The sequence below is a fragment of the Silene latifolia genome, chromosome X (assembly GCF_048544455.1).
Source record: "Silene latifolia isolate original U9 population chromosome X, ASM4854445v1, whole genome shotgun sequence".
NCBI classification, from domain to species: domain Eukaryota; kingdom Viridiplantae; phylum Streptophyta; class Magnoliopsida; order Caryophyllales; family Caryophyllaceae; genus Silene; species Silene latifolia.
Window position 1 is genome coordinate 272,493,931 of NC_133537.1, and position 72,089 is coordinate 272,566,019.

Genomic DNA, 72,089 nt, shown 5'->3' on the forward strand with positions numbered 1-72,089 from the left:
TCTGAACGTATGCTATTTGTTCGTCTTCGGTTACTGCGTGAATGCCATAGGCAGCTGGAGTTGTTTTAATATATCATTTAACATAATTTATGTTAACTTCAATCGGACAACGTTGTGTCTCTGATGAATCTGAAACTAATCAAATAATGAGGTCGGTGTAATCTAACATAAGATTTTATCAGTCCCATATATTGAACGTGAACGTTAAGATTCATGCGCTAAATAGTAACGACTTAAAACTAATTCAAAAAGTATAGATGAGAAGTAATACCCATTACGAGATGACTGGTATGAATATCGATTTTCAATCGGCAATTCCATAATTTATATTCATAGAGAAGTTTATGTGAATGCAACATTAATTGATATGTTAATTTGTTTGCCATTTGGAATGTACTTGCCTGTTAATTATTTTTGGGTTGTGCTTTTTCACATACGAGTTTTACTCTTTCACATACGCTCTTTACAATTTTACCCTTGTCATTTTTTTCTCATCTCTCCCACTCAAACTCAATACAACTCAACTCACTCATGAAACCATCAACAACCACTCACCGGTCACCCCTTCCTTCCCAGCCACCGCGCACAACCATCTACTACCTGGACTTCCCTCCTACATCCGCACTTCGCCGGCCAACCAACAGAACTCCCGAGCACCACCATCATCCCCAACAACAACAATTTTATAAACCCTAATTTTAACAATTATAATTAACAAAGAAAAAATTCTTAATAATTGATAAAAAATACAACAAAGAATATTAACAATTGATAAAAAAAATAAATTACTCTACTTATTAATGAACAATTGATAATGAAAATACAATTCTTAGAGATGACTTAACTTTTCCAACTCTCCAATTTTAAAGAAAAGATGAGCTTAGGAGTGGAGAGTTTAGACAACGAATTTATAAATTTAGTATTGTACAATAATGGTGAAACCCACCATTCTACCCATTGCAAAATCCATACTTCAGAAGCCTGATAATGATTGAGCACACTTTCTAATGATGTCAGACAACAACATAGATTTTAAAATCATAAAGAGCTTCGCATAGCTATTGTTGGAGTTCTTCAAAATGCAGATCCAAAAGAATAACTCGTGGGAACGTTAATCTTTCGTTACGACTCGTCAAATCTGTTGTTTAAATAAATAAATTACTTCTTGGTGAATTAAGATCAATTATTGGAATCCGTTGAGAAATTAAATTAGGTTTTAGAAATGAGGTTTGAGGTTAAAAGGGTATGATATGGAAAATTAATGAAAAAAATGTATGTGAAAGAGTAAAGACCGTATGTGAAAAAGTAATTCCGTTATTTTTTTCATAAAATAACGTGTTAAACAAACATAATTTTTTGATAACACATGTTTTTGATTTTATTGCAAATAGATTTATATGAGTCGATACTGCGGACGTTTACAATATTTATAGAGAAGTTTATGTGCATGCAACATTAATGTCCTGTTCTTTTGGACTGAAATTGTCTAAACTGAACAGAGCTGAACTGAACTGAACTTAATAGAGCTGAACTGAACTGAACTTAATAAAGCTGAACTGAACTGAACTGAACTTATAAGAAAGAAGTAAAATTAAGTAAAAAAAAAACAAGGTCTAATTTGTGTGTAGGTTGTTTCTTTCCTCAACCCTACGACCTAGGTTCAAATCACAAGCATCAAAATCGCTACGACATCTCCCATTACCCAAACAAAATTGCCTTATATTACTCGGTATCTTACTCCGTATATCAACTCCACTCTTACCACTTGCTCTGAAAACGATTAAATCCAAAATGCTCATACTACATCTAATACAGTTTTGTTCTAGTGTGGTGTGTGGACCGTTGACCGCCAAAGCTTGAAGACATATACGGAGTAGTTCATGCTTAAACGTTTTAGTTTCGGCCGTGTCTGGACATGCCCTTAAGCTGTTCGACTAAATGTCTCAATGAAAACTGCACTTCTGAACGACACTGATTCACCCTGGTTTCTGCACCCTGTAAAGTTCTAACATGGCTTTCATAACAGCGCGAACTTTGAGAGCTCATCATCATCACCGTCATCGAATTTGGCCTTCCATCCTCGAATTCTCAACTATTTCTATGAATGATTCCCTACAGTCAGTTGAGAAATCAGTCAAATTAGCCGTTGCCAACAGAACATATGGACAAATTCCCGACATCCTTAAACCCGCTGAACAATCTTCCAAGAACCGAAACCCCTTTGCATTCCTGTCCTCTTTCGACACAATTGATAGAACCCGAGTAATTGATGACATGTTGCAATCTTTCATGTCCGTTAGACCCCATACGCGTCTGAAAGTTACCTATCAGTATCTTCTGCTTCACACTCTTCAGAGTTCAAAACCTTTCCCTATTACACTTGCAGTCTTACAACGTACTCTTCGTTCGGGCTGTTCCCCTATTCCTCAGACTCACCTTATGCTTTCCAGAGCTTGGATTGATCACCGACGTGAATGTTACTCAGTGCCCGACATTTTGCTAGACATGAACTCAATCGGGTACCGTCCTGACAGTGGAACATGTAACTTCATTATCAAGTCTCTTTGTAATGTTGATGAGTTAGAGGAAGCGATTGAGGTTCAAAAAGGAATGCTTCGGGCTAAGTGTATTCCTGACGTTGATAGCTACAGTTCTGTCATAGCTGCATTCTGTCAGATTAGAAAGACCGACAAAGCTATCGCATTGATGAAGGAAATGGTAGGGAAGATGGAATTGTCGCCTAGGCAAGGAATGTTGGTGCAACTAGCAGCAGCTTTTCGAGCAAACAAGGAGATATGGCGGGCGGCTGAGATGATCGAGTTCTTAGAGAGGAAGGCTTCTCATGTTGGGTTCGAAAGCTATGAGCTTGTGGTTGAAGGTTGCTTGGAGTGTAAGGAGTTTATTTTGGCAGGAAAGATGGTGATGATGATGACAGATAAAGGGTTTATACCATATATTAAGGTCAGACAGAAGGTAGTTGAGGGGTTGGCTTCAGTTGGTGAGTGGCAGTTAGCATGCACTGTGAGGCGCAGATTTGCGGAATTAAACTCTTAGTTCAGCAGATCAAAATCCAAGGAAGAAATGAGGGAGGCTGTTGACATGAAAAATTCATGCTTTGTGAGTGTCTCTTAAATTTCACCGTAATCAAACTATTTTCATGTGAAATGTGTTTCAATTCTAGTGATTTGTTAGGTTTTCGTTGTTGTGACATTTAAAATTGTGACTAATGACTAATAACGCATTTAAGATAAATAAACTGTAATGTTTGTCATATTCAAAGTGTAAAGGGAGTTTTGATTGGATCATTGAGCTTGTCTCTCGAGCAGACGATTGGACTTTTCTTCTGACCTAGTTAGTACTCATCAAAAGGTTAGAACAGTTAGTTGATTTCTTTTGTCTCCTATTTTCCAAGTTTGTGCAAAAGGAGTGACTTGATATTTTTTTTTGCATACTCTTCTTAAGTTTTTGATAGTTTTACGTTCCTTATCCTCATCCTCATCCTCTGTCATCTACGTTGGTTTTTCCTCATGCTACGTTTGGTGATCCATCATCTATGGTTTCTGTTGTCGTGAAACCTAGACTTGGCTGGAAGTAATTGAAGGTTTCTGTCGAGGTTTCACAACAATTTGTGATGGAAATTGCTAGTATGTTGTTACTTGGTAGTAATTTTTCTAAAAATGAGCTCCATTGACCATATAGAGGTGTTTTGCCCCCCAAATGGAATGTATATTTAGGTTGCCGCAAATTCTCTTTTGCGGTGGTCGCAAGTTACGATGACATAAATTTGACCACCATTTTATGATAAAAAGTGACCACTAAAATGGTCATTTTCTAATAATAAGCAGGTGGTAAACTGGTGATCACTTTATCAGAAAATATTCACATTTTATCATAAAATGATCACTTTTCTCCGTCATAACTTATGACCTTCGCAAGGGAGACCAACTACCCAGTAGTCCACAAAAAAATTACTTGGTAGCTTAACTACTTTATTTTGTGTGCAGTGTGCACTGCTTTATTTTTTTCTATCATGATCTATTTACACAGTGTGACTTTAAGTCATCAGGTTGAGTTATGTACCAGTTTTGTAGTTCTAACCAGTTGAATCTACTTTTGAGTTTTTCCACTGGCTTTTCTTATTTAAATACTACTCCATATGACATGTTAATTCTCTGGGAACTTAAATAGGGTAACTGGCATCCATAGCTATTCCACAAAGACCAGTTTTTCGTTTTATATCACGTCTCATTCTTACATAGCCATGTTCTCCCCAACCTGCACCCCACGAGTTCTTCACGAGCCAGTACTTCTTACCCTTTTTTTGTCCATACCCAACAATAGTTACACCATGATTTAGATTTGTCCCACAGAAGCCATCAAATATACCTCCTTTATATAGCTGAAATTCAGATCCAGCAGCATCAATAGCAACAGATATCGGCTGCTTGGCAACTGCGGCTTGTAACCTTTTTTCGTTATCATTAGTTACTGACTTATAACCTGTTATTTTAGCAGCGTGATTTTTCAGTTTGGCTTTGTTACATTTGCCATTTCTTCCTTTGTATGGGTAGTATCTCTCCGCGGCAATACCATTATTTCTTTTAATGTATTGAAAAGCTTGTTTCATGAAGCCCCCATCACAGCCCTCATTTTGGCGGCGATCACAGTCTACAAGTTGTTGCTCTGATAAAGAAACCAGTTTTCCAGTTTTAATCTTGTGGAAGCCTTCAACTGCTGCAACTGCGGAGAATGCCCAACAGCCTCCTGTAAAACCCCAGGTCTTAATTAGCTTTCCATCTGTTCAGTCAAAATCATTACATTTGCATATCGCACAATATTCTAAATAGTGAACAGTAGGACACTAGGATGGGTAGAAATGGAAATTGCCATAAATTAAAGCAAGCGGATGAGGAAATATAGTGACCAAACCTGCTTTTGTGAGGCTATTTTGAGCTTTCAAAGTAAGTGATTTCTAATTTTCTATCCATAAAAATGGAAAATGTAGTGAATCCGACTCAATGGAGCGAGCAATGGTCTTTCCTAGACATTGGTAGCCAAACACCTCACTAAACACCAAGTTTGCTTTTGATGATTTTAAGAATAATACAAACACTATGAAATTATTTATGAAATAACAGCATAATATTTCCAGCAGTTGTATGTTTGTCATGAAGCTCCCAGTCGGCATTATTTTCTGGCTAACGCTTTTCTTCCAACCCCAAATGATGCAAGAATTATTCTTGCTGTCAACTTGAATGCAGGTAATCAATTTTGTTTGGCATGAATCTATGTTACTCAAACTTGGCCTCCTCTCCCCTTTTCTCTTCCCCTTCCCACCTACGTTATTTGTATCTAAACAAAGCCTTAATCTCAAAAGTAGTGTTGTGTTGGCACACAACATGCAGCCAAGTGAAGTGTTGAAATAACATAGGCACGAAGTTGAGATGAAATGGATCTTATAAGCCTAAAAGACCAGACAAAAAGAAAGTGTAAGCACTCTTGTGTTGCAAAAGAGCAGAAAAATTACCACATGACCCTTGGTTCTTGACTGAAGTAACTGCACCTTTCTTTCTCCAGTCTACAACTTTCGGCAAAGCATGATAGGTCGTATTGTCCAGGGCATGATTGTCACTCGGTCCTATTCCTGTCAGTCGACCCATGAAAACCGATTTGAACTCCTCATTTGTCATATCTGCAAACCTGTTGTCCACAAGCTTATAGGAAAGGTTCTGTGAGTTGATATAGTTTATGAACTGGACATTGGATTGATAGATTCCAAAGTGTTGTTCCCATTCTTTTATGTCCTTATATTGCTTTTTATTTTCCACCATCCACTTTCTGTACCTCGTCTCCATTAGTGTTGAGTTGTAGGATGTTGGTCGATTGAGTATATCAGCATTTGTATTTGATGTGACCCACAAGATACAGGTTAGTAGAAGAAATGAACAGATGGTCTTGTGAGGTCGTTGTGTTATCATTGTGGCTCGGGTGATTTTATTTCCTAAGATGGCTGTGTATATCTTGTACTCTTTCTTGTGTTTCTTCGAGAGTGCTGGTTTATAGCACTGGTTTGGTGCTGTCTAATGACAGCAGCAACTTGGTTTCTGCCTAAAGAAAATCACTTAAAGTAATAAAGGACAGTTTCCGAGGGAACACACTAGTCATTCTCCTGCCACAGGCTGTTTTAGCTTGTTTTTGGTTTTCATGGAGGACAAGATCCATGCCTTATAGTGTATACTACTATGAAGCAACGTAGTTACAGTTGGAACTGTTTTTGGCATGTCTTCTGCAATTACTTGTATCAGTAAGGCAGGTATCGTAAGCATTCCATTTTTGTGAGTTGCTCATGTTTTCGTGCACGTATTAGTAATTTGTTAGAAACTGGGCAGTGAGCTCTGATTTTCTAACCAGTTGCATGAATGCTTCAACTGGGTTTTAAAAGTCCCGGTTTTCATGCTGGAGTAAACTCACCCAAAGTTGTCGTGCTCGTGCTCTTGCTCTTGCTCTTTAAGGTAACTCATATGAGACGGTTATATGATATTACTTACTCATTTCATGATTAGTTGTGGGTTTCATTCGTAGGTAGCCACAAAATATAAAAGCTCGGAAATTCGACTTATTGTATACACAAGTGATATTAATTAATTCTTATCCCATTATTCTCCCAAAGGAAAAGCAAGTTTGGTGTTGGGTCAAGTGTCTTAATCTTCCTTGAGATTTTAATCATCTAAATCCACAAGTTGCTGCTCTAATAATGAAACCAACTGTCCTGTTTTGATTGTTTGGAAGCCTTTCTCACTGCTGTAACTTACAGTTAAATCCCCCCCAAGCCTTGCTTAACTAGTACAGAGTAAGACTTTTGTAAAACATCGTTTTTACTAATGCCATTCAAGTTGTGAGAGAGTGAATAACAAGATACCTTATAACTAGCTTGTATTTGAGTGGTACTCCCTTTGTTCCGGTCATTTGTTGTCCTATTCCATTTTGGGGCGTCTCAGTCAATTGTTGTCCTTTCTATTTTAAGAATGAACTTGATGAACAATTTGATCATTCACACTCAATTTGTTCTACTTATCATGTAGTGATTGGGCCCCCCCTCTTTCTTTGGCTTTTATGCCAAAATCAAAGGACAACAATTACCCGGGACAGAACGATAGTGGCATTATTATCACCCTAAATTTGTTGCTGTCATGTGAAGATGGTACCTGTACCCAATAAGTGTTTGCTCCATTATTGTTGTTTGTTTCTTTTTCAAGTGAAGTATTGACGTTGTAGCTGTGATTAATTTACTAAGTATGGTCATAGTTTCTTATTGAGGAGTATCTTATTTGTGGCATGACAATGACAAATATCTCCCATTTTGTAGTGTAGAGCTGCGGAAAATGGTTGACGCTTCAATAAAGCAAGAGAGATTCATTACTCTCTTAACTAACCCAAAGTGTCTTGTAATGTTATCACTTTAAGATAAAATGTAACCACAAAATGGTCACATTTTGAGCCCGTCACAAATTGTGACGTTTTCACACCTGATAACTTGTGTAACTATATACTCCGTACAAAGTTTACCTCGACACAAACGATTCCGAATCTATGAAATGAGATAATGCTGCTAGTATTATTAATGTACTTTAGCGCCATCTGCGTGAATCATGATATCTCCAATAATTCGATAATATTATACACATATATAAGAAGAAAAAGAATTATGGTTCATGGTTCTTGATTCTTGATACATGAATCCAAGACTCCAAAGGTAAGAATCTCCAATCATTCGAAAAAGGAATATATAGCAAATTAGCAATGACCACAATTCTTAATTCCTAATTCTAGTATCCAGGATTCCAGGTTGAGAAGCTCCACAATTCGAAAGAGTGTTTGAACTTATATGATCTATCGAAAATATTTCAAAAATTTAACTTGTATCTAGCCTTGTGGTTATAATGAGTTGTAAGGATGTGGGTTAAAGTGTTGCTACTTCTCAATTAGGTCATTTGTTTGGGATTCTTATGATCGATTGGCTGAAGACATTATTCTTAAGTACTTCGAAATATCTCATTTATGATGTATTAAACCTGGTCATATGTATATATTTTTATTGAAAAATTGCATCATAATGACATCTACATTCATAGTAGAGATAGAGTAACACTACTTCAGCCAATAAAATCATAAACGATCAAAAATAATATACTTATAACCCCGAATTTAATCCACTATATTAAAATTACTCATAAATCTCCTTTTACTCCCCCAAAAGAAAAAGGGACGTACTTTTTCACATACGAATTTTACTCTTTCACATACGTCTTTTACAATATTACCCTTATCATTTTTATTCCCTCACCTCACCCAATTAATTTTCTCCTCTCTTCCCTCATCTCCAGGCACCACTTATGTTCACCATTTCCAGTCACCTACGTTGGTCAGTCGCGGCAAACGTCGCTCCAAACAAACTATTAAAAATTGGATAAACAATAATCAAGCAAAAAATTTAAATTCATTAGTTGTAACTTGTACGTTCAAATGGCTATATGCAATCCATCGTTAAGAAGCTCGTAATCAATATCAGTGTAATCATTCATTGTCATCAATCATCATCAGTCATCATTGCATCGTCCGAGCATACATTCACTTATTAATACAGCGTATTATATTAAAAAAACCAAACTTTTAGCCTACAGCCTTTCGCACCACCCACTGCAATCCAGCCGTACCCCTAGTCGACCGGCCCAAACCAATTGCAGTACTCCGTATTCAAGCCATCCTCTTTCCTCACCAACGCACCACCCACATCGCACCACCGTCAACACACAAGTCACCAATCCCTAGCCACCGCGCTGAGAGAAACCGAAAGCCATCCTAACCACCGTGCCTTTAACCACCCATAAACCCTAATTAATAGTAATAATTGGTTTGCATATTAATTTCACTAAAAACTTGACCTAATAATTTTTAGGAAAAGTGCATAAAGAGTTGATTTGATTATGATTAGGGAAAAGGGTATGATTTGGAAATTTTATGAAAAAATGTATGTGAAAGAGTAAAGTCCGTATGTGAAAAAGTAATTCCGAAGAAAAAAGACAAGTAGACCATAAAAACACATAATGCACCTATAAAATGGCCTCTAAGGCCCTAGAAAACACATTTAAAAAAAGAAGAGAACAACGTTCCATAGATAACAAGGGCCATAATTTCATAAAAATGAATCTATGGAATCTATATGATGTACAGCATGAGTCGCAATAGTAGCCACTAGACCCAAAAATAATTGCAAGAGGGGAATCCCCACCTTCTCCAATCTCACAACACACATACACTAACACCAACAAATCCACAATCGCTCATTTTAGATTCTACTCTCTCAATTCCGCTCAATTATTATCTATTTTTATTTGAGATATATCATTTCCGTATTTGTCTATTTGTATTTTTGCTAAGATTCACACAAATGAACAAGTGGGTATGTGATTGACGCCTAGGTAGCACATACACTCTTCTTAATCAACAATCCCGTGTCCGACACTAATACTCGTTGGACACACGCCTATAAAGCCGTGTCTAATTTTCTTCATATATTTAGACACATGTCCGACGCGGGTCCTTGATATTTGGACATTATTTGGGGTGAATGATGTTCTTTAGACGAGAAATAAACTGTCGAAAGAGATTGATTTAAATTTAATATCAAATACTTTAAAAAAAATCGAATGTTTATCTATAAAATTTTATTAAATTTAATTAACGTGTCTCGTGTCCTAAATTTCATGAGATAGCGTCATAGCGTCACGTGTCGTGTCTGTGTCTGTGTCTGTGTCTGTTTTGGTGCTAGGCGATATGGAGCAAGTAAACATGTGAGCGAACTTCTTAATTTATCATTATGTTTTTTTTTTTCTCATTTCATTAATACTTGCGACGAAATAAATAGATAACAAATGACCGAGGAGGAAGGATCGGAGTATGAAACGCTATCAATCTATAAAAACAGCACTCTCCATACCAACATTGATACACTCAAACAAATATCATCTCAATAATCATAACAAACAAACAAACACATTATTGGCACTGTTACCAATTACAAGGGAGTGGATTAGGTCCATTTCGCATGTATCAGAGAGGCCAATCTTCTAACTCCAGATCTCGCACCTTTTCTCGTTCTCGTCTCGCCATTGAAGGATCTTAATTTGAAAACTTCTTACTCTTATTTAAATCCATCTTGAAACATATAAATTTATCTTCAATCTTAATCTCTCCTTTTACAAACTTATTATTTTATTATTTTCTTCTTCTTTCCCTCGTTTCTCGCCGATCAAACTAACTTAATAAGGTACATTTTAGATTTGTTGATTCATTTCAATGTAAATGTCGAGTATATTTGTAAGACTGTTTTACGTTAATATAATATAAAACAGAATAACAGATCTTTCGTTAAGGAAATTACGTCGTAACAAAGTGAGACAAATGACTAAGCTAATACAACACATATGGACGAAAACGATGAACATAACGTTAACAATGCGAGACAACAAAATGGCTTAATACCAAATCTTGTGTAACATGACATTATCTACTAATGTAATGTATGGACTATTTATGTGTCGGTGTTTTGCATCGACTAAGCCCTATTAATACAATTATCATCAATTTAAATGTATAGGTAATCTTGGGTTACATATTGTTGATAATAATTATTAATTAAGTACATTACCGATGATCCGTGTTTGATTATGTTTATGGTTGTGTTAATGGATGATAATAATAATAATAAGAATGGCGGAAGAGCGAGAAGTGATGAAGAAATACTGGGTGGAACACTCAACGGAATTGACAGTTGAGTCCATGATGCTTGATTCTCAAGCCGCTGATCTTGATAAAGAAGAGCGCCCTGAGGTACGTTTACTATCACATTAGCATATTTTTTTATTATCGATTTTTCTACCGTGTGTTCTTAGAGACATGTTATTATTAGAGCATTTTTAATGGTTAAAAGAAAAGTTAACTCGCTTGCAAATAAAAAAAAGTTTTAAGTTTACCGCTTAACCATCGGAAAGACTTTACATGTCTAAATTAAATTAAATTAGTAAGTTTTCATTGGAGCTAGTAGCTCAAATGAGGTCTACAAGAAAAAAATCTACCAATTAAAACAACACTTAAATATTTTTAATTTTTATTTTCTAGGTAAAATAAGTAAATGTATTAATTAAAAGAGTGTTGTGGAAAGTAGTTGACATATGGTGCATTTAAGCCACAACACTAAGCTACTAGCTTACCATTGTAGTAGTTTGTAGCTTAAAAATATTATAGCTTGGAAATCTTATGTGGCAGGAAAGGTAAGTTTCAAGAAAGAACTACCTTTACTATCATGATCTTCTTATATTACTCCCTCCATACCACACCAATAGTAACATGGACCCACTTTTCTCATCACAAAAAGTAGAACCATGTTACCATTGGTGTGGTATGAAAGGAGTATTATTTAGAGACATGTTATTATTATATTATTATTTTACAATGCATTGGATCGAACGAGAATCTTAGTATACTAGTGTGCAAGACTATACTACTCTCCATAGATAAATTAATGCAATTGGTCTCCTCATGATTTTTACTAGATTTTGTTTTTGATATTTTGTGAGATAAAATGGTAACAAAATGGGTTAGTGGAGAAAGGGGACCACATGAATAGTGTTGCAGAGAGAGAAAAAGTGGGTACATTGTGAGGTAAAATGGTATCCGTCTTCAGCTTGTGACGGATATGTCATGTCTTCAATGAGAATTTGTGAAATTAATGAGACTATACTTAATTATAGATGTATTTACTGAAGATGTATCAGTGATCTAGTGGTTAAGACGGAGATGGATAATAGGTTTCACGTTCGATTTTCCCTTCCCTTCTATAATAATGCGACTGAGTGCGTGTTTCTTTGAATAAAAAAAATTAAATTTTAAAAAGTAATGTACTTTTTGAATTTGTAAGAGAGGTTTTGAATAAGTGAATTTGTAAAAGTGAAAAACAGTTCATTTATGTACTTTATAATAATGTTGAAAAATTAAATAATTGTAAAGAATAGAAGAATTGCTTTCTCTGACGTGTTAAATTACTTGAATAATACCGATTTTTATAGTATTAACTAGTTTACACCCTATGCACGATATTTATAGTTTAATATTTTTATTAAAATTAATTATATAATATTGTTACCTTATAATTGTTTACATTTGCCATCATTGTATTTTGCTTGGATAAATAAATAAAAGCTAGAACTGAAAATTAGTTAAGAGAATTCACTAATGAATTAAAATATATTCTAATGAAAATATTTTTATAGCATAGAACTACTGAGTTTCAATTTATGTTTTTTTTTTCAATTTTCTTTGTCACGGAAGTAATAACAACGATCGTTTTATATATAATATGGGTCAACTCATCATCTAATAATAGGATCAATAAATTTATTTTAATTAAAATAATATAGTTTAGAGTTTAGTGAAAATAATATAATTTGATGAAAAGATTAATTTTAATGAAAATGTAATAGATGAATTAAATTGTAATTGTTAGTTTACTTATTTAGTGAATGACCATAATTATTATTAGTTTCTTTTATTGAGAATATATTTTTTGGCGGGAAAATGATAGAGTCCACCTATTCTTTTAATAAATAGGGGATTGTGAATTATTCACGGGATTAAGAATCTCTATGACTAAGATCTTTATTCTATAACATCCCTTTAATAACATCACTGTCTTACTCCGTATTGGTTTAACATTCTCTTTTTTGTTTTTAGTAGCTCTCATTAACTAAAATAAGATTATAATATTTCCTCAAAAAAAAAAAAAAAGATTATAATATAATGTTAAACTCATAATCATAAGTGATTATTATAATCCCCTATTTACTAAATGAATAGGTGAACTAACAAATTTTCCCTCCAAAAAACATCTTCTTAAATAAGGAAGCTATTTATAATTTAATTGTATTCACTAAATAAGGAAATTAATAATTATAATATATTTCATTATATAATTCTTTTCATTAAAATTAATCTTTTCATCAAATTATATAATTTTCACTAAACACTAAACTATTACTCCCTCCATTCAACAATTATCACCCCATTTCTCCAATTTATGTGAGGGGTATTATATTGAAGTGGGGTGATAAAAGTTGAATGGAGGGAGTATATTTTAATTAGAGTATAAATAATATAAGATTATAAACTATTAATTTTTTTATTGATATTATTATTTGATAATGACTAAACTCATACTATTCATACAATGTATAAACAAAACTATAACTGGTTTTGATTACTTTCATAACAAATAAAAAAGTTGAGAGCATTTATAAATTGAAATCATTAGCGTTCTGGTATAAAAAAATACTATAAAAAATGTATTTCAGCACATTACTCAATCCTCTTTGATTAATTTTCAGTTTTAATTTATTTTTTACTCAAAACAAAATATAATAACGAGAAAAATGAAAAATTAATGAGTTACCACTATTATTTTACAGTTCAATTTTACTTAGTTTTCTTGAATAATTTACAGTTCAATTTTTTCCCTCAAAATATAATAACGTGAAATATGAAAAATTAATGAACTATTAGTTTAGCATGATTAAGTAATACAAAAATAAAAAGTCTATAAATAGCGCGCATTCATTGCGCGGGATCTAAACTAGTCATATATTATTACTCTAAAACTAACCTTAAATCCTTAATATAACAATAGAAAATATATTATATGATTGGGTCTCTAGTGAGCGCATTTATTTTGGTCCAAGCCGGATTGGACCAATCTAAATATGATTCGATCCATGGTCTAATATTTTACCGTTGTTTGGTCTTCGGTTCATAAAATCTAATCCGGTCAGGTTCGATACTGGTCGGTCTATACGTCACAGGTTGGATTAAAGTCAAAATACTTGTGAAAAATAGTTTTCCGATACCTTGTTTTTACTTTGTAAATCGAAACCAAAAAATATTACACACTAGTTTGGGTTCAGACTTGAGACCAAACTAACTACATGGGTAGTTTGGTGTAAATGAGATCATAGAAAGAATAATTAATACTCCTCCGTACATGGCTATTGACTAATACTGAATCGAGAACAGAGATTGGAATGGAATCGCCTTTCATTCTTGGTTAGCTCAATGTAAACCGTTGTAGTAATGAGATTATCCCCCTAGCTGTAGGCTGTAGTAATGGTTTCTGTACCGGCTAACCCCTTAAAATTTTAAAAGGACATTCTTGCAATTTTATTATGCCTTGTAGAAAGTATGCCTTTCTCCTTCCTCTAATGCCTTATCGACTCAATGCGCCTCATCACGTCATTCAAAACTAAGCTATACATACATCTTCTCAAGATATTTGTTCAAAATTTCTTACACACAGGTACTTTCTCTGCTTCCCCCTTATGAAGGCAAGTCAGTCCTTGAACTCGGTGCAGGCATTGGTCGATTTACTGGTGAATTGGCCAAGAAGGCTGGCCAGGTTGTAGCTCTCGATTTCATTGAAAGTGTTATAAAGCAGGTACGTGTTTTTCATTAATACATACCACATTATTTATCTTAATCAAGTGTGTATAAGTTTTGTATTTTTAGTTACTATCATTGTGTCCATATTCAATCTCACTATTCATTTTGGCAATGCAATGTTGGTTGCAGAATGAAAGGATAAATGGGCATTACAAAAACGTCAAGTTTATGTGTGCGGACGTTACATCTCCTAGTCTCAACATTTCACCAAACTCTGTTGACATCATATTCTCCAACTGGCTACTCATGTATCTTTCTGACCAAGAGGTATTAAGTTTTAGCCTTTCTTGTGTTCGGAAGTGTGGCTTTGCATTTGCGCTTGCGGTTGCTAAATTCGGTACAATTTTAGTTAATAAATTATATTTGCCATCTAAAGCCCTTTCTTTACCTTACATTTTTCATCCTTTTCATTACATGTTCTCCGTTAGTACATCTTAGTTACTCTTCTTCTATTCTATGTAGTGCACCTATGTAAGTAAGTAACATGCTTTCTAAGCAACGTTCCGTTTTTGCATTTCGCTCCTTTATTGGGATTGCAGGTTGAAAATTTGGTTGAAAGGATGCTGAGTTGGTTGAAACCAGGAGGATTCATTTTCTTCAGGGAGTCTTGTTTTCATCAATCCGGAGACCACAAGCGTAAAAACAATCCAACTCACTACCGTGAACCCAGGTTCTACACAAAGGTTATACTTCCATCTGTTCTCTCTTTTGTCATAGTTTCTGGTTCACTGAATATGCATGGTAAAATTCATCTCAACATAATAATTTTATATTTTGAATGCCATCAATATTTCTAGTCATTCATTCATTGATGCAGGTCTTTAAAGAATCACATTCGAAGGACGATTCTGAAAACATGTATGAGCTCTCCCTAATTGGCTGCAAATGCATCGGGGCTTATGTCAGAAGCAAGAAGAATCAAAATCAGGTCTTGTATATCTCGTGTGGTTGTTTTCAATTACAAGCAAACCAGAAACGCACGCTGACGTACGTAGGAGCTGTTTTCTTAATACAGATATGCTGGTTGTGGCAAAAGGTTGACTCTGAGGGTGACAAGGGTTTCCAGCGGTTTTTGGATACTAGCCAGTACAAGTGCAGTAGCATTCTGCGTTATGAGCGTGTATTTGGCTCTGGTTATGTGAGCACCGGAGGACTTGGTACGCATAGTGTACTTTGCTCCTCATTTTGAATCCTCTGATGCTCTAAGATTTGTATGCAGTACAGTCTAATACATTTTCTAATAAACAGAAACGACTAAAGAGTTCGTATCAAGACTTGACTTGAAGCCTGGCCAGAAAGTCCTGGATGTAGGCTGTGGCATAGGTGGAGGCGATTTTTACATGGCCGAGAACTTTGATGTTGATGTTGTTGGCATTGACCTCTCTGTGAATATGATCTCTTTCGCCCTTGAGCGTGCTATCGGTCTCAAATGTGCTGTTGAGTTTGAGGTGGCAGATTGTACAAAGAAAACTTACCCTATGCACACATTTGATGTAATCTACAGCCGAGATACAATTCTACATATTCAGGTAAATTGCCAATATCTCCAACTCTCCAAAGGCTCAAAGCATAGCAAATGCAATTCAGATAAAGTGAGAGTATTGGAGTGTTTCCTATTTTTTTTCAGGACAAACCTGCGCTGTTCAGATCATTCTACAATTGGTTGAAGCCGGGAGGAAAACTTCTGATTAGTGACTACTGCAAGAGCAGTGGCCAGCCTTCTCCTGAATTTGCAACCTATATCAAGCAGAGAGGTTATGATCTCCATGATGTGCAGGAATACGGCCAGGCAAAGCTCAACCTCTCTATTTTCCAATACTGCGAAAATAATTATTTATGGGGTCCCTTGAAATAATTTGATAAATAATAGCAAAATCTACAAAAAAAAAAAAAAAAAAAAAAAAAATTTGTTCTTAGGTCATAGTAATTTTCAAAATATTGACAGAATGGTCAAGTTTCGGTATTGCGGCGTTGATTTCAGTCTTATATATATATGACTTGGTTTTAAATTCCACCAGATGCTTAAAGATGCTGGATTTGACGATGTTATTGCGGAGGATAGGACTGATCAGGTTTGTACATTATTCACTTTGTTCCTACAATTTTATAAATTTATACGTATATGGTTATAGTTAAAATTAACTCCATCATTTCTTGCTGTTTGTTTTGTATTTAGTTCATTCAAGTTCTGCAAAGGGAGCTGGATGCTATTGAGAAAGACAAGAATGACTTCATTGCGGATTTCTCTGAGGTTCGTACATAGTTCTTGGTCATTCCTTCATTTTATATACCTTTAACTCGACCTGACGGTCTTATAATTTTCAGTATGATTAAGAAAAATTAAGAAATTGCTATGCCTATAATTTACAGTATGACTATGAGGACATAGTTGGTGGTTGGAAGGCAAAGTTGATGAGGAGTGCATCAGGCGAGCAACGATGGGGTCTTTTTATCGCCCTAAAGAATTGAATACGGATGAAGCCTTCTTTATTTAGATGTTTTTGTCGTCCATGAATTAGTCTTTGACTCGGATTGGATTTCACAAAAACTCAATAAGCTTTAGTTTGATCTTTGATGTTTGATGTTTTGTTTGATTGTACAACTAAATTGATGTATTTGTTTCTTGGCATCTATTGTAACTAGTATTGTTGTCCGGCTTTGCCCGGGCTACCTCTACTTACCATTAATTATTTTTTTTTATTAAATAAAATTACTTAAAATTGCATAATCCATAAATTTATCATTAATATATTTTTTATAACATATCCTAAAATTACGATGAAATAAATTTTGAGACAAATTCACTACTCCCGCTATTAATACTTTACTCTTATTAATGAAACAATAGTAATAACATTTCACTACTTACCCGTAATCATTGTTACTTTCACTACTCCCGCCGTAATTATTATTTATCGCTCTTCATCGCCGCATTAATATTTATAATTTCACTACTCCCGCCGTAATTATTGTTACTTTCACTATTGCCGCATTAATATTTGATTATTTCACTACTCGCGTTGTTGTTTCTACCACCCTCACTAATCTCGTTGATAATATTGTTACTTTTACTATTCAAATGAGTGATTACTATCATATAACTATATCCAATGTTATTACAATTCTTTTCTTTACTGACGAAATTACTTTTACTACTAAGGCATGCAATTTTAAGAGAATTATATATTTATATAAATATATTACATATATGCATTAAATCATATCGAAAGAATTATGCAATCAATACTATATATTAATTCCAGAAACCAAGGGACTTTCATGTAATTAAATAAATCTATACACATTAATTATACTATATAGTTTTAAATCGCTAGCGCTGTGTGATAGACCTGAACACGGGACTTCAATGTAAATATTATATAGTTTTGGTTCAAAGTATAAATTTAGAGAATATTAGAATATGACGAGTTTCCTTAAATAAACGGGTCCGACTTATGGTATTAATTAGTATAAATATTTTAATTATTTAACATACATGAATATAATATATGTATATGTTATATTTTGAAAACTATTAAAAGGTAAGTAAATCAATTCAGATTTCCAAAAAATATAATATTCCATAATTCATTAGATTTGTAATTTAATTAGTAAATAATAATGATTGCTCTTAAATAATACGGAGTATTATAATCTAATATTTCAGATTTATTTAAATATATAACTCTAATACAACTAGATAATCAAATATTATGATAGTAACCTTCCATGTGAGTAGTAAAAGCAACAATAATATATAGCAACAGGAGTAGTGAAAGTCATACTAGCAGCAACGGGAGTAGTGAAATTACCAATAATAAATGCGGGAGTAGTGATAGAAAAAATAATGATGGCGGAGGAAGTGAAAGTAATAGTAGTCACAACACATGTAATGAAAATAATAGTAGGAACAACGGAAAGAGTATGAAAAAATAACTAACAATTCGATTTTAAGAAAATATTAATTTATTTAAATATACGAGTTTGACAAAACTAACGGGTTAACCGTAAAAATAGCAGGAATAGTAAAACAAACAACAGTAACCGAAGAAGTAGTGAACGTAATAGTATAAACAGGGGATGTAATGAAAGTAATAATATTAACAGCGGGAGGGGTGAACCTGTCTCATAATTTGTTGATTAATTTTATCTCTCATCATAATTTTAATATATAAATTTTAAATGTATGTGTTAACCAAATTTAGAGAAATCATATTTCATAGAAAATAAAATTTAAATGTTAAATAAAGGTAGCCCGGGCGTAGCCGGGCACCAAACCTAGTATTATATATTATGGAATCTAACTTGAATTATTTATAACCTACTTATTATATTTTTGTATGTTAAATAATTAACATCTCTATACATCTAATAAACTATAAAGTTTAATAAAATTGCACAGATTTTAAATTTAATATATAATTTTATGATGATAATAATTAATACCATAAGTGTGCATGTTTATACTAATTAATTATTTTATTTTAAGAAATTGACCATCTTCTAGTCTTCTATAAATATTTAGGAAAATTACCAGACATCTTCTTTCTTTTAATCTCCTTGAAATTGACCATCTTAATTAATTATTTTATTTTAAGGAAATTGACCATCTTAACTAATTGTTTTATTTTAAGGAAATTGACCATGTTTAGGAAAATTACCAAGCTTCTATATAATTTAATTTTAACCCAAACTATATAATATTTGCATTGAGATCCCTTAATCGGGTCCATCACACGGTGCTATTGATTTAAAACTATATAATATAATTAATTTGTACAACTTTCTTTAATTACATTAAAGTCCTTTGGTTTCTGGATTTAATATATAGTATTGATTTTAAATTGTGTATTTATGTTATGTAATTTATTTCGCAGTACACACTTTACTCATTATACTACTTTTTGCATCCATCTTTCCATTTCTTTACCCTTGACTAAAAATTATCAAACCTAATTCTCTCTATCTTCTCTCTATTCTCAATTCCTTGCTTCCTTCAACCCCTTTCAAATTCTTCAATTATGAATAATTATTCGAGTATAGAGCAAGTATTTAATTCGCTACTCCATTATTAATAATTCATTTGACTATTTGTTATAGTTTATGTCTTTTTTAGTTAGGGTTTATGTTCAAATTAAGAGGGCTCATTTTCATCGACGACGTTTTTCAAAAAAAAAAAAAGACGATAACTACCCTTGCACTAACACACTACTTTCTCTCTCTAAAAAATTTCCTCTCAAATTCTAGTAAAAATCAACTAAATTAAAAAAAAAACCAACAACAACAATTAACAAGATTAATTAACTTGACGGATCCCGAATCACCGGTACGTAAACAACTTAATCGCTTCATTATTTGCTTAATTTTCATTTTTTTTTGCACATCGTTAATTCTATTCGATAGTTGATTTACATCACGTATTAACCTAGTAGTAGCGAACATTGCGATTTTTCTGCGTAAATCTGAAATTTGTGCACCCAAGGTTGAAGGCCAAACGTTGAGATCCAACGTTTAGCCATGGACCAAACGTGGGAAAACAACGTTTGCCATGGACCAAACGTTGGAAACCAACGTTCGCCATGGTCCAAACGTGGAAAACCTGAAAGATCATAGATCCAAATTAGACTCTCTAATTAAAAATCAAATTATCTCATAATTCATTTTTATATGATCTATGTAACATGCATGCAAATATAAAAGCATAATAAAGATTAAGGAAATACAATTTCCTTATATTGATTTTGATGGTAATATGGGCACAATCTAGATCACCTATCTAGATTGTTCTTGTGCTAAATAATAATGGATGATCCTCCTAGTAAAAACCTTCAAAGAGAAAGTCTCCTTCAAGTAGCACCTAAGAACAAAGCACCCAATAATCTAACAAATACTAACTAGATATTTGTTAAATCTACTCTTGATAATATGTAAATAATACTAATACACTTAGTATTTATTTTTGTTTACTAACAACTTAGTAAATGATTTTTATTAGTTTTTGGAGAGATAAAACCAACAATTTTATTCACATGCAAAAGATGTTCAAGTGAGCAAGTGAGAAAAGAGACAATTGTTGGTCTATATGGGGGAAGGGGCCGGGTGAGAGAGGTGGAGTGAGGGAGTGAATTTGCTTTATTTTATGTCCAATTGTCATTGTGCATAAAATAGAACAAAAATTTGATGGGATAGATCAAAGTCATGAGTGTAATGATTATGTTTATAATCATCCATTTACACTCCATTTACACGGTCCAATGTCCCATTTACGGGTCCACATCGGTTCTTATATTTGTCGCACAAATACGTGTAATTTTACTTTAAACATCGTTTTATGTTTAAATGCTTCCCAATAAATTTTGTCCAAAACACTCCGTAAATATATGTGTACCGCTACACATATTATTTACGTACTAATATTAATCACATTAATCAATTAGTATTATTTTAGTGAATTAACAATTAATTAACTAAAACCCGTCTCATAAAATTTATTATTCAATTATCGCATAATTAAATAATAACTGCCGCGCCTCGAGTTCGCAACTCGAAATCTCTCTAAGAAGGATCGACTAACCTTTTAGTCAATAAATCAAGGGACTAAATAAATTGTATCTCATACAATTAATTAGTTGCCAATTGGAGTTCGTTCCTTTAGGTGTGACCGAAAGGGGTCAATTGATCACCGCCATCTCACGACAATAACGTCAAACTCTAGTCAGCCAACCGTTATCGATTTACGTTAATCAACTGACGAGGATCAAATAATAAATATCCTGATGATATTCCTTTAATGAGATTTATTATGTAAACGCACTATTGTGGAGGACACTAACTCCAACAATCTCCCACTTGTCCGACACAAGGTGTGCGCTACCAATTCTCTTGTCCATTTTAATCTCCCACTCAATGCAAGGTGTCTTTCAGGTCGCACTTGCACATGAACATATCGCGATTGGTTTTCTCGACCGAGAGTGTGACTACAAAACCGGAAAAATCTCCCACAGATTACTTCCGAGCGTGGCCACGCATTTATAGTCACAACTCCTCGAGTGGCCTTGAGATATAGTTACCCAACGTGGGTGGACAATTCCTGTATGCCCTATTTATCTTTGCAAAATACAGATCATCATGACTCAGAAGATGCCTTCTGGCCTCCTTTCACGGTACGACCTAGGACAAAAACCAAAGTCACTCAGAAACTGCAGTGACTTGGATAATAATCTCCAGTCAAAAGAATCGACTCATAAGAACATCTTAAAGATCCCTGCCACGACCAGACGTCTATAATAGAACTAAGGGACTCTCTAAATGGTCACTGTCCGGCAAAATGTCACACACTCTGTCTATGTAATCGATTAGTCATCACGTATGACCTCATGGTGTTGAATAACCATCAATCGACTTACAATCTAGTCACTCCGAGACGTCACCTCATTAAGTGACTAGGGACAAAATACAATGTTCATCTTATTCACTTGAATAGTGTTCAACATTGTCTCCACAACTTATTCAGATAAATAAGGTATTAAAAATTTATTCACACTAAATAAAAGATTCATAAATGAATGCTTAAACAATGAATGCGATTATCATATATATAAAAAGAGATACACTATCCAATTATTACATATCCATAATCTAAAAAAAATCTGGTACTCGTCTCAATCCCATTGCGACGACATGACCATTATGCTTACCCTTTGATAAAGGCTTGGTTAAAGGATCAGCAATATTATCGTCTGTCCCAACCTTACAAATGCCAATTTCCTTCCATTCCACATAATCTCTAATTACATGGTATTTCCTTTCAATGTGTCTAGATTTGTTACTAGACTTCGGCTTGAAAAACAGCCCCACTGTTATCACAATATAGAGTGATCAGATCTTTGGCGGAATGGACTACACCTAGTCCCTCCATGAATTGCCGAATCCAAATAGCTTCCTTCGCAGCCTAGACGCTGCTGTTGGAGCTTGTGTCCTCCACAATTAGTGTGATAACTGTTCCGGGTGTAATTACGGAGCAGATTTGTTACCACGTAAGCTTGTAGAATGATGACTTTGCTTGACTCTTCCTTTCGGCCTCTCCTGAAACAATGAACAAACTGAGGGCTCGGCTTGGTACCGAGCGAACTCACTCCGACGCTCAAGTCAGTAAACTTAAAGGGATTAAGTTGCGGGTTACTTGGCACAAAGTATATTATAGAGAGATAAGGGAGTTTATACCAGATTAGTATGTTTAATTGATTATTTGCGGATCCTTTTCTCGTTGAGAGAAGTGGAGTATTTATAGACTTTCACCTTTTGTCACGTAGTGGCCAAGTGGCCAAGTGGCAGAGCAGGTGGAAAGACTGTTCTACCCTCGGCCGAGGGACCCATGGCAGGCCGGCGGACCCTGTTGACTCCATGCCGAGGGGTCTTGGATGTGAGTACGCGGATGTGTATCCCGGCTGGCTAGTTGCCTGGCCGAGACCCAAGTGACAGGCCGACAGGCTGCGTCGGTTAGGCTGTCCAAGGTGTTGACTTGCTGTGGATATCTTTGACCTTGCTCAATATGTTGACTCGGTCAGCGGGTGCAGAATATGCCCCATCAATTTGCCCCCAGCGTAGTTTATGCCGTGGTATGGACCTTCGATGAGTGTTGAGCGTATTCTGCGTAAGTAAAAATTTCTGCCCCGGCTTCTTCTACCTCGGCTTTGTTCTGCTTAGGCCGTACCGTATCCCCCCTCCACATGGATGTGTAAAGGGCATCAAATGTGGAAAAGAAAATGGCGCTGGCCGAGACCGAGGTTGTGAGTGCCGTGTGCTTTTGATTGCCCCCACCGGTCCGCCAAGCTTGGTTGAATGGGCCGGGCCGTTTGGCAAGTAGATACCAAGGAGAGTGTTGAAGAAGATACGTCGATTGGCATTCTGTCAAGGAGCGTGTTGAAGAAGTTTTGTAACTGTTTGTCGATTGACATTCCATGGCTGAATGCTTGACACGTGGCTCGGCGTTGATTGGTTGACGCCTCATGGGCTTTGCTCTGATTGGTCGGATTGAGTGGGCTTTGCTCTATAAATAGGGCAGTTACCCCCTCATTTTGGCCTTCCAAATTTTATTTCTCAAAAATTTTCTCTTGTTTCGTTTTTCTTTCGCAGAGTTCCTTTCTCTTTCTAATTTCTCGAAGCGTTTACTCGGTGTAACACTTCCTTCCAAGGTAATCAAACAAATTCTTCAATCTTTTTTTCTTGTTAAATATTCATTGTCATGTCTTCTGCTGATGCCGGACCTAGTAATCCCGCGCCGGGGGCTTCCCCGTCGCGCCCTGATAAAGAGGAGGCACTGGCCGCCATCCCGATAAGGTCCGGGGGCCCTAGGTCTCCTTCTCCTGAGGTTGATGATCGGTATTTGGATGGTTTCTCGGATGATGATGATGATGTTGATGACGGTGATGATGATGGTGTTGATGAGGAAAGGACTCATTCCGACGAGGAGAGGCCGCATCTCCTGGATCACGGCGACGCCTGTAAGATCGGCCCTGATCGTGCTTGGACCAACAAGTTCGCCAGTTGTTCTGGCCCTGACTTTTTCGAACATCATTTCTCCTTCGGCAGGGAGTATAGGATTGTTATTCCTAAAGAGGGTCAGGCCGTCGTTGCCCTCCCCGGTTGTATCGGCGTATACATGAGACACCGGAGTATGGGCTCCGGTTTCCTCTCAATGCATACGTTGTCGCCATAATTAAAGCAATGAACGCCGTGGCACACCGCATCCGTTGGCCATCAGGACGATTGTTGGCTTTGTGTGGCTATGCCAGTTTAAGGGGGAGGCCCCAACGGTGAACCTATTCCGCCGGCTTCATCACCTTCGACTAAATGTTCAAGGTGGCAAGGGGTGGTATAGCATACAGACCGAGCCAAGTTATATCACCGTCTCCAAGCTTACTTCCTGCAAGGACTGGAAGGCACGGTGGGTATATGTTGAGGTTCCAGGGGATTATCCACTGTCTTGGTCCTTCCAGCACCACGTCAATTTGCGGTGCGAGAGCAAAGGGGAGCGTGAGAAATATGTCTCCCGGCATAAGCTTAAGATGGACGCCTTGAAGGTCCATCTTAATGCGGACGAACGGCGGGCAATGAAGCTGTTTGAGGCTGAGAAGGATGGGACGCCGAAGGGATGGATGCCCCCGACGCAGATCATTCTTCAAGATGAGCCGCTCTGCCACGTCGGCCTCATACCGGCCCTCGAACAGGGTGAGTGGGGTCGGTGTGAGGCCCATCTCTGCTTTTAATGTTTCTGTTTTTGAACCTTGATTTATTTCTTTTATTTAACTCTTGCTTCGTTTCTTTTACAGAACGTTTTGGCCCGGATCTGTCTGAGGAAATCCTCAAGAAGATGGGACTTGACAAGGACAAGAAAGTTGTTGAGTTGCATCCGAAGGCCGATACACGTGATCGCAGACCGGCGCCAAACGACCTCAGGGATCAGCAGTTGAAGGCCCTAGATGTGACGGCGGCCCAGGCGAAAGTTGCCGGTAACGTGCCGCGCCGAAAGCGAAAAACAACGTCTTCGGCGGCGACGGCGTCAACTTCAGTTCCACCTCCAATCCCTGCAGTCCAAAAGGAGACGGTGATGGTCGTCGATATTACCGATGAGGAGGTCACCGTGGCAGAGGAATCTCCTCTCTTACGTAAGAGAAAAGAGATCGCGCTCGCCCATTGTCATTGCCATCGCTACCGAGGCCAAGAAAGAAATGGGGGCCGCCCTCTCGTCTAAGAAGCCCATGATCGGTACGGATCTAACCCGTGGCTCAGATTTAGCTGGTTCATTAGGCGTTCCTGATGACAGGCTCTCCGGTATGTCAATGAATGTTGACATGGATGCTTTGTCCGCATTTTTTGTAGATCAACCGCCGCCGTCTACCGGTCTCTCTGAACGGCTTATTGAGAAGCGACCTGCGTAGATGGGTGATAAAGATGCCGCCATCGTCTCCTCCTCCCCGAAGCCTTCCCCCGCCCAGATTAGAAAGATGCTGGCGAAGTGGGCTGATATGGCCGGTGCTCACATTATGGAGCAAGAAAAGGTCATGGCCGAAGCTGCCCCACAGCTTGAGCGGCTTAGGCTTGAGCTCGCTGCTGCGAAGAAGGAAGCCAAGGTTGAGGCTGGGGAGGCTGATGCCGCTAAGATGCTGGAGGAGCGTGACAAGCTTCAGAAAGCATTTAACTTCACTGTTAAGAAGAGGGAAGAATGGAAGTCTATGTATCGGCTTCAGTCGAAGTCACACAGGAACACAAAGGCAATCCTCACCCAGAGGGAGGAGGACATTGAGACGCTCCAAAGCGTCGTCCTCCCTAACATGTGCGCCCAATACCGGGACCTGGCCGAAGAAGCTGCCAGGGAAGTGATCGGAGAGCTCTTTCCTGAAGGCTCCTTTCCGTGGCAAAGATTTGACGAGCTGTTTGATGATAAGCTTGATGCTAAGGCGAAGGCCGCGGAGGAGGCAAAGGTGAAGAAGGAGGAAGAGGAGGCTGCGGAGAAGGCGGCCCATGCTGAAAAGGCGAAGGCGGCCAGGGAGGAAGCTGAGAGGCTAAAGGCGGTGAAGCCGCACCGCCTGATCGCTTCACGGGTCGCCCACCAAAGATGATGTCGCTGATGTCGCCGGTGGCGAGCAGCAATAGGAATAGGGAGACGGGCGGTCGTCACCAGGTTCACCCGGGCATCTCGGATGGCTTCACTGTTCGGGGGCCAATTATTAAGCCTTTCCTCCCTGCCATCTTTTGGCACTTCATGTCTTATGTCTGTACCCTTTTGCTGTTCCTTCTTTTTTGTAAACTTTGGTAGGTAGTGTTTAGGCTATCCCTATGGGGACTACGTCGACTTCTTCCTTGTATTTCCTGTAAACACTTTTTAATAAGAGTTTTTTTTATTTTGCCTCTGGCTTGGCCGAGGTCTTTTTCTCATTTTTGTCTGAGTTGTCTTCTTTCGTTATTAATTGAGCGCTTTTTCTTTCGTTTCTACCTTCGATTTTGGCCGAGCGTTAGAATGCGTATCTCAACCGTACTTAACGTTTTTAAACATGTTGACGTGTCTGGCCGCTTCCTCCACCGCCCGAGGCGGTCGATTTGCGTTCCCCAACCGCCGTTGTGAACATGTTAGCGTATCGGTCGTTGTGTCCCCGTCACTCTCGGCCTGGCCGAGGTAATCGAGGTTACGGCGCGACAAAAATGCGTTCAGATCTCGAGACGTGTTGATCGCTTCCTCTTTCACTCTCGGCCATGCCGAGGCGTCCGATTTGCGCTTCTCAACCGTACTTATACGTTCCTAAGCATGTTGGATCAAATCGTGGGGCAAGTCGCGTTTCCCTCGTCACCCTGTCTTTGGCCGAGGTGAACGAGTTTACGTTTTGACTGCTGTTGTAAAAATCTTGGTATGACTATGGGAGGGACATTTCACTTTGATAGAAAACTTGGAACATTCTTCATTAGATATAATCAAGCGTTGGGGTGCCTACAACGGTCTCGGACACCTCCGCCGCTATACAAAGTATTTTCTAAGATTGTCGGTGTTCCAGTGGCTCATTAGAGGCACTCCCCCCATGTCTGTCAACCGGTATGTACCCGACCTCATTTCTTCAACCACTTTGTAGGGTCCTTCCCAGTTGGCCGTCATTTTGCCATGGATGTTTCCTTTGTTGGTGGCAGCTGACTTTCTTAGGACTAGATCTCCTACTCTTAAGTCTCTTTTGTGGACCCTACGGTTGTATGCTCTTCTCATTCGATTTTTATATACCGCAAGTTAAGCCGTGCCGTGTCTCGCTTTCTTCGACAGTGTCTAGGGAGACTCTCGTGCCTTCCTCATTCTCGACCGGGTCAAAGGTTTGCCTTCGAATGTTGGCACCGATGCTTCAATTGCGCGTGACTCGGCTTGCACCCATAGACCAGGTGGAATGGACTGTACCCCGTTGCTTCTTTCTCCGTGGTTCTAAGGGCCCACAGGACGCCGGGTAGTTCATCAACCCACCTTCCCTTTAGATCTTCACCTTTCTTTTTCAGCCCGTTTAGGATTGTTTTATTAGCTGCCTCCGCCTGCCCATTGCTCTGAGGGTGGCAGACGGAGGAGTATGCAAACTTGATACCGAGCTCTTCTAGCCAGTTCATCACTATGTCACTCCAAAACTCTCGGCCGTGGTCAAACACCATGACTTGGGGTAACCCAAATCGAGTTATGACGTTCTCCCAGATTACCTTTCTTACGGCCGCCGTCGTCTTGGCAGGTACCGCGACAGCTTCGACCCATTTGGTGAAGTAGTCGACGGCGACGATCAGGTACTTTCTTCCTCCGGAGGCCGTTGGAAATGGCCCCAATAAATCCATCCCCCACTGTGCAAAAGGAAGGGGACTAAGCACCGGTTGCAGGTCTCGGGAAGGTGCATGTATCACCGGAGCATGCATCTGACAATTTTTACACTTCTTGGTCTTAGCTCTGGAATCCTCAAGCATGGTAGGCCAGAAGTAGCCGGCTCGGAGAGCTTTGTGGGCTAGTGTTCTTGCCCCCATATGATGTCCACAGATGCCTTCGTGAATCTCTGTCAGTATGAGCTTTGCGTCGGGCCGACACATTTGTAAGTGGCCTTATTACGGACCTTCTATACAACTCTCCTTCAAACACCAAGTACCTTGCGGCGATCCTTCTTATCTTCTGGGAGAGACTGCGTGCCTCCGGTAACTCATTTGTCAGTTTGTACTTCATTATCGGAGTCATCCACGTCGTCTCGGCTTCTATGTCGCCCACCATGCCGACGGTCTCAGTGATGCTTTTAGCATTCCGATATCCACCAAAGACGGTCGGTGACATTCTTGATGGTAGAACTGACAAGTTTTGAGAGAGCGTCGGCTCGGTTGTTCTCAGACCTGGGAATGCATTGGATTTGGAAAGATTTCAATTTTGCAGTGTCAGCTTTTACCCTTTCCAGGTATCTTACCATCCCGTCGTCCCGAGCCTCAAACTCTCCTCTGATTTGGTTAGTAACCAATAGTGAGTCTGTCTTCAACACAATGTGCTCTGCTCCGGCAGCTCTAGCTAGCTCGACTCCAGTTATCACCGCCTCGTATTCGGATTCGTTGTTTGAGGCCGAGAAGGTAAATTTCAAGGCGTACTCAAACTCGTCCCCGTTTGGGCTGATGATAAGGATGCCGGCTCCTGAGCTGTTCGCCGTGGAGGACCCGTCGGTGTATACTTCCCAAACTCCGGGGTTTGGTTCCTCTTGATATGTGCACTCGGCCAGGAAGTCTGCAAGTGCCTGAAGGGCTCCTTGTTATCCGACTCTGGTGAGTCGGGCTCCTTTCTTCGTTTCTTCGGGGGTGGCCTCGTTGTTGCCGCGGCGACGCTGTCCTCCCGCGAGGTGGGGAAGGACTTTGGTCTGCCACCGACACCACGGGCACCGCCGGCGTCCTTGCATGCTCAGCTCCTTGTATTGCTCCGGTCAAGTTGATCGGAGTCACTTTATGGGCCCTGGTTACCTGCGGGTGTGCTGCCGTCACCGTCGTTGCGGCGGGGGTGATCGGCGATTACCCATCAGGTCCAGAGCGAGCTTCGCTTTGCTCGATCGACCACATGTCCCATGACAAGGTGACATGGCCGCGGGCGGCGGTGTTTCTGTATTATTGGCATCCCGTACGCCGGTTGAATTACTCGGCCGGTGGGGGACTGCCCAATCTCAGAGTTGTGGACTGTGTCATCCTGATAGAATGCAGTTTCGTCGGTCACAATTGCTTCTTGTTGTTTCGACATCTTCTTAGCTTGTTGTGTGGGTTTTGTTTTGTGTTTTTTTTGTAAGGGATTTGACTAGCTTTTAGTATGGCTTCCCCACAGACGGCGCCAATTGTTCCGGGTGTAATTACGGAGCAGATTTGTTACCACGTAAGCTTGTAGAATGATGACTTTGCTTGACTCTTCCTTTCGGCCTCTCCTGAAACAATGAACAAACTAAGGGCTCGGCTTGGTACCGAGCGAACTCACTCCGACGCTCAAGTCAGCAAACTTAAAGGGATTAGGTTGCGGGTTACTTGGCACAAAGTATATTGTAGAGAGATAAGGGAGTTTATACCAGATTAGTATGTTTAATTGATTATTTGCGGATCCTTTTCTCGTTGAGAGAAGTGGAGTATTTATAGACTTTCACCTTTTGTCACGTAGTGGCCAAGTGGCACAGCAGGTGGAAAGACTGTTCTACCCTCGGCCGAGGGACCCATGGCAGGCCGGCGGGCCCTGTTGACTCCATGCCGAGGGGTCTTGGATGTGAGTACGCGGATGTGTATCCCGGCTGGCTAGTTGCCTGGCCGAGACCCAAGTGACAGGCCGACAGGCTGCGTCGGTTAGGCTGTCCAAGGTGTTGACTTGCTGTGGATATCTTTGACCTTGCTCAATATGTTGACTCGGTCAGCGGGTGCAGAATATGCCCCATCAATAACATTTATAAATCTCTTATAGGTTCACAAGGGTATACTTAGTATTTTATCAGTTGATTAACGATTACTTAATAACGGTTGGCTTGCTAGAAAGTTTGACGTTATTATCATACTGATGGCGGTGATCAACTGGTCCCTAAAAGTCACACCTAAAGGATGTGTTTGAGAGATGTGATTATGGAAATGTAATCACATTGATGCCTTATATGACTAAAAGTTTAGTCCATGTATTTGACTAAACAGTTAGTCAATGTGATGATGAGACGATTATTTAATCCAATTAAATAATATTAGCTGAGACGAATTAACTGCCAATTCGTAATTTGAATATAAACTGTTATATTTAATTAATGTATATAATGTTAGCTTGAACGAATTTAGATGTTAATTCGTAATTAAACGTAATCGGTTATATTTAATTAGTTAATTATAAATATGCGATATTTATAGTTAAAATATATATTATACGAGATTGTCATAATAAATTATTACAGACCGGTATTAATAAATCGACTGCATGCTGTTGTGTGTAGACTTATTAATACGGATAAACATAAATGACAATTTATAATAAATACACATTTATACATTTTGAATACCAACCTAAAATAAGAAGATATTTTTCTCCTTATTTTTGGTGGTTGGTGGATAAAAACCGAATTAAGAGAAAGAAAAGGGAAGAATAAAATCTTCCCCTTATTACTCTCAGTTGGGACGGTTTTAAGAGGTGAAAAGAGGAGATTATTTCTCTCATTCCTTTAACCTAATTTTTGACCTAATATTCTCTCATAAAAAAAACAAAAAAACCCTAAATTAATTAGTGAATTTGGGGATCTCATTCTAGCAATTTGAGGGGCATTTCTCGGAGCATCTTGGGTGCAACGATTAGGAGAATATCAATTCGATATTGTTCTTAGGCCTAATTTGCTAGAACCAAAGGTTGATTCTTAATCTATACTATTTTGTTTATGCAAATTTCATTTATGACTAGTTTTCATAATCATAATTTCGTTATAATCCTAATAATCTTAAAGGAAGTATACCGATATTTCCTACAGCTGTAAGGTACTCAGCCTCTGTTGTAGAATCCGCGGTAACGCTTTGCTTGAAGCTCTTCCAGCAAACTGCTCCTCCATTTAGCATAAATACATAGCCGGATTGGGATTTCATATCATCCCGATCGGTTTGGAAACTTGCGTCCGTGTAACCTCTTACACGCAACTCAGTTTCTCCTCCAAACACTAAGAACGAATCCTTAGTCCTTATCAAGTACTGTAGGATGTTCTTTACGGCTATCCAGTGACTCTCACCAGGCTTGGCTTGATAACGACTTGTCATGCTTAAGGCATACGCGACGTCGGGATGAGTGCAAATCATAGCATACATGATAGACCCAACAACGGAAGCATAAGGGACGGTTTTCATGTGTTCAATCTCCTTAGGGGTAGAGGGAGACCGTGACATGCTCAAAGTAATCCCTTGGCCCATAGGTAGAAATCCTCTTTTAGAGTCTTTCATATTGAACCGGTCAAGAACTTTGTCAATATAAGCTTCTTGACTCAATGCTAGTATCCTCTTGGACCTATCTCTATAGATCCGGATACCCAAGATTCGTTGTGCCTCTCCCAAGTTCTTCATCTAGAAGTGATTCCCTAGCCACTCCTTAACGGAAGTGAGCGTTGGAATATCATTCCCGATGAGCAATATGTCATCCACATATAGGACAAGGAATGCAACCTTACTCCCACTAAACTTCATGTATAAACATGGTTCTTCAACACTTCTAGTGAAACCATATTGTTTAATAACATGATCAAAGCGATGATTCCAACTCCTAGATGCTTGCTTAAGACCATAGATGGACTTCTTGAGCTTACACACCTTCTTAGGGTTAGATGTATCCACAAAACCTTCAGGTTGTGTCATGTACACTTCCTCTTCTAGAATCCCATTCAAGAAGGCGGTTTTGACATCCATTTGCCAAATCTCATAATCATGAAACCCGGCAACCGCTAAGATTATCCTAATGGATCGAAGCATAGCGACTGGGGCGAAGGTTTCGTCATAGTGTAAACCATGAACTTGGGTGAAACCTTTTGCCACCAATATAGCTTTGTAAACATCTATATGTTTATCCACGCCGAGCTTAATTTTATATATCCATTTACACTAAAGGAGTCGCACTCCCTCAGGTAAATCCACCAAGTCCCATACCTGGTTCTCGTACATGGAATCCATTTCGGACCACATGGCTTCTAGCCAATGCGAGGAGTCGGGACTAGACATGGCTGATTTGTAGGTAGTGGGTTCGTCACTTTCCAAAAGTAACAAAACACCATCCTCTTCGATATTGCCAAGGTAGCGGTCAGGTGGATTAGAAATCCTACTTGATTTTATAGGAAGAATTACCGTTTCAGAAGAGGAGGGAACGTTATCCTCCACGTTCACCTCTACCTCATTCTCGGTTTGTGGCTCTCGAACTTCGTCAAGTTCAAATTTTCTCCCACTCCGTCTTCTAGAAATAAACTCTTTTTCTAGGAAGACAGCATCACGAGCCACAAACACTTTGTTCTCGTGTTTATTGTAGAAGTAATAGCCACGTGTTTCCCTTGGGTATCCTACAAAAAGACATTTATCATACCTGGGTGCAAGCTTATTGTCAGACTTGATCTTGACGTACGCTTCGCAACCCCAAATGCGCATGAATGACAAATAAGGGACTTTCCCTGTCCATATCTGATATGGAGTTTTATCGGCCGCTTTAGTCGGGCTTCGATTTAGTGAAAATATTGCAGACAAGAGGGCAAAACCCCAAAACGAACTAGGAAGCTCGGTTAGACTCATCATGGACCGAACCATGTCTAATAAAGTTCGGTTTCTCCCTTCGGCCACACCATTTAGTTGTGGTGTGCCAGGAGGAGTCCATTGTGATACTATACCACAATCTTTTAGGTGTGAATCAAATTCAGAATTTAGGTATTCACCACCACGATCGGATCGTAGGGTCTTAATCTTTTTATCCAATTAGTTCTCTACTTCATTTTGAAACTCCTTGAACTTGTCAAAGCTTCACTCTTGTTCTTCATCAAGTAGACATACCCATATCTACTCAAGTCATCAGTAAAAGTAATGAAGTAGTGAAAACCTCCTCTAGCGGTGATGGTTAATGGTCCACACACATCCGTATGTATGAGAGCCAAAACCTCACTAGCTCGTGTCCCTTTTCCCGCAAAAGGTGCACGAGTAATCTTGCCTAAAAGGCAAGACTCGCATATACCATAAGATTCGAAATCAAATGGTTTGAGCACTTTTGATGAAGCAAGTCTCTTAATGCGTCTTTCGTTTATGTGACCTAAACGACAATGCCAAAGGTAGGATTCATTTGGATCACCCATTTTGAGCTTTTTAGTTTCCACCTGATAAACGTCATTAACGTCATTTAAAACTGATGTGACTCATATTTGAGCATATTTAGTCCCCGAATTAGCCTCGTTCCTATGCTTTTTAGTGCATAATTGGGTCATTTACTATCCTTAGCTTCCCATTTTGCATATTCTTTGAGGTCTTGTTTCCTTGGTAGGAGAGGAGTGAAAACCTTGCATTTTCATGGCAAAATGGAGCTAAATTGATCGAATTCAATGACCAAGCATCAAAGGGAAGATGATACTAGAAGGCCTATGTAGATAATAAAGTAGATTGGGCAATGATGAAAGGATCCTTGCATCCTCAACAAGATCCCCGAGGATTGTTGAGGAAAGAAGAAAAGAGAAGTGCCTGACCTAGGATCCGAGCGGCTCCCTGCCAATCCGAGCGTCTCCCTGCCCACCAATCCGAGCGTCCTGATGCCAAGACGCTCGTCTTGAAGCCAACCAATCCGAGCGTCTCTCCCCTGATCCGCTCGGATTCCCTTGCAGACTCAACCGTGCCTACTGCCTAGACGCTCGGGATGAGCATATTCTCTGGGGACTAGCAAAACGGAGATGAGCATCTCCTTGGAGAGGAGCACTTCCTCAACTTTTCTTAATGGTCTTAATAGTCATTTAAGCCCTTAGTAACCCTAATCTTTGTACCTAATCTTTAGTATAAATACCCCATTGTACTACTTAGATTATAATCAAGTCTTTATACTCTTTTATCTCATCTTAATACTCTCTTAATCTTGTAATCAACTCTTAATTTAGCATTAATACAAATCTCATTTCTTAATCTTTCCTTAATTTCTCTATTGTTCATCATTTATTTTGGGTAATTAGAAGATTATTTGGGTTTATTTGGAGGATTGACAACCTTCCATCAATCATCAAGTACTTCTATTATTCTTTGCTTTATTATTTGGAATCATCTTTATAGGTATAATTCTCTCTTAATCCCTTTTTAATTATTGTTAATCATCTTCATTTGTTCATCATGTTTTGCCTTGCTAGTATGATTGACAACCTTGTTAGCATGTTAAACTTGATAATGAGTGAGTAGTTTCCTTAACTAGGGTTAATGAGGAATTAGGGGAAACCAACATGGGATTGATTCATGCTTAATCTAATATGTTTTCATAATTAATTTGCTTGCTTGTTGTGATTTCAACTTATGCACATGTTATGTTTGATGAAATGCGAGCCTATAAATCCTTACATTTTTTACCCATCACTTACCTTTTCAATGAGACTTGTAAGACATAAATCAACTCGAGTCTCATTAGACCATGCATATAGTTGGATATGGAGGATTAAGTCGACTTGTAGGTGTTGTACAATCTAATCGATTCGCCTCCGGGACCCAAACCTTCTTAGGGATTGTAAGACATAAACCAACTCGATCCTATCACAACAATAAGTGCTTGCATCTAGTAGAAAACATATTTGTATGATCAAATCCCATGAATCCCTCATGAACCCATGACACCCTAGTGCTTTTAATAAATTGTTTACATCTCATTTTAATCATCTTACTTGTTTTCATTACTTTATTTACATTGTTGATTAGTTTAGTTGATCTCCTATCTCAACCCAAATTATGACACCCTTAGACACAACCATTTGCAATCGAAAATCCTACATCAATACCCGTCCCTTGGGATCCGACCTTTACTTACCTCTTTACTAAGAGTAGAGTAGTTTGTGAAGTTATACATATTGTTTTGGTCAAGGTAACTTTTGACGACAAGTAACAAAACCGACGAACCAAAAACATAAATGCCTCCAATTGAAATGGCTTTGCCATAAACCACATCATTCAATGAAAAAGTACAACTATTGTCCTTAATCATAAAACAAAAGCCTTCCGCGTCTAACGCGGAAATGGAGATGATGTTCTTGGTTAAAGTTGGTACAAAATAACACTTATTTAAAAACAACTCTAAACCACTAGCTAAAGTGAGCACATAAGTCTCCTTCAAGTAGCACCCAAGAACAAAGCACCTAATAATCTAACAAATACTAACTAGATATTTGTTAAATCTACCCTTGATAATATGTACTCCCTCCATACCAATCCAAAGGTAACATTGACCAAAATGGCACTATTCATGGTCGTAAGGAATCTTCGAGATTATTCTTAATCTATAAGACAAAATATAATCATGTGAGATCTTGTTTGATTTATCGTCATGAATGCTACAAGTATATCAATTTTTTATAATTTTTAATAATGTGTAACTAACGATATTCACGTTGCAAAACGTGTCTCAACAAGTGTGAAAAAGTCAATGTTACCTTTGGATTGGTATGAAGGGAGTAAATAATACTAATACACTTAGTATTTATTTTTGTTTACTAACAACTTAGTAAATGATTTTTATTAGTTTTTAGAGAGATAAAACCAACAATTTTATTCACATGCAAAAGATGTTCAATTGAGCAAGTGAGAAAAGAGACAATTGTTGGTCTATATGGGGGAAGGGGCCGGGTGAGAGAGGTGGAGTGAGGGAGTGAATTTGCTTTATTTTATGTCCAATTGTCATTGTGCATAAAATAGAACAAAAGTTTGATGGGATAGATCAAAGTCATGAGTGTAATGATTATGTTTATAATCATCTATTTACACTCCATTTACACGGTCCAATGTCCCATTTACGGGTCCATATCAGTTCTCACATTTGTCGCACAAATACGTGTAATTTTAATTTAAACATCGTTTTATGTTTAAATGCTTCCCAATAAATTTTGTCCAAAACACTCCGTAAATATATGTGTACCGCTACACATATTATTTACATACTAATATTAATCACATTAATCAATTAGTACTATTTTAGTGAATTAACAATTAATTAACTAAAACCCGTCTCATAAAATTTATTATTCAATTATCGCATAATTAAATACTAACTGCCGCGCCTCGAGTTCGCAACTCGAAATCTCTCTAAAAAGGATCGACTAACCTTTTAGTCAATAAATCAAGGGACTAAATAAATTATATCTCATACAATTAATTAGTTGTCAATTGGGGTACGTCCCTTTAGGTGTGACTGAAAGGGGTCAGTTGATCACCGCCGTCTCACGACAATAACGTTAAACTCTAGTCAGCCAACCGTTATCGATTTACGTTAATCAACTGACGAGGATCAAATAATAAATATCCTGATGATATTCCTTTAATGAGATTTATTATGTAAACGCACTATTGTGGAGGACGCTAACTTCAACAAAACCAACGTTGGCCATGGTCCAAACGTTGGAATCCTTCGTTTGCCATGGTCCAAACGTTGGAAACCATTGTTTGGCCATGGTTGAACGTTGGAAACCAATGTTTGGCCATGGTTGAACGTTGAGTTTCCTTGTTTGGCCATGGTTAAACGTTGTTTTTCCCTGTTTGGCCATGGTTGAACGTATAGACGCAATGTTTGGCCATGTTCGATTGTTGAGTCTCGTGGTTTAGCCATGAATTACTCGTTTTATCTTGTTTTGCTTTCGTTTTACGCAATTTATTTAGGTTATGTATCGTTTTTATTGTCTTACTATAGTCCGTATTGCTTGGAACAGGTTTCGTGGGAGACTTTTGGCGAGAATTCAATTGATTACAAGCCGTTGTTCGAGACTACTTTAGATTTCAAAAAGCGTAACGATGCTTTCAATTGGGCTAATAAAGTTGCGTTCGAGAATGGGTTTGCTTTGGTTAAAACAAATAACGGAGCTAAAAACAGAAAAAAGAACGGGTTGTTGGCAAGTTATTTTCGATGTAAAAGACATGGGTTACCCCCGCTAACGGATGATCCCGAAAAGCCAAGGAGGTCGCAGAAGTGTTCATGCAAGTTCCGTATTCGTGCCGTTCAAAATTTCGTGTCTAAAAATGATCAAGTGACGATAGTTCGGAACATTGTAACCCCCGAGGGTGGTGGACTACACAACCACAATGTAGCAGTTTATAAGGACGGGGATCGAAACTTTGCGGGATTGGACGCGGAAGAGAAGGCATATGTTAGGCAACAAACTATGGCTGGGGTTCAACCGAGGGATATTAAAAATGCTCTTCATTTGAAAACCCCAGAAAAACCTCAACTGTCAAGCACCCAGCTATATAATGAAACAAGGAAAATTAGGCAAGAAGTTAGGGGTGAAATAAACACCGCTCAACAAATGTTGGCTCTAGCGGTAGAAGCGAAATACGTCCATTGGCACGAGATTAATTCCCCGAAAAAAGAGATCACTCATATTTTCATGGCACATCCTGATTCCGTGAAGTTGTTCCGGGCTTATCCTTACGTGGTTATCATGGATTCGACGTATAAAACCAACATGTACAATAATCCACTCATTGAGATGGTTAGTGTCACACCCACCGGATCGTCCTTCTTAATTGCATGTTCGATGATTCCTACCGAGTCTGAGGAGTGTTACAAGTGGCTGTTGAAGAAGTTGGGTGACATTTTAGATGTCACGGGAGCGTCCCCTTCTGTTTTTGTCACCGACCGGGAATTGGGTTTGATCAATGCTCTTAAGGCAGTATTTCCCAAGGTTGATCATTTGTTGTGTCGATGGCACGTGAACAAAGCCATCAATGCTAAAGCTTTGGAATTCTACCATACTGAGAGTATAAAGGCATTTATCATCACAAATCCAGAAGACTGTTGGAATAACGTGATCAATGCACTTACCGAGCAAGTGTTTCAGCAAGCTTGGGCGTCTTTCAGTCATAAGTGGGGGCGTATGGCCACTTATATCGGGAAAGCTTGGGGTGAGCACGCAGGGAAGTTTATTTTATGCTATACAAACGAGGCCTTCTATCTTGGTAACATAGCAACTTCCCGTGTTGAGTCAGCACATTATCTATTGAAGGCTTGGTTGAAAAGCAGTCATCTCACACTTGATACCATGTGGTCCTGTGTCCACGGAATGCTAGAAGGTCAATACTCCAAGATTAAGAAAGAACTCGAAGATTCAATGAGTAAACCAAGGATAACATCCCGTACTTTCTCCATATTGCAAGGGAACGTGTCTACTATAGCCATAGAGTTAATGGAGAAAGAACTTTTGAGAGGCCTTGGTTTGGGTATCGAGGTAGAGGATCAATGTGGACTCGTGCTACGAACGGCTCATGGGTTACCTTGTGCATGCAAGTTGGTTTCATTGATGAAAAGAGGAAGGAGGATCCATCTTGAGGATGTTCATATCTTTTGGAAGACAATGGTGTATGATAGTCCTCAACAAATGCCGAAAAATGATGGTGATTTGTTTGAGGAATTAGTTGACGGTGTGAGAAACAGTGACCCGGTTTACCGAAGGGTAGTCATAGACTTGTTGCGTGACTTCTCCCACCCGGAAGACCAAGAGATTTTGCCACCCCCTATTAATGAGCATCCGAAAGGCCGTCCGAGAGGTTCTACAACTTAAATAAAGTCGGGTTTCGAGCATGTAGAAAGGAAGTTTGGGACACCAAGTACTCATGGTTCAACAAATGCACCACCATCACAACAAAGACTTGGTGATTTCGAATCAGGAGCTCCCGGTGCTCCTTTAGGAAGGAACTTTACCATTGGCCTTATTTCATCATGGGCCAAACGGTGGGGTGTTCTTGAGGTTCTTTGGGGCCACTTCGATGGTTGGGTGGATGTTGGAGATGACGGTCATTGTGGGTTCTGGATTTTATCTCACGGCCAGCAGGGCCAAGAGACAGATTATATAATTATGCGGGAATGGTGTGCGAGGGAGATGAGGAGCGACGATATATACAAACAAATGTTCGGAATTTATCCATCAGCGACCACCGATCTGACAGGGTTTGAGTTGGCACTTCAACGAGTTGAGTTTTTTGCTCCAATTAGTTGTGGTCCGGGTTACTGGATGTGTGGTGACAATTTGCTAGTGTTTGCAACATTTTTCAACTGGACGATATGTGTGATTGGTCATTCACGAGGGGCAGATGGGGAGAACGTTTGGGATGGAATTTGCAACACTATCATGCCTTTGAAGACCCCAATTGTAGGCATACAACCGTACGATATTATGTGGATTGTCCTACACCATAACCATTGGATGCGGTTGCATTCTAGAGGCCCCGCTGAGAGTCTGCCTATGCCGCCATCTCACCCCGCTTGGTTGACCTACCTAGATGCTAGTGTTTCTCACCTAGATATGTTGTACCAATAGAACATTGAGAACTAGAATGCATTCACGGGATCGACCCCGAGAAGACGTCGTAGAAGCCGATACTGCGACAATTATCTCACTTGACAGTTGTTCGGATTGAAAAAATGTAACCGTTACTGTTGATGTAAATAAAAATATTAAGTTCACTTGTGTAATACTCCCTCGTAGTCTCTATTTTCTTCCCTTTGTTTGTGGGCACGAATATTAAGGCGAGGAATAAAATAAGAGTAAAAAAAGTTGGGTGGGTTTTGGTGATAGGAGAGAAGTATGAATAATTAGGAGTTAAATAATGAATTGTGGTGCCAAAACATTAAGGAAAGTAATAAAATATGGGTAAAAGAGTTGGGTGGAGTTTGGTTATAGGAAAGAGAGATGAATAAAATAAGAGTAAAAGTTTCCAAAATAAGAAAGGGGAAGAAAACCTGAATAATCCGTTTAAGGAAACAGGGAAGAAAATAGTGAATATGAGGGAGTATATTTTAAGTTCGTTTGAAATTCAAAACATTGTTACCGTTACCAATTCAAACATTATAACCGTTTGAAAAAAAAAAACAGGCGTTCAAAATTTAAAAATCTAACTGTTTGAAATTCAAAAAATTGTTACTGTTACCAATTGGATATGAATACCCCTTGCTGATGTTCATACCAATCACAAAATCCCATCAATATGGTTCTCACAAATGCTCAAAAAAATCAGAGCTTATCAACTAAAGATCGATTCAATCGTTGTGGATTTACCAGTGTTAGTGTCTCGCCTTGAATTAGTCTTTCCAAGTGCCACTGTATGGCACTTGCTTGAAAATCCTCCACTTGGCAGCCTTTGTATCATCTTAGCCGGAAACCCGGAGGATATACTAACTCCAGCAGTTACTGATGAGGCTGTTTTGATGAAACATTAACCGAAAAGATGTGGGAGTTTTGCAGGTTAAAAAGTGATGTCCTTGTCTATTTTGAGCGCATACTGACCGTGCTCGATTACGCAACACTATCAGAATTATGTGCCGGTAGAGTGTTCAACCTTGGAAATTCCAAAATCGACATCATAGGTTCCTGGAATCAATATGTTGCTGCTCAACCTGAAGAAATTGAGGCCGGAGACGATTTGGAAGATTTGGAATCGTCATCTTCATCAGCCGAAGATAATTAAGTTCAAAACTAATTTAATTACGTTTTAATTAAGTTGTATTTTCAATTTATATCGTTGTTTAATTTCCGTTAACTACGTTTTAGTTCCCTTTGTATTTTCAATTTATGTTTTACCTAATTAAGTTGTATCTCTGTATTATGTCCTATTGTTAATTTGTATCGTGTTTAAATTAAGTTTCCGGCTACGTTTAATTTCCATTAACTACGTTTAATTTCTATCGTTAACTTCGGGATTTATCAATAAAATGATTACTAAAATTAAATTAAGGAAAAAAAACAACCATAAAAAAATATCCTTACAAAGATATTAGAATTAAAATAACATAATCCGTACAAAGACACAAACATAAAAAATAAAATAAACTAGTCGTCATACACGTCTTCATAGTAGAGACGCACGTCCGCAAACAAATCCTCTAGAGTCTCTCTCTCCATCTCCTCACTAGGTTGTTGGAATACGTTCTTGAATTCACGACTAAGAGCTAGGGCGACCTCCGACTCCTCATGAAACTCGACAGCACGAAAATGGAGGCGGTGTGAGGGGGGATAGAAATAAGGGTGTGCAATCTCCGCATACCAACTCATGTACCCCTCAGCATGCTCGAAAGGCATAAATGCTTTAGTTGATAGACGCCGTAACGATATGATCGAAGTTGCGATCCCCCATGTCCTATCGGGCTCTTCCCCGAACTGAAGCCTGTAATTCCCGTTCGCCGGGCGAGACTCAAGAGACGGAATCGGCATTGGGTACGGGATAGTCTGACGGTACCCAAACTAACGCTTGCACCGATCAGGCTGGTACGGCTCTACTATATCAATATGTCTGATAAAACCCGAGTAAAGAGATACTCTGCAAGATACCTAGGGACGGTTCCCGAAGGGCAACCATCGGGCATGCTCCGACCTAAGATCGTCCAAACTATAGCGATACATCTGAAAAGTCTGAGAATCACCCTTAGTCCGAGGCAAGAGGGCCCAAGCCTCGACTAGAGGTCGGTCCTCAAGAAAGAATCCGGCGCCGGGTCGTAACTTGGGAAAGTACTCGTATATCCATGCCTGGAGTAACGGTAGAAACCCACTAACACCAGTACTATCTCGGCACGATGTTATCCCTAACTGTCGGTACAAGTAAGCCAAACAAGCGGCACCCCAAGCATAGGAATCAACCCGATCAAGACTATTAAACAAGGGCAACAACTAAGCGTTCACCCTATCACCACTCTTATCCTCGAAAAAGTATGACCCAGTAAAATCAAGAGGTAAGCCCGTAACGAGTCATGCTCGTTCCGTCGCTGAACAACATTCCTCAACTCTGATGTAAGTAAACCACCATTCTTATAGCGCGGTGGTACAACCTCGGACTCAGGAACTCCATAAAACCTCGCAATCTTCCCCCTCAGACCACTATCATCAGCCTCAGCCAAACCGTCCACAAACACCCGCTCACCAGTAACAGGTATCCTAAAAATATGCTGGACATCATGGAGCATGATACTAATCTCTCCCAAAGTCATATGGAAAGTGTTAGTATCCGGGTGCCACCTCTCGATAAATTAACTAAGGAGGTTACCGTCTAGACCGATGGTAAAACACTCCCTCAAAATCTCAAGCCCGCTCGCCTGTACCCTAGCGGCAATAACCTCGCTGAGATATATCTCCCTAATCTTCCTCTGAGCTTTCGGCCTCTCGTAGAGCTTGATCCACGACCTCATATTCTCCGGGTTGGGTCCAGCCAACACTTGAACGCGACGTGTCCACTAAAACTCCGTAAGATGGCAATGTTACTAGGACCACCAGTAACGGGCTCTCTCAGGATCCAATAAGTATCCCTCTTCGGCCTCCTCGACCTATCCGTGCTAGAGGATGTCTCTCTAACACTCGAATTGTTAGATTCATTAATCTCATTAGATTACATATTCATATATAAATGGATTTATTTGGTCATAAAATAAATACAAGATCTTATGCATGCAAACATAAAGCAAAGTAGAGAAAATATTGTCACTTCTTACATATGTGTTTCGGATTTTTGGGCACCAACAAGATCTCCTTCTTGTTAGTTCTTGAGCTTTCCAACAATGGATGAACAAAGGTTCAAATTAGAACCTCTCCCAAAAGCTTATACCCAAGGAATACCCTTAATATTTTAATTAATATTGGACTAGTATCAATTAAAACAAGCTTAAATTTAGACACAAAATATAATTTTGTTCTCTTGTATTTTCGGCCATGAGAGGAGCAATTTGTGGGGTTTTTATTTCTCTAAGTTTTTCCACAAATTGTAGAGAGAATAAAATTCTAACACTAGAAAATTATTTCTCTAACTTTATAATTGATCATACACAAGCTTCAAGCTTGTGGACATATAATGAATCCTATCATTATAATTGTCTATTGGATCACTTTAAGTAGATGTTCATATGTTTCTATGTGCAAGCAAATAAAGACGAATTTTTAGAACAAACAAATACGATAAAAGGGGTGACTTGGGTTGCAAGCCAAGTCACGAAAATCCAAAATACAACCATTGTTTAAAAGGATCACACATTTCCATGTCGAACACGGAAATCAAAATAGTTATAAAATCCATAACATTAAAATAAAGACAATAATAAAAGCCAAGCTTCATTGGTAGCTACTCCTAGCTCCTTCATGATTTCTTAAGCTTGCTTCTCTTTTCCCTTGTCTTTGCTTGGAGGAGGCCCTATTTACAATAAAAAGGGGATACATTATCACAACTTTGTATCAAAATACCATAGTTGAATTAGAAACATAAAAGAAAGGATAGTCATTTACCTACTAGAGTGATCTTTCCAGTTTTGATGTCACCAAGATACTTGGAACAATTCCTATTCCAATGTCCAACACCATTACAATAATGGCATTTATCAAGAGGACCCTTCTTGGGTTTGGAAGTGCTAGCTTCAAAAGTCTTAGCCTTGGTGTTCATGGGAGCTTGTCTCTTACTCTTTTTCCCATTCTTCTTAAACTTTCCCTTCCTCTTAGTGGTTATATTAAGCACATCCTTAGGTGGGTTAACATTTAGCCCCATGTCTCTTTCGGCTTGCATAAGTAACTTGTGCAACTCTTCAAGAGACATGTCCTTGTCTTGCATATTGAAATTCACCCGGAATTGTACATATGCTTTGACTTTGGATGAGGAGTGAAGAATCTTATCAACAATGAGCTCCTTGGGGATCTCAACCTTTTGAATTTTCAACGTCTCGACTAGCTCCAACAATTTGAGCACGTGAGGGCTAACCTTTTGGTCCTCCTTGAAATCTAGATCAAAGAATGCCGAGGCCGCCTCATATTGGACGATCCTCGGTGTTTGTGAGAACATTGTCACAAGTTTGGAATAAATTTCATAAGCGGTGCCCATTTTGAAAGCTCTCCTTTGGAGATCCGCCTCCATCGCAAAAATTAACACATTTTTAATTGCGGCGGATTCCTTATGGTAAGCTTCATAGGCTTCCCTTGTTGCGGCACTCGACCTAGCATTAGGTTCGGGTGGAGAGGGTTCCATAAGGTAACGAACCTTATCGTCACCTTGGGCGGCTAGCTTGAGTTGGGCATCCCAATCGGAAAAGTTTGACCCATTCTTTTCAAGTTTACAACAATCCATGAAGGATCAGAGCCATGAAACATTAGTGAGAGCGTGAGCGTTGTTGTTGTTTGGTACGGCCATTTGTTATGAGAAATAAAAGTGGTCTACAAAATAAAATAGAAGGAATAAAACACTTGTCGTTTTTAAATAATAATAATACTCGTAAATTTTAATTTAAACAAGTTTTATTGCATTTATCTAGTGACCTCTACCCAACTTGATAAATGATTCCAAGACCAAAATTCATATCAACTTGGGCACGCTTTGGCGATACAACCCTCATCAATATAACTCGGTGGATCAACTCTTTAATCGATTCTACTTTTAGTACTCTTGGTCGATAAATTTACATTAATATTTATCTTTAGCCCAAAACACATCCGGCTATGGTCGAGAATACTTTTGTTGAGTTCAACCCAAATTTCGAATAAATGTGTGGATGATCCAAATTCACATTAACTTGGGCATGCTTTGGCGATACAACCCTCATCAACATGAAATCGGTGGATAGACATTTATCACCCACTTCCCCTACGTAACAAGGTTTGTACCCCGGTTTGGCCGAGCGCACTCCCTCACGAAATAGGTTTTCATGGTTTCTAATTTTTGGTAAGGCTAAGTCTCAATTGTTTATTTAGCGAGAGGTCATGTCAATTTATTATCCATCACGTTTTAAGTGAACTAAAGCGGTGAACTACGATAATTGTAATTGACACGGTCGATAAACTCGATTTAAAATGCATGTTTAGTTATGACGATTTAGCGATGCATGCAACATATAAATAAAATGCAAAGCATAAAAATAAAGTCCTAGTATGGCCTTCCTAAAATAGTAAATCTAATAAACTATTACAAATGCGGAAACCAACTCCTTTGGTCCCTTGAACTTCGGTCTTGGCACACATCTCGAGGTAACACCGTCTTCATGGAAACTCCGGGAAAATTACAAATAATAAATAAAATTACATAATTTTCTATTATACATTCGTAATAAAAATAAATCTATTAAATTACAAAACGGTGATACGAGATCACAATAATTACAACCGAATCGATATTCCCATACATTTCGGGTAATACCAATTAAAAACTAAGGCCATACTAAGTAAAATTACATAATTCAAAAATTATATAAAATAAAAAATATGACAATCATAAATAAAATGCAGCATTATAATATGTATGAACATGCTTAATTTTATGCTAAATCGCCTTTAAGAGCCAATATCGTATATTTTATCGGTTTTTATGGATTTGCGTGATTTATCTTATTAAAATCACAATAATTACATAAATTCATATTTATGTACAAGTTAACTACCCTAACCACCTTAGGACTCAAAACTTAGTCTTCACTAATATTTTGACAATAATTCAACTTGATTTCTTAATATTGTTCATTATGGACCAAATACAAAATTATGCTATAAACTTCAAATTAAATCATAAAAATTTCAAATAATTTCAAAATTTGAAATTTAAACTCATGAACATTCTGGAAAAATACCATGACACTCATAATATTCAAAACTTAGGTAAAAAATTTCGATAAATTATCGAGAAAAACAATGTTGCGGTTTATCGGTTTTAACAAATATGACCATTAAAATATGAGAAAATTTATTTTCATCAACTTTTCACTTTTAGATTTGAAATATATGATAAAATGCAACATGTGACGTTTTTCTTTAGTCATGAAGTATGTTTTAGCATTATTACTAATTTTAGTCACTATTTATGTGATTTTTCATTAAAAATTCATAAATCATGCAAAAAGACTTCACTATAGCCAAATATTTTACACACATCTTGTAAAATTGCATGTGATAACGTACTAAATTTCCATGACCAGATTCGAAATATAACTCATATTAACCTATTTACCCATTTAAATACGATTTTAACTTATAAAATTCATATTTCGAGCAAAACAACTTATTTTAACATGAAAATTTACAGGCCATCATTAGATAATAATATGTGAAAAATATCCAAAAACCACTGAACAATTCGAGGTTTAGCTATTTTTCGTCCAAAAATGACATTTTTCTCATAAAAATCACATTTTAATGCCAAAAATATAAAAAATGAACAATAAAATCCATAAATGAACCAAAATATCCCAAATACATTTTAGGACCAGAAACTTTAACATGCAAGGTAATTTCGTGATATATCATAATAAACACAAAATTACAAGTTTTATTTGTTAATAAGATTAACTCGGAAAAACAATAAACCGATTTGCATGCAAATAACCTAAGGCTCTGACACCACTTGTTAGATTCATTAATCTCATTAGATTACATATTCATATATAAATGGATTTATTTGGTCATAAAATAAATACAAGATCTTATGCATGCAAACATAAAATAACGTAGAGAAAATATCGTCACTTCTTGTTAAACATTTGTGTTTCGGATTTTTGGGCACCAACAAGATCTCCTTCTTGTTAGTTCTTGAGCTTTCCAACAATGGATGAACAAAGGTTCAAATTAGAACCTCTCCCAAAAGCTTATACCCAAGGAATACCCTTAATATTTTAATTAATATTGGACTAGTATCAATTAAAACAAGCTTAAATTTAGACACAAAATATAATTTTGTTCTCTTGTATTGTCGGCCAAGAGAGGAGCAATTTGTGAGGTTTTTATTTCTCCAAGTTTTTCCACAAATTGTAGAGAGAATAAAATTCTAACACTAGAAAATTATTAAGTGAAGTAGTGAATAATTGAGAGAAAAACCCTTGGCTTTTCTCCTCTAGAAAACCGGTGGGGAGGGGGGAAAGGTGGCCAATGCATGAGCTTGTTTTTCTACCCAAGACAAACTAGGTATGCAAGGCTATAAGTTTGGGTAATCATTGTGTTTTCTTATTTAAAATAATCAACACAATATCAACCATAATCCCCTCCATAATTTCGGTACATATAACATAAAATGGAAGGTCCATTTTATTTTGTCATTTGTCAATTGTGACATATGTGACATGTTACTTGACATGTGAAATTGTAATGTATTTTTAACATATTAAAAATCAACATACTCATAAAATATGTCATATACAAAATCGACTAGTAATTCGTAATTACTTGTACCAAAACGGTTTATCAATTATAAATCACAACGTCTTGTATTTATAATAAAATATTCATTCAATTTCAATTGTTTCGTAAACAATAATTTATTCTAAGTAATAAAACAATTCTATTACTTAGACCGTATCTAATTTAATCGAATTATAATAAGACACGTTAGTCTTACTCACAAATCATCCGTCAATTTTAAGCAATTTAATTAACTCGTATCGGCATACGATTAATTAAATAATCAATTAAGAGTATTTCCCTATAGGTATGACCTAAGGGGATCAATCGATCACCACCGCCGCACTATGCAAGTAATGTCAAACTCTAGTCAGCCAATCATTACCGATATGTGTGGACCAGTTGACTGTAAAATGTTACTTCCCACATGTATTCTTAAATATGAGATTTAAACATGTGATCATCATGATCGACAGTTGTGATCGCATTATTGTCGGAGGACACTTATTCCAACACGAATAGCATCCTCTATGATCCTGGCCCAACCTCTGAGTCAATAATCTCTGGGATGACGGGTTCTCTTGGACCCGATACTCTCCAACATCCTCCTCCTCCGAACCCTTATATGAGGGCTCATCCTCTCTACCATGCCGGTAACTACCGGCAACCTCCCGTGACCTCGCCTCCTCCGAATTACTACGGACGTGACCGGAAGTAGGCATCATAACCATGCGAGACAGCTCTCGAAGTAGCGGTGGCTCTTGGTGGGCCTGCTTAACACGCAAACGACGCTTCGACATCGTAACAAACCGCCCATCGGTACGGTCGTGTACGGGTGGCGGAGGCGGAGCTTGCATGATGGTCTTTCCTCTCTCATTTCGATCTCCCATCTGCATTAATAAAATAAAAGTTGTTAGAAAACACACTAATCGACTAGAAAACTTGTAAAATAAAAAAATCGGCAAATAATAGTTAAAAACACGGTTTTAAAAAAAAAATTGAACGTACCATGGTCAAAAATTGACATTCAACAATCGACCATGGACGAAAGTTGAATCTTAACGTTTGACCATGGACGAAAGTCGAAATTCAACAATCGACCATGGACCAAAGTTGAGTCCCAACGTTGGAACCATGGACAAAAGTTGAATCTCAACAATTGACCATGGCCAAACGTTGAAACCCAACGTTGGAACCATGGCCAAAAGTTGAAATCCAACGTTTACCATGGACAAACGTTAGAACCCATCATTTCCCATGGTTCAAAAGTTGAACCTCAACGTTTCTTCATGGTTCAAATGTTGGATCTCAACGTTTGGCCGTGGTCAATTGTTGAGATTCAACTTTTGATCCATGGTCTTCATCCCCTTCCCCAAATCGACACTTCAAACTCATTAACAACAACAAAAATCGACTCAAATTCTAACCTATTTTCGCAAACAACATCAACCTAATTACAAACAATAATAAAATTAACATCGTACTAACTAATTAACAAGAAATTCACAAGAAAAACTAACCTATTTCAAAACTAATTCAATTAAGTTTAATAAAACCTAAGACATAAACTAATTTACAAACTAATTCAATTAAATAACAAAATTAAAGTCATATAATCAATTAACAACAACAATAAGGGAAGGGGAAGGGAAACAAACAATTAAAAGCAATTATTTAACAAGAATTTAGCTAACTTTAACAAAATAAAAAATAAAAAATTGAGACTAACTTCCTATGGTGGTGGCGGAAGTAGTGGCACCGGTGGTGGTCGTGGGCTGGCGGCGCTAATGGCGGCATGGTGGGCGTGGTGGTGGCATGGGGGAATCGAGTGTTGGTGGTGGTTAATTGGTGGGTGGTTTTTTAATTTTTTGGGTTTTTTTTGAATTAGAGAGGAAAATGTGTTTGTTCGTGAGAGAGTAGGGGTTGTGTCGTCTTTTACAATGAAAACGTCGTCGATGTTTACGAACCGGGTAAATTAATTGGGGAATCATCGTCTCTATTCACTTCGCAACATATTATAGTTTCATTTGCTGAAAACCTACTTTCCGAAGAACAGGAGTAACATTCAATCTCAATTTGGAACTCAAAGTATCACTTCCCCTCAAACCAATTTCCACTTTGGCACTTGCAGGGGAAGAAGAGCAGCGTAGTATAATTAGATTTTTTTTGCTTTTTCTTTCATAAAGTATGTAGTAATGGGTTTGATTTTTTTTCAAGGCAGTACATAATAGTACTCTGTATTACAAATGCAGGAGATGTGTTTGTAAAAATAATTTATTAATACATTAAAATGGTTGTAAAAATAATTTTTCAATGAATTACATAATTTATTAATGCAGTATATAATTTATCAGCGGAGATTGAGTATGTTTAATTAGAGAGAATACATTAGAGAGAGATATTAGATAAATAGAATGAAAGGGAAAATGAGAAGGGTATAATTGTCAACAGTGTACTGCGATGAGTAAAATGTGTACTACGAAAATAACACAAGTGATTTTGAGTAATTGTCTTGAGAAACTTAATGAATTGTAAGTTCACAAGAGGTACAACAGGTCTATGTCACAGTCTGATTGACTGTGACATAGAGCAGAAAGCAAGATTAAACGAAATGAGAAGGAGTAAATGAATCGTAAAAGTAAATAGACAAACAAGACGATATTTAAAAATTGACTCAGCCTCTACTCCGAGGCCTACGTCTAACCGTTATTTTATTTCTTATTTAGAAATTTACTCAAACTACGAAACCCCTTACAATGAAAATAACTCGCCAACCAACTCGGTTTGCAACTCAAACTTAAAGCTACTCCGCTTTAAGAGTTCATGTGTTCTATCTCATAAGTTTACAGAGTCAGAATCTCAGTGGTTCATTTAAGAACATGGAGATTACAGTTAAGACTTAAACACGAGAATCATGGAACAAACTCATTATGTCACAGTGCAGCGAACTGTTACATGGAGATTTTATGACCATTTCGAAAACAGTTGAAGACTTTAAGACTTAAATTTTTTTTGCAAATACTTGAAGAAAGACAAAGCTTTTGACTCAGAAATAATTTGCAAAGTACTTAATAAATGCCCTTCAAAGTCTTAGCAATAAATGAGAAATGAGATGGCTATTTATAGAAGAAGAAGTGTATAAAGGAAGAATCCTAAAAGAGCTTCTTCACTCTATTATCCAAGAGTAATAAGATTTTATCTCATTAAAGAAATGCTTATAGAGAACAATTAGTTTGCAAGGCTCAAGAAAAATTCATTTTCAATGTAAGGAGTGTTCTTTATAAACTTTTATGGGAACTCACATTTTTGTTAAATATAGAAAAGTAAAAGACCCATTTTTGGAGTCAAAATCAACTTGTAAAAATAAGATTTGGTATCTTTTGAATCAACTAACAAGCATATTCTTTTTGTGCTTTAGATTTATAAAAGGGTGTCATTTGAAAACAAGAAGTCTTATGGAAGCTTAAACTTGCACTTTTCAAAATTCATTTCCTTTGTGAAAATTCTCCATTCGTTGTACCAGAGACCACAGTGTGTTGCACGGTTGCTTGGTTTTGCTATCACTTGACAAATTGAGAATGTTACACTAACTCGCTTACAACATTTAACTTGGGCTATGGGAGATTCTTTGTCTTGATCAATCTTGCACCATCTTTGAGGAGTGATTTGTGAGCTTCAAATGCTATTAGACATAACTAAGAAACAAACCATTAAATTACAAAGAAACTTGGCATCATCAACCAAGTGTGGTCTAACAAATTCCCCCTTTGATGATGACAAGTTTTAATAATGTGTTTTGTTCCCCCTTTGCCCATGGTTAGTCGGTCTTTAATCAACATAAAGCATATGAAACATGATCAATGAATAAGGGTGCAAGATACTTAGCTTAAGTAGATTATCTAACCATGATAGCCAACATAGTTAAGGTGAACGTAAGCCCAAAAGTTAAGGGGTCATACATAAAATACAATTTAAGCTACTTCCCCCTCTTGACATCATCAAGAGAGGACATAATGCAAAACAACCAGAGTTAGAAAATATTACACCACATGCAAAATAATGTTCAAGCAAACACTACGCCAAATCTGGCCATCAATAACGAGCGTATCACAACGGTTTAATGCATATAATAACGACACTTAGATTACCGTTTTTAAAATATTGGCGGAAACCTAGACTGCACAAATAAGAATAATGGTTTCCCTCGAAAACCGTTGTTATTATAATGTGACAACGACTGTTTAAGAAACCGTTACAAAAAACGTTTAACGGTTTCCAAAAACTCATTATAGAATTGCCCTTATCAACAGTTGTTAGACAACCGTTACCAGTTTAAGAAAATGGTGTTTTGAAAACCGTTACTAAATTAACACCAGCAACGGTTTTTGGTACTTGTTGTTATGTTATAGCTACGGGTTTCTTGTAACCGTTATCATTTTCTATTATGAAAGAACGGTTCCTTTGTACCTGTTGTTATTTATCATTTATGGGTTAAGTATAACCGTTGTAAATTTTTTTTTCAATGTTTAATATTCAACCAATGCATGTCTGATAAACAATGAACCGTTGCATGCATTGTTTTGTTTGACCATTATTACTATCCGTCCATTATTATATTCACACATGCATACATATTTTCTTACAAATATCACTTATAATGTGATCAATTAACCATATTCACCAATTCAAAGTTCAATTAATTATAGCCTATAATTTAATTAAAAATATTACACTTCGATCACCATGTCGTCGTCGTCTTCTACACCGCCGAATCACAATCAAATACCCGCTATTTCCATCCTATTACCTGTATTATACACAACCTTCCAATCAAATATAATGACAATGGTAAGGCTTTTTCGAGAAATTTTACTTGGATGAGAGATATGCTTCGTCAAGGTGGTTATACGAACGTTAAAAAGGTCCACCCAGCTTGGGCTAAAGGTCGTGGTTTTCTTGGTTACACAATGATCGAGTTTGAAGGTTTTGGGAAGAAGCGGGACTCTTTTCGTCAAGCGAGAAAACTCCAGGCAAGATACGAGGATCATGATGTCGGGAAGAAAAATTATTAAACGGATGATGGGTTACAAGCGCAATATTTATGGATTGCAACCGATTGTGACATTAATCTATTAAGAACATATCGGCAATATATTGACACTGTGCCTCGTTCATGGGAGGCGTAACAAATGCCTCCTAATAATCCACATATTGAATTCCCAATATTTATCTCAATCGCAGAGGAATTACAAGATGATTATGTTGATTAATTATTATTATTATTATTATTATTATTATTATTATTATTATTATTATTATTATTATTATTATTATTATTATTATTATTATTATTATTATTATTATTATTATTATTATTATTATTATTATTATTATTATTATTATTATTATTATTATTATTATTATTATTATTATTATTATTATTATTATTATTATTATTATTATTATTATTATTATTATTATTATTATTATTATTATTATTATTATTATTATTATTATTATTATTATTATTATTATTATTATTATTATTATTATTATTATTATTATTATTATTATTATTATTATTATTATTATTATTATTATTATTATTATTATTATTATTATTATTATTATTATTATTATTATTATTATTATTATTATTATTATTATTATTATTATTATTATTATTATTATTATTATTATTATTATTATTATTATTATTATTATTATTATTATTATTATTATTATTATTATTATTATTATTATTATTATTATTATTATTATTATTATTATTATTATTATTATTATTATTATTATTATTATTATTATTATTCTAATTAATGTTGGTGAAACCGCGCATCTTTTAATTTCTTGTTATGTATGTGTTTTTCTTGAATATGCGTGGTAATGTATTTTATTTTCTAATTATTTATTGGAAATTACGTAGTTTTAAAATATATGTTAATAAGTCAACTTTTACATTAATTAATTAATGTTTAGAAATTAATTACCAACGGTTTTGAAAATAATTATAAATGTGACTATAAATGTTAAAGCATCCTTTATTAACATCCATTAATCAAATCACAATATTTCATCCCCATTACACAAATTTGAAACAACATGGTAATGAACCCTAATTTTATCAACAACGAAGAATGACTTACATAAACGATTGCAGATGATGAGAAGGTTCTCGTCGGGCTTCCTACCGATTAACACCCAATAATCAAAGCATCCCTTGAACATCAACGGAATTATTGGATTAAGAGGCGTGAAGCAGTCCGGCTTGTCAACCAAGCCTCATCATCATCATCATCATCTTCATACCCTCGTCGACCTATTACTCGCAACTTGGCTGTAGCGAGAGATATGTTGAGTTGTAGTCTTCCAACGTTATCTCCACATGCAAGTCGTGTCCTTGCATATATTCAATCTGTTATTGCAAAATATGAAGCCAATTACCCGAAAGTTAGCGGTATACCAGAGTGGCGTAGTTGGTGGCAGGTTGAGAAACGCTTTTTACTCTTAACTGGGATTGTTCCGGCTTATTATACATCTTCTGATTTCTGATAAATGCTGTAATGTATTTGGTTTAAAATTAAATGAAATGATCATTTTGAAAGTGTTGAGGTATGCTTGTTTGATTTGCTTCCATTTTTGGAACTCCATAGATCAGTCAGTAATCAAGATTGCTTCTACATAATACTCATTAATAATGGTTCTCCTACAACCGTGGTCAATAGTGACGTTCTAACTTCAATGTGGACCGTTCATTAATGGTTTGACCATACGACTCAATATCTTAAAAAAATAAATACATGTAAGATATGACCATACGACTCAATATATTAAAAAAATAAGTACATGTAAGATATGACAACGAGATTTTTTAAGCCGTGGTGAATAATTCTCATTATTCTTAATTTGACCAATGCACGGACTGTTCATTTATTTTTTATTGAATCAACGTTGCATTATTGGCGGGTTTGAATCAATGCTGCATCTTAACAATAATGTTAATTTTGTTCCCAAAAGTATGGCTGTTAACCAAGGTACAAATATTGTGACTCCATGGGTGCAGAGGGATCGTAAGTTGTTAGAAGAAGCAGAAAATAAAAGATTAAAGGAATTGCGTCGTTAACCGAGCTATATTGAAAGCGAGAAGAAAATGGATGCGTTACGAGAAAGGTTAAAGGAACAATCTCCTTTCCATTTCATTAAGTTCCCCCCTAAACATATAATTCTTGAAGGTACAGACGAGAATTCATCGACTTTCGAAGTTGGTTCTTCTGAGGATTTAATGGTGGGGTATATATTACCCAGATATGATTTGTATGTATCTACCGTGAGTAAAGTAACAAAAGCTTGGCGTCAATGGTGGTTTAAGTCATCGAAGGTGATGGCGAATTTGGAGGAAAAGACCAGAGTTGAAATGGACTCCTACACCATCATTAATGGGAAGAGATATTGTGCATGACGTAGTGTATTTTGGGTCATTTGATTAATGTATGTTTATTAATTGCCCATTGGGTTGTATTTAAAAAAACTAAATAAGGAAAGAAGTTTTTAATATATGTATTAATTACATTGGGTTGTGTATAATTTAGTCTTGAATTCCTAACTTAATACCAAATATGAAAGTTCTTTAATGTTTAAATACAACCCAATTCTGTTTAATTAAAAAACAACGGTTCCACATAAATCGTTGTATAAGAATAAAGAAGTTGCTTTTATTTTTTGGCGGGAAAAATTGGACACAATGAAAGATAAAGACGACGGTTACATACCAACCGTTGTATAATAATGAAAACAATTATGAGTTTTTATTCAACCGTTGTCATATTGTAATATAAAGAAGGCGGTTTGGCTTCACCCGTGTTTATTAATTTCAATTAAATCAGTCCTCAACCAACACACATGCAAACCTTCTCCTCGCTCACTTAAAACCCTCGAACACTGAGTTTCCCTAGAACCACTAGTCTTCTCCGTCGCCATCGCCATCGCCATCCCCATCCCCATTGCCTCTGCCGTCCCCTCCGTCATTGCCAGATCAACCTGACTTCTCCTCTTTGAAGAAGTAATAAACCCTACTCCTTCATCTCATTAACTTAAACTTATGTAAATTGATTATTACTCCCTGAACGGAGCCATTTGGTGTTCACAATTAAGCATATGTGGTCGTTGGTCAATGGTCGATACAAAACACAATTTATACTTCACAAACAACTCTACAATTAGTAAAGAGGCAAGTAAAGGTCGGATCCCAAGGGACGGGTATTGAAATGAAGATTCTATTGTAACTAGTGGTGTCTAGGGGTGTCACAAATTGGGTTGATGTAGAAGGTTACTAAACTAAAATAGCAATGAAAATAAACTAACAAGATGAATAAAATAAGGGTGTAAACAATTGATTAAAAGCACTAGGGTGTCATGGGTTCATAGGGGAATCATGGGATATGATCATACAAACATGTTCTCAAATTATAAGCAAGCAATTATTGTTGTGATGGATTGAGTTGGGTTATATCTTACAATCCTAGGAAAGTTTGGGTCCGGGAGCCGAATCGATTAGTTGTACAACACCTACAAGTCGACTTAATCTTCCCTACTTAACACATGCATGGTCTAACAAGACTCGAGTTGGGTTATGTCTTACAAGTCAAGTTGAAAGGATAGAAGATGATAGTAAATGCAAGGATTCATAGGCTTAGCATTTCATCAAATATAACATGTGCATGTATTAAGATCAAAACAAGCAAGCAAATAAGATATGAAAGCATATTAATTTAAGCATGAATCATTCCCCATGTTGGTTTCCCCTAATCACCCATTAAACCCTAGCTAAGAGACTACTCACTCATTATCATATTGATCATGCTAGAGAGGTTGTCAATCATACTAACATAATGAAACATGATGAATAAATGAAAGTAATTAGCAATAATTAAAAAAGGGATTAAGAGATTATACCTACTAATGATTCCAATAATAAAGCAAGAATAATAGAAGTACTTGAATCCTAGATTGAGAGGTTGTCAATCCCCCAATAATAACCCAAATAATCTTCAATTACCCAAAATAAAGTAAGAACAAGAGAGAGATTAAAGAACTAAAACTTGGATTAAAACTTGATTAATATTTGATTACAATATTGAAGAGAGATTTGATTGATATTAACTACACTAATTATTGATAAGAAGAACATGCTCCTCTAATTAGACTAATGGGGTATTTATAGTGAAAATTAGGGAGGATGCATTAGGGTTAACTAAGGGCTAAACTAGTAATTACACTTTTTTAAGTTGAGCAAGGAGCCTCCGGGATTATCCGAGAGAAGGGCTTCTCTTATCGATGCTTGAGGAATGAAAACGTGCTGTGCTGCGATCCGTGCGGATGGGAGTCGGGACGGCCCGATCTGGGCTGAAGGATCCGAGCGGATTCTTGGGCAAGACGCTCGGATTGGCGAGGGGAATCGGCGGATTCCTTTCGGGACGCTCGGATTGGCGAGGACGGACGGATTCTCTACAATCCGTTCGGATTGTAGTTCAGCAACTTTCCTTCTTCTTTTTCTTCCCTTTTCTTCATGAATTCCTTGGGGATTTCCTTGGGGACTCAAGGATCCTTTTCTCAACAATGCTCTTCTACTATGCTATGTACAAAGGCCTTCTAGTCTTGTCTCTCCTTGATGCTTGGTCATTGAATATGATCAATTTAGCCTTGTTTTGCCATGAAAATGCAAGATTCTTACTCCTTTCCTACCAAGGGATCAAAATCTCAAAGAATATGCAAAACAAAGAACTAAAGATAAGAAATGACCCAAATAGGCACTAAAAAGCATAGAAACAATGGTAATTCGGGGGCTAAATATGCGCCAATTATGGTCACATCAAATATCCCCAAACCGAACCTTTGCTCGTCCCGAGCAAAGAGGTGACAAAGACTAGGACCAAAACTAACCTAACCTAATAATAATAGCCGATATGAGACAATTAGCGGGTCTCACTCCGCCCCTTCAACTCACAACAAGACAACCATGAGGTAGGATGCCTTCTTGCAAGGCAAGGTGGGTCTTGCCAAAATGGCGACACATCCAAACATTAAGCACACAAAAACACATAATGGATGCATCTACAAAAAGAATAGCCACTTTCCTCATCTAAGTGGCGGAAATTATCTACAAGGAAGCAATTCAAGGGTACACAATCCTTCATAGATGCAATTTGTTCAAACTACTAAGCCTAGAAGGATACCAATAAATCACCTCCAAAAGGTGTCAAGCTAGGGTACCTTTGTCCTCAATCGTTAAATGCTTTTGTCAAGAGTAGACTCCCTATGGTGTTAGAAACACTGGAGGATCGCGGAATTCCCCCTCTTGCCTAGACAAGAAGAAGGGTCGTCCCCTCTCTACCATGCACAAAAATGGATACGATGGATAAAGGGATCAATAGATATTTGAGTTTCATTTTGGGAGTTTGCTTTCATTTTTGTTTTCCCCCCAAATTTCTTTGGCATTTGACTTTTTGAGAACACTTTCTTTGCCATTCTTTTTGATTTTTGGCATTTCAATACTTGACAACTTTTTGCATTTCTTTTGAACATTTTCAAAGTCACCCCAATTAGTAACGAGGGTGCCTTGTATTTGAAGTTTTAGGAGTCTATTTTTGCTCCTCTTTTCATTTGATGCATTTTTGCAAACTTTCTTTCACTTTTCATTTCATTGAACTCAAATTGATTTCTTTTTGTGCCCATTCCCTTTGATGACAAAAATGTGGTAGAACATGGATGAATGATGGAAGTATGCATGGTTTCAAGGGTCACCTTGGAATAAACGGTAGCCAAGGAGTTATCACACCACAAGGTACTCTTGACTAGGCCTTAAACCATGGGTCAAAGGATACTAGCATGACACATCCTAGGGTGTTTTACAAGTATTGTAACAAGCAAAGTCTTAAGAATAAAAAGCATCTACTAGGGCCTATATACACTTGTCAAGCTTCCCAAGTAGACGGTTTCTCAAAATTTTTCTAACATGCAAACTACATGCCATGATGCAACTAACATTTATACATCCTAATGCATATGATTCTACCAACTAATATGACATATAAACTAAATGCAATCCTAAGTTCACATTGTTTTTACCGCATCAATCAAAATAAAGCCACATAGTCATTAACATAAAGAGGAAAAAGGAGATTGGAAAGATCATACCATGCGGTCTTCAATATCCTCATGTCTCGGATGTGGCGTAGTCAATCAAAGTGAACAAGGATGAACAAACACAATATATACAAGACAATATATACAAAGGAAATGAACTTGTTTTTGGTTTTTCAATTTTTCAAATTTTTATGATTTTTGAAATTTTTCAATTTTTATGGTTTTTGAATAAAAGTTAAGTGTTAGAATTCCCATCCCCACACTAATATGGGCATTGTCCTCAATGGCCAAAATGATGGAAATTATGCAAAGATGATGCATGATTTCTATACTAAATGCAATTCTACACTAAGCTATACTACATGATGCATGGTTTTTGTTATGACGGAGAGGATAATTTAGATTACCTCCCGTTGCGTATGCATTAACTTCCCCAAACCAAGTAAGACACTATTGCTAATGTCAAAGCATGGGGGAGTTCATGCACACACTATGCTATGCATGAAACTAGATTGTCATTTTGGATTTTACAAAAATGGGAACAATAAAGAACACCTCAAAGGAACCGAGGTGTGAGTCCTTTGATGTTGCTAGGACTAAACCAACAATGATCAAAATGAAATAAAATACAAAGAGATATAGACAAACCGTGGGAGTGTAGGAGTCTCCAAGGCTAGTCTTCCATCATGCTACTATCACCATCACTTCCCTCATGAGAAGTGGTCACATTGCCACTTTCCTTGGCACTTTCTTCTTTGCTTTCTTCACCATCATCTTCCTCATCATTATCTTCACCATCTCTTTCTTCATCTCCACTTTCTTCTTCCTCAATATTATCATCAATCTCTTCATCATTTCCAACAACCTCATTGTCTTCCACCACTTCCCTAGATGCACCCGGAAACAAGGCTTGTTTATCCGCCCAACTAGGCAAAGGACAAGATGGATCAAGGAGCCCTTGCCTAGCTAGATGTAGGAGGGGAGGATATTGAGCCAAATATGCATTCTTCCGATCTTCATAAGCTTGCTTGTGCATGGCTTGCATAAGAAGAGTTACATAATCTTTTCCAATTTCAACTCCTTGCGGTTTGAACTCTTCATAATCATAGGGGTAAGGTGGTATAACAATGGAAGAGGAGGGGGTTTCATGATCACCCTTTTGTTGTTGAATGATGTACTCGGCTTCCTTGGATAGGGGAAGTAAATAGTTGGTCCGGTGGACACTAAGACGGCAAATCTTTGCGGGTAAAGTGAATGATCGAGCCTCACTTGTAAGCCACCCATACTTGGTATCAAGGGGATTGTGAGCAACCCACTTAAACTTGTTAATCAAGATGGACATATCAATAAGATGGCCACCATCCTTAGCCGTGTACTTGCTATCCTTATTGAAATTAGGATCAAAGTGCTTGGCTAGGACCGTGACAAGGCCGCCATTAACAATTACGGTTTGACCCTTCTTCCCACTATCTACATGGAGCCATCTATCAACCAATAGCCTCAAAGAATTGTAAGGCTTGGTGTGAATTCTTCCAATATTCAAAGTTGATTCAAGGAGAATAAAATCGAGTCCCGTGAAATGATTGGTGTCTTTCCTAACAATTATGGTATTTCCCACAACTTTGTGCCATATTCTTATGCCCGGATGATGGACCAAAAGAGCACGACAAGCTTTAAAATCTTCAAATTTCTTCCCGGAGATTGCCTCCCAAAGAGGCTCGGGATCATACTTCCCATATTGCTTATAAAATTTATGTTCATCGCTAAGACCCAAAATTTCACCCAATTCCGGAAAGGTAATGCGTCTACTAGTGTTAGCTAGACGAAACTCAATATTTTCCCTATTCTCAACTTTTGTCACCTTTAAAGAACTTAAGAATTCCAAGACAAGGGAGGGGTATGTTACTTCCTTCATTTCAAACAATTTCTTTAAACCCATGGCATTGAAAAAGACTCTTGTTTGTTCAAGAACACCCAACTTCTCTAAAGCATCTTGGCATATGAATTTGGTGGATTGAATTTGTTTCATAGCAAACTTGACAAATGTATTTCTATGGGAATCGGAAATGAATGTTACCTCCGGGTAATGCAAGAGTTGATTAATTATTAGGAGTAGTAGGGTGATGCTTCCATAGGAATTTGTTGTTGTTGTTGCACTTCCAAGCTTGGTGTTGATACCACCATTGCCAAAGCTTTCTTCATTTGTAGAGCTTTTTGCCTTTGAGAGAGAGTTGTAGCCTTTGGTGCCTTTGTTGCCTTTGCTTTTGCTTTTGTTGCTCCCTTTGTTCTTGCCATTTGATGAGCTAACCAAGAAAAAGATCAAAAATCTTCAATTTGTAGAATGCCCAAATCGATTTTGAAGGTGAAAGGCTTTGCCTTTATGAGAACAAAAATCAATTCAAAGGTGAAGATTTTGTTCTTGGTTTTGATTGTTAATGAAGATGGAGTGATTGATTTGTTATTTGAAAGATGGTTTGATTTGATTTTGGTGAGTTTTGTTGAGGGTTTTTGTTTTTGAGATGGAGAGGATGAGGGTTTTGATGTTATGGGTAGTGTTTATGAGTGAATGAATGAATGAAGGTGGGGTGGGTATTTAAAGAACTCGACAATTTTAGGACGCAGGGGCAATCCGTGCGGATTAGGCGCAATCCGCTCGGATTCTTCAGCTTCAAATTTTCAAAAATCCCGCCTAGAGACGGGCGGATTTTGGGGAATCCGCTCGGATTCTTCTGAGATGAGACGGGCGGATTTCGTGCAGGACGGACGGATTCTTGTCCAGAGATTTTTCTTTGTTTTTCTTCAGCTGCAAGACGGGCGGATTGGTCACAAGACGGACGGATTCTGTGAGACGGGCGTCTTTCCAGAAATCCGCTCGGATCTTCTTCAGACGGGCGGATTCTCAGGAATCCGCTCGGATTGGTCCTTGTGTACACGGATTCAGTTCCATCCGTGCACCAACGCATTCCCTTATCATTCTTTCTTTCTTTCTTTCAAATCTTGTGTCCTTTCATTGCGGGGCACTACTAAGGCATGAATAGCCTAGGCAATTGCCATCCCCACACTAAGGTAAAGCACTACACATCAATTAAAATCATTAGTCCCTCCCTCACTTCTCTCTTACATGACAATTATTTTGATCAAAGTAAAAATAAATCCAAAAATGACAAAAATAAAAAAAATGCAATATAAAAATTGAAAAGTAAGTTAGGGGGTTAGAAATATTTACAAGTGGTGGTTTAGGGAGGACTCCACCAAACTCTCATTCTTGATGAGATGTCAAGGAGGCATGTTCAAGGTGTTGTTGATGTTGCTCAACACCTTGAAGAAGTAATCAAAAGCTTGTTCATTGTTATGGTAGAGGTCCTCAATAGACCGTGGCCCTTGTTGTTGATCATGATCGATGGCATGCCCAATGTAGGGATTAAAGATCCCTTCAAATTCGTCGTCCCAAAGACCACAAACTTCATTGAGTTGATCATTGAAAATCTCTTGCTTAGATGGAGACAACTCTCCCAATTTCTTTTCTTGGCCAATGAGGCCATCTTCTTCTTCCTTGGTTGATTTTGATGAGCTTTGCAAGCTCTCCTTGTCAAAATTCACTTGCTCTTTGAATGGAGCATCTTCAACTTTCTTCCTCCATTGGAGTTCCGATTTCTTCTTTTCATCTTTTCGGCTATAATGATCAATCATGAAACATGGCTCATGCAAACGAGGAGCTCTCATGGTCTTGTCAAGATTAAAAGTTATGCTTTCATCTCCCACTTCTAGAGTGAGCTCTCCATGTTTCACATCAATCACCGCACCCGCGGTGTGTAGGAAAGGTCTTCCTAAGATGATTGGAATGTTGGAATCTTCCTCCATATCAACAATGACAAAGTCCACCGGGATGAAAAACTTCCCAATTCGCACGGGGACATCTTCCCATATCCCTAATGGTGTCTTCGTCGATCTATCGGCCATTTGAAGAGTGATATTGGTGCATTTAAGCTCTCCCATTCCCAACCTTTTACTTACCGAGTACGGCATGACACTCACACTAGCCCCTAGATCACATAAGGCTTTGTTGATCGTTGTGTCGCCAATGGTACACGGTATTGAGAAGCTTCCCGGATCCTTTAGTTTTGGAGGTGAACTCCCTTGAAGTATAGCACTACTCACCTTGGTGAAGACGATAGTCTCAAGTTTCCGGATCGACTTCTTCTTTGTGAGGATATCTTTCATGTACTTTGCATAGGCCGGAACGTGATTGATTAATTCCGTGAAAGGAATGGAGACTTCTAAGTTCTTCACAATTTCCATGAACTTCCCAAGTTGATCATCAAATTTAGGCTTGGCTTGTCGACTTGGAAAAGGAAGTCTAATCACAATGGGCTCCTTTTCTTTGGCTTTGTCTTCATTTTTCTTTGAGCTTTCTTCTTTTGATGATTCCCCTTCTTTGGGACCTTGCACCACAACTTCATTCTCACTAGCTCTCACAACTTCATCCTCAACTTGCTCCTTCGGTGCTTCATATCTTGTACCACTTCTCAAGTGAATGGCACTAACCGTTTCATGTCTAGGGGGATTACTTTGTGGTGGTAATTGCCCCTTTTGTCTTTGTGAGCTTGAAGATGCTAGTTGAGTTAATTGTGTTTCCAACATCTTGGTGTGAGCTAGAATGTTGTTGATGGTGGTGTCTTTTGCTTGGCTATCTTTTTGCATTTGGGTGAAAAATTCTTGTTGATTCTTTTGCATTTGGAGGACCGCTTTTTGGACATCAAAACTTTGGTCATTGTGGTGATTGTATGGATTTTGATTTTGGTAACCTTGGTTTTGATTGAAAAAGGGTCTTTGATTTTGATTTCTCATGGGTGGTGGAGTGTATGTTGTTTGAGGGTTTTGGACATTTTGGCTTTTGTATGAGAGATTTGGATGGAACTTGGTGTTTTCATTGTAAAAATTTGAATAAGGGGTACCACTTTTGTAAGCTTGGAAAGCATTGACTTGCTCGGTTGTTCCCTACATTCACTTGAGTCATGACCCAAGGTTCCACAATTCTCACATATCCCGCTTGGGATTGATGAGGATGCCGTCATGGCATTGACATGATGCTTTGATGATTTTGAGTTTTCCTCAAGTCTAGCCATAGCTTGTTCAAACTTCAAGTTGATTGTGTCAATGTGAGCACTAAGTTGAGCACCCAATTGAGTAACGGTGTCCACTTCATACTTTCCTCCTCTAGTAGCCTTGCGAGGCCTACTATATTGCGAATTATGGACCGCATTTCCTCAATCTTGTTCCATGTTTGATTGTCATCAACTTCGGTGAACATTCCATTTGATCCCATATTGAGAATGTTCCTAGAATCTTCATATAAACCATTCCAAAATTGTTGCACTAAAAACCATTCGCTAAGTCCATGGTGAGGACATGAGCGACAAATACCTTTGAACCGCTCCCAAGCTTCATACAAAGATTCTTCATCCCTTTGCTTAAAACCCGTAATTTGAGCTCTTAGCATATTGGTCTTTTCCGGTGGGTAGAATTTTTGGTAGAAAGCTGGAGCTAGCTTCTTCCAAGAATCTATTCCAAGGGTGGCCTTATCAAGGCCCTTCAACCATTGCTGCTGGTCTTTGATTAACGAAAAAGGAAATAAGGCCCATCTTATTTGGTCTTGAGTCACGCCCGTTTGAGAGATAGCTTCACAATAATCACAAAATGTTTCCATATGAGAATGAGGGTCCTCACTAGGCATTCCCCAGAATTGGCTCCTCTCAACTAGTTGGATGAAGGCGGACTTGGCAATAAAGTTTAGGTAAGATGTTGTGGGGTAGGAGTACCATTTGGTAAATCCTCCTCGGTGGGTATAGAGTGTGACGAGAATTTAGGCATTGTAGGTGGATTTTGTGTGGTATTGTTTAATGGGTTCTCTTCTCCTTCTATTGCGAAAGGATTGACAAACTCACTAGTGGGTTGAACAACTTCACCAACACCTCCCAAATTCCTCCTAACAAGTCTCCTATTATTCGTCAAGGTTCTTTCGATTTCACGGTCAAAAGGTAACAAATCTCTTTGTAACCTTCTAGACATGCAAAATATCAAACAACTCAAAAACAATTAGAACAAACCTTGAGGAGTTTTACTTCCCAAGGTGAAAAAGACACAACTAAAAACAATAAAAGAAATCTTAAATCAATTAAACACCGTCCCAAGAACGGCGCCATTTTTGATCGGAGCCATTTGGTGTTCACAATTAAGCATATGTGGTCGTTGGTCAATGGTCGATACAAAACACAATTTATACTTCACAAACAACTCTACAATTAGTAAAGAGGCAAGTAAAGGTCGGATCCCAAGGGACGGGTATTGAAATGAAGATTCTATTGTAACTAGTGGTGTCTAGGGGTGTCACAAATTGGGTTGATGTAGAAGGTTACTAAACTAAAATAGCAATGAAAATAAACTAACAAGATGAATAAAATAAGGGTGTAAACAATTGATTAAAAGCACTAGGGTGTCATGGGTTCATAGGGGAATCATGGGATATGATCATACAAACATGTTCTCAAATTATAAGCAAGCAATTATTGTTGTGATGGATTGAGTTGGGTTATATCTTACAATCCTAGGAAAGTTTGGGTCCCGGAGCCGAATCTCTTGGATTGTACAACACCTACAAGTCGACTTAATCTTCCCTACTTAACACATGCATGGTCTAACAAGACTCGAGTTGGGTTATGTCTTACAAGTCAAGTTGAAAGGATAGAAGATGATAGTAAATGCAAGGATTCATAGGCTTAGCATTTCATCAAATATAACATGTGCATGTATTAAGATCAAAACAAGCAAGCAAATAAGATATGAAAGCATATTAATTTAAGCATGAATCATTCCCCATGTTGGTTTCCCCTAATCACCCATTAAACCCTAGCTAAGAGACTACTCACTCATTATCATATTGATCATGCTAGAGAGGTTGTCAATCATACTAACATAATGAAACATGATGAATAAATGAAAGTAATTAGCAATAATTAAAAAGGGATTAAGAGATTATACCTACTAATGATTCCAATAATAAAGCAAGAATAATAGAAGTACTTGAATCCTAGATTGAGAGGTTGTCAATCCCCCAATAATAACCCAAATAATCTTCAATTACCCAAAATAAAGTAAGAACAAGAGAGAGATTAAAGAACTAAAACTTGGATTAAAACTTGATTAATATTTGATTACAATATTGAAGAGAGATTTGATTGATATTAACTACACTAATTATTGATAAGAAGAACATGCTCCTCTAATTAGACTAATGGGGTATTTATAGTGAAAATTAGGGAGGATGCATTAGGGTTAACTAAGGGCTAAACTAGTAATTACACTTTTTTAAGTTGAGCAAGGAGCCTCCGGGATTATCCGAGAGAAGGGCTTCTCTTATCGATGCTTGAGGAATGAAAACGTGCTGTGCTGCGATCCGTGCGGATGGGAGTCGGGACGACCGGATCTGAGCTGAAGGATCCGAGCGGATTCTTGGGCAAGACGCTCGGACTGGCGAGGGGGAATCCGAGCGGATTCCTTTGCGGGACGCTCGGATTGGCGAGGACGGACGGATTCTCTACAATCCGTTCGGATTGTAGTTCAGCAACTTTCCTTCTTCTTTTTCTTCCCTTTTCTTCATGAATTCCTTGGGGATTTCCTTGGGGACTCAAGGATCCTTTTCTCAACAATGCTCTTCTACTATGCTATGTACAAAGGCCTTCTAGTCTTGTCTCTCCTTGATGCTTGGTCATTGAATATGATCAATTTAGCCTTGTTTTGCCATGAAAATGCAAGATTCTTACTCCTTTCCTACCAAGGGATCAAAATCTCAAAGAATATGCAAAACAAAGAACTAAAGATAAGAAATGACCCAAATAGGCACTAAAAAGCATAGAAACAATGGTAATTCGGGGGCTAAATATGCGCCAATTATGGTCACATCACTCCCTTATATAATCCACTTTTTGAAACTTATTCCCTTATATAATTTTTTTTGAAACTTACTCCCACCACATGTAACTTTTATCAAACATTGCTCCCATTTAATTATTCGGGTCACAAAAAAGAGAATAGTCGGTCCAAAATTTAAAATTTGATACTAATTCTTATTGCTTATGATGGTATTGCCCTATGCCTTATTACATGACCAATTTAAGTAAACTTCATTCCTCTCAAATATTTTAAATCCCTTACGCTATTATCACTGTTTAACGAATTTGGGAGGATGGAGATTAATTTAAATTGGTCATGTAATAAGGAAAAGGACAATATATTCATAAGCAATAAGAGTTAGTACCAAATTTTAAATTTTGGAGGGAATATTCTCTTATATGTGATCGAAAGCATTAATATGGAAGCAATATTTGAAGAAAGTTACATATGGTGGGAGTAAGTTTCAAAAAAAAATTATATAAGGGAGTAAGTTTAAAAAAATGAATTATATAAGGGAGTAATAATCAATTTACCCTTAACTTAATGTCTTTATTTTCTTGTTTAGTTGTGATATTATCCCCTAATTATCTTAGGTTTATTATTTGTTAAACAACACCTATTATTTTAAGTATATTGTGGGTTAAACAATACCTATATTTTTAGGTATACTGTGTGATCATTTATTCAAGACGGTGCTCCTTCTATGTCGACTTAATGCTTAAAGTAACCAGTTTATTAATTTCTGGTTTAGATATGGGTGGAAAGCGGAAAAGAAAAGATGGGAAAAAGTCAGGCGAAGAAGATTCGGGTGATGAGAATAATTTGAAAGATCATAGATCCTAATTAGACTCTCTAATTAAATATCAAATTATCTCATAATTTGTTTTAGTTGATCTATGTAAGATGCATGCAATATAAAAGTATATTAATATAAAAGATGAGGAAAATAATTTTCCTTACATTGAAAAATGTAGTATTTGGGCACAACCAAGATCACCATCTTGGTTGTTCTTGAGCTATTTATCAATGGCAAGATCCTCCATAAACCCAAGCTTCCAAAGAGAAAGCGTCCTCTCAAATTGCACCCAAAAACTTACCTAACAACCTTACTAATATTAACTAGATATTAAGTAAGATTACCCTTGATAATATGTAAAATATTACTAACAAACTTAGTGAATATTTTGTTTTACTAACACATATTAGTAAATAATTTCTATTAATTTTAGAGAGATGAACACAAACTAGAATTTTCACATGCAAAAGATTGAGTGAAAAATGAACAACAAGAGTGTGTATAGGAAGAGGGAGCACGGTTGGTGAGGGGTTGAGTGGAGTATTGATTTTATCTTATTTTAATATGCCCAATGGAGCATAGATTTAATAAGAACAAAAATATTATGGGAAGTAAAATTTGTGTAAGTGGAATAATTACGACCAAAGCAACACTCAATCCCACTTACACGATTTCCATGACCCATTTACGGGTCCATATTGGTTCTTATATTTGTCGCACAAATACGTGTAAATTTTATTTAAACATCGTTTTATGTTTAAATGCTTCCCAATTAATTTCGTCTAAAACACTCCGTAAATATACGTGTACCGCTACACATATTATTTACATACCAATACTAATCACATTAGTCAATTAGTACTAATTTAACAATTAACTACTTAATCATTAATTCCCGTCTCAAATAATTTATTATTTAATTATCACATAATTAAATAATAATTTCCGCACCTCGAGTTCACATCTCAATATCTCTCTAAATTAATTAATCAACTAACTCTTAGTCAATTTATCAAGGGACTAATTAAACTGTATCTCATACAATTAATTAGTTTTCGTGTTGGGGTTTGTTCCTCTAGGTGTGACCGAAAGGGATCAGCTAAACACCGCCGTCTCACGACAGTAACGTCAAACCCTAGTTGGCCAACCGTTACCGATATACGTTGATCAACTGACTAGTATTGCCATTGAATATCCCATGCATATTCCTTAATGAGATCTAATAATATTATCACGCACTATTGTGGAGGACAAAACTCCAACAACCACCCACTTGTCTGAGACAAGTTGTGCGATGATTATAACACAAAATTGTGGATAACTCCTTATCCCAACATTATCCTGCTTGTACTCTACAAGGGTGTGTTACCGATTCTCTTGTCCGTTTTAACAACAATCTCCCACTCAATGCAAGGTGTCTTTCAGGTCACTGACGGAGAGAGATTTGTCGTCGTGTCCCCCAATCAAACACATTTATATTCTCAACAAACAACTAGTTAGTGGTTAATTCGAGGTCGATCTATGGGACGGTGTGCTTTGGGTTCTAAGTCTATCTATCTCAATTTATGCTAGTGTCACAATTGATTTGGGTTTGTAGTTGGTGAGTCTAGACTAATAGAAGCAATAAAGTAAAACAAGTAATAAAGAGGAAGGATGCAAACAAATGACTAAGAGTTCTAGGATATCATGGGTTCATAGGGGATTCATGGGAGTTGATCATACAAACATGTTTACAAAGTTGCAAGCAATTAATGTTGTGGAGGAACCGAGTTGGTTTATATCTTACGGTTCATAGGAAGAGTTGGGTCCCGGAGCCGAATCGATTAGATTGTACAACACCTACAAGTAGACTTACTTTCCTCCTATTCACTTCTATGCATGGTCTAACAAGACTCGAGTTGGTTTATATCTTATAAATCTTATTGAATAGATAAGAGATGGGTAAAATGCAAGGATTCATAGGCTTAGCATTTCATCAAACATAACATGTGCATAGGTTGACATCACAACAAGCAAGCAAATTAATTATGGAGACATATTAAATTAAGTATGATTAATCCCCATGTTTGTTTCCCCTAATTTCCCACTAATACTAGCTAAGGAACTACTCACTCATTATCATGGGAAACATGTCATTAATGGTGTCAATCATTACAACAAGTATAAACATAATAACAGAACGAGGAAATAAACAATAAAGAGTAAAGAGTAAAGAGTAAAGGAATTGTACCAACTTAGGAATGATCCAATTGTAAAACAAAGAATAAAAGAAGAGAACTTGATTGATTGGTGAAGAGTTGTCAATTCTCCAATAATAACCCAATAATCTTCAATTACCCAATAATAAATAACTTGAACAGTGATTAAGGAAAGATTAATGTGGAATGATTGAGATTAATCTATTCTAATCTACTTCTAATTTAATCTAAGAGAATCTTCTATCATGGGGGCTCCCTCCTTTTTTATTATTACAAATGGGGTATTTATAGTAGTGCATTACTAGGTTAAGTAAGGATAAATTAGTAAATAACAATGCTAAGTTCTAAAGTGGAGAAATGCAAGTCTTTCAAGGAGATGAGCATATTGCGCTAGAGTCGTCACTATCCGCTCGGACCAAGGAGGGAGACGCTCGGATTGTGAGGTGAGGCGACGAGCGTCTCTTGCTCGGGACGCTCGGATCAAAAGAGGGGGAGACGAGCGTCGTCTGCTCGGGACGCTCGGATTGTTCCTAAGAATGGTCCTTGCTTTTCTTCCTTTTGCATGCTTCTTATTCTTATGTTGTCGGTCTTTGTTCTTGCCTACTATTTCACACTAGTTTACCCATTATCATCAATAAGCTTCCTAATATGCACGGAAGACGGGAATTTCCGCCTAATTGTCTTCTTTCTTGCAAAACATACGAAATGCACTAGGAAAGCAAAATAGAAAGCATTTGACGGATAAAATGGCTATGGAATGTTATAATAGTATGCAAAATAGGTTCAATTAGGGGACTAAATGTGCGCTATTAAGAGTCACATCAAATATCCCTAAACCGAACCTTTACTCGTCCCGAGTAAAGAGGTGACTAAAACTAGACCTTTATTTAAACTATCCTACTAATTTAACCGATGTGAGACAATTAGCAGGTCTCACTTCGCCCCTTCAAATCACAACAGGACAACCATGAGGTAGGGTGCCTTTGCAAGGCAAGGTGGGGCTTGCCAAAATGGCGATACATGCAAGCATTAAGCACACAAAACAAGTAATGGATGCATCTACAAAAGAATAGCCACTTTTCTCATCTAAATGGCGGAAATTATCTACAAGGGAAGCAATCTAAGGGTACACATTCCATCATAGATATGGTTTCTTCAAACTACTAAGCCTAGAAGGATACCAATAAATCACCTCCAAGTTGTGTCAAGCTAGGGTACCTTTGTCCTCAATTGTTAAATGCTTTCGTCAAGGGTAGACTCCCTATAGTATTAGAAACACTGGAGGATCGTGGAATTCCCCTTCTTACCTAGACAAGAAGAAGGGTCGTCCCCTCTCTACCATGCAAAAAAGTGGATACGATGGAAAAGGGAACAATAGAATTTGAGTTTCATATGGGAGTTTGCTTTTTGTTGTTGTTTTCCCTCCAATTTCTTGTGGCATTTGACATTTGAGAACACTTTTTTTTGCCATTTCTTTTGATGTTTGGCATTTCAATACTTGACAACTTTCAACTTTTGCATTTCTTTTGAATATTTTCAAAGTCACCCCAATTAGTAACGAGGGTGCCTTATATTTGAAGCTTAGGAGATCTTATTTTTGGACTCCTCTTTTCTTTTGATGCAATTGCAAACTTTTTCTTTTCTTTTCATTTCTTGAACTCAATCTTGAACAATTTTTGTGCCCATTCCCTTTTGTTGACAAAAATGTGGTAGAATATGGAAGATGGTTGCATGGTTTCAAGGGTCACCTTGGAATAAACGGTAGCCAAGGAGTTATCACACCACAAGGTACTCTTGACTAGGCCTTAATCCATGGGTCAAAGGATACTAGCATGACACATCCTAGGGTGTTTTACAAGTATTCTAATGAGCAAAGTCTTAAGAAGAAAAAGTATCTACAAAGGACTTATATACACTTGTCAAGCTTCCCAAATAGATGCTTTCACAAAATTTTTCCTAAATGCAACTATATGCCATGATGCAACTAACATTTATACATCCTAATACATATGCTTCTACCAACTAGTATGCCATATAATATAAATGCAATCCTATAATCACATTGTTTATACCGCATCAATCAAAATAAAGCCACATTGTCATTAACGTATAAAAAGGAGGAAGGAGATTTGGAAAGATCATACCATGCAGTCTTCTATTTCCTTCATGCCTCGAATGTGGCGTAGTCGATCAATGTGAAAAAGGATAGACAAACAAACAAGTATATACAATATATACAATACTACACTATAAAGGAATGAACATGTTTTTGGTTTCTTCAATTTTTCAATTTTTTATGGTTTTTGATTTTATGAAATAAAAAGACATGTTTTTGTATTTTTCAATTCATTTTTTATGTATTTTGGAATATAAATTCCCATCCCCCACTTTATTTTGGACATTGTCCTCAATGTACATGTAGGAGTAGGAATGAAAAAGAAAGTACATGTTTTTTGGATTTTTGAATTTATGGAAATAAATGCAATGATATGAATGAATGCATGCTCTAACTAAATGCAATTCTATATGACATATATAACAAATGAATGCAATCTAAACTATACTATATGATGCATGATTAGGTCACCTATGATCAAACCTCCCCAAACCGATTTA

General features: G+C 37.3%; 4 protein-coding genes and 1 non-coding gene across 5 annotated transcripts; 4 read left to right on the forward strand and 1 right to left on the reverse strand.

Moving 5' to 3' along the window:
* The first annotated feature begins 1,700 nt into the window (after window positions 1–1,700).
* On the forward strand, window positions 1,701–3,344 carry LOC141616771 (pentatricopeptide repeat-containing protein At1g06270-like). The gene has a single exon (XM_074433905.1). It carries the CDS (start codon window positions 2,011–2,013, stop codon window positions 3,052–3,054), a length of 1,044 nt encoding a protein of 347 aa, XP_074290006.1. The 5' UTR covers window positions 1,701–2,010; the 3' UTR covers window positions 3,055–3,344.
* Window positions 3,345–3,968: 624 nt separating this feature from the next.
* On the reverse strand, window positions 3,969–6,213 carry LOC141616772 (KDEL-tailed cysteine endopeptidase CEP2-like). The gene is made up of 2 exons (XM_074433906.1): window positions 5,528–6,213; window positions 3,969–4,764 (listed from the first exon to the last, which is right to left on the reverse strand). The coding sequence occupies exons 1-2, from the start codon at window positions 5,976–5,978 to the stop codon at window positions 4,181–4,183; spliced, it is 1,035 nt and encodes a 344-aa protein (XP_074290007.1). The 5' UTR covers window positions 5,979–6,213; the 3' UTR covers window positions 3,969–4,180.
* Window positions 6,214–9,986: 3,773 nt separating this feature from the next.
* On the forward strand, window positions 9,987–17,231 carry LOC141616773 (phosphoethanolamine N-methyltransferase). The gene is made up of 12 exons (XM_074433907.1): window positions 9,987–10,327; window positions 10,770–10,890; window positions 14,402–14,539; window positions 14,674–14,811; window positions 15,084–15,227; window positions 15,362–15,472; window positions 15,560–15,701; window positions 15,793–16,073; window positions 16,172–16,333; window positions 16,563–16,616; window positions 16,721–16,795; window positions 16,915–17,231. The coding sequence occupies exons 2-12, from the start codon at window positions 10,771–10,773 to the stop codon at window positions 17,011–17,013; spliced, it is 1,464 nt and encodes a 487-aa protein (XP_074290008.1). The 5' UTR covers window positions 9,987–10,327; window position 10,770; the 3' UTR covers window positions 17,014–17,231.
* Window positions 17,232–25,706: 8,475 nt separating this feature from the next.
* LOC141620112 (protein FAR1-RELATED SEQUENCE 6-like) lies at window positions 25,707–39,569 on the forward strand. The gene is made up of 3 exons (XM_074437066.1): window positions 25,707–25,817; window positions 36,966–38,799; window positions 38,920–39,569. The coding sequence occupies exons 1-3, from the start codon at window positions 25,707–25,709 to the stop codon at window positions 39,567–39,569; spliced, it is 2,595 nt and encodes an 864-aa protein (XP_074293167.1).
* A 24,353-nt stretch (window positions 39,570–63,922) lies between these two features.
* On the forward strand, window positions 63,923–64,029 carry LOC141626046 (small nucleolar RNA R71). Its single transcript, XR_012535777.1, has one exon. It is a non-coding gene; the product is annotated as a small nucleolar RNA R71 (small nucleolar RNA).
* Window positions 64,030–72,089: the final 8,060 nt, after the last annotated feature.

What these genes read in the sequence shown, in the direction of transcription:
- LOC141616772 (XM_074433906.1), bottom strand. Translation starts at nt 5,978, where the DNA reads ATGATAACACAACGACCTCACAAGACCATCTGTTCATTTCTTCTACTA. An exon ending in CAAGAACCAAGGGTCATGTG is followed by an intron (nt 4,765 to 5,527) that starts GTAATTTTTCTG and finishes GGGGTTTTACAG; the next exon opens with GAGGCTGTTGGGCATTCTCC.
- LOC141620112 (XM_074437066.1), top strand. Translation starts at nt 25,707, where the DNA reads ATGCTGGAGGAGCGTGACAAGCTTCAGAAAGCATTTAACTTCACTGTT. An exon ending in AGTCACACAGGAACACAAAG is followed by an intron (nt 25,818 to 36,965) that starts GCAATCCTCACC and finishes TGCTTGGAACAG; the next exon opens with GTTTCGTGGGAGACTTTTGG. An exon ending in TCCGAAAGGCCGTCCGAGAG is followed by an intron (nt 38,800 to 38,919) that starts GTTCTACAACTT and finishes ATTTCGAATCAG; the next exon opens with GAGCTCCCGGTGCTCCTTTA.
- LOC141616771 (XM_074433905.1), top strand. Translation starts at nt 2,011, where the DNA reads ATGGCTTTCATAACAGCGCGAACTTTGAGAGCTCATCATCATCACCGT.
- LOC141616773 (XM_074433907.1), top strand. Translation starts at nt 10,771, where the DNA reads ATGGCGGAAGAGCGAGAAGTGATGAAGAAATACTGGGTGGAACACTCA. An exon ending in TTGAAAGTGTTATAAAGCAG is followed by an intron (nt 14,540 to 14,673) that starts GTACGTGTTTTT and finishes TGTTGGTTGCAG; the next exon opens with AATGAAAGGATAAATGGGCA. An exon ending in AACCCAGGTTCTACACAAAG is followed by an intron (nt 15,228 to 15,361) that starts GTTATACTTCCA and finishes TCATTGATGCAG; the next exon opens with GTCTTTAAAGAATCACATTC.